This window comes from Anas platyrhynchos, chromosome 3 (genome assembly GCF_047663525.1).
Source record: "Anas platyrhynchos isolate ZD024472 breed Pekin duck chromosome 3, IASCAAS_PekinDuck_T2T, whole genome shotgun sequence".
In the NCBI taxonomy this organism is placed as follows: domain Eukaryota; kingdom Metazoa; phylum Chordata; class Aves; order Anseriformes; family Anatidae; genus Anas; species Anas platyrhynchos.
Genome location: NC_092589.1, coordinates 31,789,129 through 31,860,977, shown reverse-complemented (window position 1 = coordinate 31,860,977; position 71,849 = coordinate 31,789,129). Strand labels below are relative to the sequence as shown.

Sequence of the window (71,849 nt, the reverse complement as noted above, 5' to 3'; positions counted from 1 at the left end):
ATTTTTTTCCTGCTGATCTGTGGGGCACATCCCTGGGGGCAGGTCCTGGGATGTGTTGGCTGATGCTCAACTGCTGACTCAATTACTTTCCATTTATCTCCAGAAATTGTTACAAAGGTTTGGACAGTGAGCCTCTAAGCTCAGCTGGGGTGAATTGCTGTTGAGTTCCTGTTTCTTTTTTAATGCTACATTTATTTTTTTTTTCTCCTTCATGATCACAATTGAAGGAGACAATCCTGTCAGTAAGGATTGGATGGCTGGGGAATGGATGGCTGGGAAATGCCAGCCGGTGTCACGATACATTCAAGGAGAAATGATGCTTTCTGCACTGGGAAAAATGTTCTCAGTTTGTGGGGCTGAGAGCTGACAGTACCGCTTTCACCCCGTTCTGGAATAAATGACCTTGGTTATTGCATATGAGCACCTAGTGCTGGCAGTGTTTAACATTTGTCCATCAGGAAAGTTACAGCGGGGACAGAGCAACACAACACACCACCTGTGTGTGTCTCATGCATTGCCAAGCCAATCTACTGTCCAAAACGCTGGGGTTGTATGGAAAAATTATTCCAGTAAAGTGGATAACATGGATTGCAGCAGACACAAATGTACTTTATGGAAACTTAAAGAGTATTTTTGTGTTCACTTAGAGAATGTGTGGATGTATACATGTAAACCAAAAAGACACATAAGCAGTTTTCTGCTGGGGGTAGGCATGACTCCAACCGTGCTCGCCTCCTGAGGAGGGCCTAGACAAGGCTGGGGGGGAGGCCGTGCCCCAGGAGCATGGGGCGTGGGTGGGTGCTCCACTGGCCAGGCCCAGGCCTTCTCTGCTAAGTGAAGGTGTCAGCAAGGCTTTCAAAATCCTGCCTTTGCTCGCTGTGTGACCTTCAGCACAAGTCTTAACCAAAGCCTGTTCTGCAGGCAGTGTCTTGTTAAAGGCCTACGGGGCCCAGGGCTGCTCCCATCACAGCACAGCCCTTGGGCACAACATGGGAGGTTGCTGCTGCCATGGCCTCTCCCGGCCCCCACCGCCCCTCTGGCCTGTGGGCTGCCTGCCCCCATGCCTCCTGGTGGGCTGTGCCCGAGGCTCAGTGTAAGGAAATGCTCATGGCACCAGTTCTGCCTCTGAGCAGCGTTATAGGAATTGGCAGTTCCAGGTGCATGCAAGAAATTGCGCCGCCATCACCTCACAGAGACCCAGCTGGAAGGAAGCAGCCCATTCTGATGAGCAGAATAACAGCCTTGCTTCTGCTGTTTGCTTAATGCAAGAGTGTGGGAGAAATCTCAAAAAAATAATAGCAAAAATATAATAGCGCTTGGCCTATGCTTGAGCACTTCAGTGATGTAACTGATGCTGACCACAAAGGGAAGGTTGAGTGCCCTGCACCTTTCTTGGAAGACAGTGAACGAATATTAAATTACATTAAATTTTACTTGGGGGAGGGGGCCCTGGTTAACACTAGGTGTCAGTGTCGTGCTTCTCTGGGCTTCCGTGTGTCTGGGGAAGAGTAGAGGCTTTTGGTGGAGAAATGTGCAATGTATGTCCTGACAGAAGTTTGCAGTACTTTTTGCCCTTGCTAGTCAGTAGCACTATATTATTTGTAAAACATCAGTGTTTCATTTTCTAGTTTATCCTAAACTTTCTGGCTACATCTAAAAGCTCATCTTCAAGCTGTCCTTTTACAATACTGTATTGAAAAAAAAAAAAAGGGAATAAAATGCCATTTGAGATCTTTACCTACTGAGTTACCTCTGTCCCAATCCACACTAAACATATGGCAACAGCATCCATGACATACAAATATTTTAATTGACAAAGCTCATAAATAATCATACAAAGTGCAGCAATGTTGCACCTCTGGTTGGGTGTCTGGCCATGGCCCCTCGTGTGTTTAGGGAGTCATGCACAACTGCTGTGGTTTGTCTGGTGTTTCAGAAGACTGCTCTTCAGTTAGGGGCCAGGTGGGAGTTTGCTAAAGGTTGGAGCTGCCCTCACCCTATGGGTTTGATGAGGAAACACAGAGGCTTCCTGTGAGCTCCAGCGCACGAGGCGGTATGGGCAAGTGGTTAGGGAAGCCATCTTGTCACCGCACGAGGCAGTGGCAGAGGTGTGATAGGTTTCATCAGTCTGAGCCCAAGCCCTGAACTGTGCCAGTCACAGATCGTGTGGGTGGGCTGCTGACAGCTCCCCCCGCTGCACAGAGCTGGGGACAGGGACGAGGTGCTCTGATTGTGGCTGGAGACAAATGTCCGTGCCATCTGACCCCAGGCAGGAGTTTCATTTATCCCATCTGCCAGTAGATTTTACAAGATTATTATTTTGTTGTTGTTGCCTTTTTTTTTTTTTTTAATCACATTGCTAGCTTACATTTTCTTGACAGATAAGCTTTGAGCTTTTCCATTACTAGAGGTACTTTTAGCTGCTGAACTCATCTTATCTGAGAGAGAGATCTCAGGCTGGATCCAGCTCATTTTATAACCAAGCAGTGCTCCAAAATGAAGTCAGAAGGTGAGGGACTAAAAACTAGGCCTGGAAGAGAAGAAAGAAAGACCGTGTCCGCGTTTTTTCCAGCTGACTTCAGCTGGAGCAGCGTTGGGTCAGTGAAGACGTTTCGAAATCCCTGTTCTTCCCTTTCCGTGGCCGAGTTGCTCTTTTTGCTGGCGAGCGGCCGCCCCCCCGGCCCTGGTGCCTTGTGCCCTCCCTGGCCCTTTCCACACGCACACCGCTGCCGCCTGGCCCTGGGCACCGCCCTGCCTCCAGCCGGAGGGAGGCTCGGGCCCTGTTGGTGCTACCACACGGCTGCGTCTCTGTAGGAGCAGAGGTGACATGGGGCAACAGCCAGCCTGGCGAAGGTCTCCGGCAGCTCACTGAGCTGAGAAAAGCAAAATCTGGGGCAAAGCCCAGGCTGGTCAGGGCGAGCAGCTGGGTCAGCGTGTCCTGGCAGCGGGGCTGGACGCTTGGCCATCCGAGGCCTCGTCACACCACGCCTGGCAGGTTTCCACCAAGGGAAATTCTGCTGTGTCTTTGGGCAACATATCCCAACCTTTGGTTGGTGTCACGGTGGAGAACTTTTTCTTCTATCCAGTGACAAAATTTGGGCTGACGCAACCTCACCCATCCCACTGTGAAGGAAGTGCCATCTTCATCTCCACCAACACATTTCAAATACCGAAAGACTGGCCTGACCCTGCTTCCTTCAGCCCGTCTTCACGTGACAAGGTCTCCAACCCCATCACCATCTTGGTGTACCCCAGTTTTTTAGTGTTCCTCTCGAATGTGGGGGATAAAAAGGGGACGCAGGGCCCAGGTGAGATGAGGAATAACTGCAGCCCTTCATCTGCTGGCTGCACCACTGCTGGTACAGCACAGCTGGGTAGTTACGTAGTCACTGCTCTGGGGTATTTTTCACCAAGGGATTTTGCAATGCTTTGTAAGGATGGTTTAGGAACAGCTCTCAGCCCCTGCCCTCCTGGGATTTTTCAAAAGAGGTTGAAGCTTCTTCAGCTCTCCCATCAGATCAGAAGGATTAAGTCTATTGTTTCAACTGCCCTTTTCCTTTCGGCCTAACAGACAAATACATCACCTCCTGCAGTGTGTGACTCTAAAAAGAAATTTACAGGGGAGAAAGGACCCCCTCGGAGATGGGGGGATGTGCATGGATTTAACAGATAAATGAAGTGTAATGAAACCTTCAGGTTTCTCTTACACATACGGTTCACAGAAGGGATTAAAGTTCTTCTAAACTGTGATATAAATGAAACACAATGTTTTTCCTGATGATTTCCCTGAGCAACATAGCATAGCCACAAATCCGAGACTAATCTTGATTTCATCAAAAAGCAGATTCCAGCTGGGCGTCTGCTCCCCCAGATCCCTGTTGGTGGGGGTGCACAGTCTGGAGGAGAGCACACCGGCCTTCTCGCCCACTTCTGTGCTTGGTCGAACACCAAGCTTTCACCCAAGCAGGGATGCGTGCCTCAGTTTCCTCATTAAAAGCAGTGGTACTTGACTTCCCTTAGAAGTCGAGCAACACAGAAACATCAGTGAGCTCCACCACAGCTACCAAGGTCTTTTTTTTTTTTTTGCTTGCAGGCATTTGGAGAGATGGCAGTGTCACACAGTGTGACAGTCAGGATGTCCTCCATGCCACCTCTGGTTCAGAGTGCGCACACTTGAATTACCCTTGGCAGACCTTTCTCTCATGTGTCCACAGAAAGCCTCTGGCACGGTGATTTGCAGTCCCTGGCATGGTCCTGTCAGGGCTTTTCTGCCCTTCCTGGGAGGGAACTGAGTTGGGATCTCCAGTCTGCAACTTAATCCCGTGTATTGTCTTCCTGCCCCAGCAGGCTGGTTCAAGACGCTTACCTCCTTTGTACTGACCCTTTTTTAATACAAAACCCTTTATTGTACCTCTACTCAGTTTCCTCTTCCTTCCAGGAGCAGCCCTACTTCTCTCCCTCCTTTCCTGCACCGTGACTTGTTGCTCTTGCTACGTTCCTCCAGGCTGCCAGCACTTCCCTGAAGCGCAGCATCCCCAGTGGCGTGGTATTTCTGCTGAGGCCAGACTGGTGCGAAAGGGGGGAGCATCACCTCGTGGTCTCGCACATCTTACCGCTGCGTGGTGCCACCCCGCGTGATGCTTGCCCTCCCCACAGTATCGAGGTGCTGTGGCACAGGCTAACTCCCATGTTCAGCAGAAAAGCTGTGCAGCCAGGTGTTGCCTTGTCAAGTGTCTGTTCATCCAGAAGCCCTTGACAGGCTTGCACTTTCTCCTGTCCTTGTCAAAGCACCTGCTGTTTTTAGATAGTTTCTCCAGTTTGGTAAGGTTGTTTTGAATGCCTCAGCTGTCCCCTGGGTACCGCTAGTCCTTCCACCCTAGTCATCACCTGCAAAATTAATAATCGTACTCCAGTGTCGACTCTCAGTGTCGAAAGCATTAATGAAGACAGTGTATAGTAAGACGGGCTGGCTTCAGTGAGAGCCATGCTTGATGCACCCTGCCAGTCTGACCACAGGTTTCCTGGCTATTTGGACTAGCTTTCTGACTGGCTCTGAATGTACCTTACAGCAGTGTCCCCTCGGTTCAGTCACTTCCCCTTGCAGGCACGCCATGTGAGGAAATAACCAGAGCTTTCCTGCAGTCAGAGCACGTCTGTTGCTCATGTCGAATGACAGCTTCCACTTTTATCCTCTGGCAGGAGGAACCTGAAGTGGGTTTCATTTTGTTCCTCATTAATCTGTGTTTGCCATCACTCATCAGCTTGGCATCTTTCTTGTCATCAGGTTTGTCCTTCCAGTGTTTTTCTGTGCGCTGAAGCTAAGCCAACTGATCTCTGGTTGTCTTGCTCATCTGTCCCCCCTTCATAAAGCCAGGCACTACATCTGCCCCGCTCAGTGCTGCGTGACCTTGGTCACCCTTCCCAAATTCTCAGCCTCAGCCTCCTCTGAGCTGGCCTCTGTCGGTGGTGGAAATACCTACAGTGACCTGTGCTTAGCACAACCGGTTTGAAAACTTTTGGTTTACATAGATGGTCCCTTCAGGTAAACTGAGATAACTTCGTCTTCTTTCTAGCACCCTGAAATCTTTTGGTGGCAGTCCTGTCACCTGTCTGACCACACCTGACTCTTCCAGTGGAAACAGAAAAGAATCTATTAAGCACTGTCCTTGGTGGCATCTTTAAGTGATTTAAGTGACAGAAACATGGGAAGGCGAAGGGCCCCCTGGTCCAGCAAGCCCCGTCTCCAGTGGCTGTCAGGTACAACCCAAGCCCCGAAACTGCATGGATCTCTGCACCTCGCGCCCCAGCGAGCTCCTGCTGTGAGGCTCCCACCCTGTGCTGCCAGTACCCAAAGGTTGGGCTGAGCCTCTGGAGAGCTGGGAGCTTACATTTTGTATTCCTGTGCTATTGGGGGTTTCCTGTGTGCTGATGGCTCTGGGGGGAGCCTGCAGGTAAGCAGGCTGAGCAATCAGCTGAGCAATGCCATTGCTGACCCTATACAGAGCTGTCTTCTGAAGTCAGAGGGAAAGGCGCTTTATGCAGGGCTTAACCCTTTCCTGCAACAATCCCAATTTGCTTGTCACTTGCCATGGATGCGTTCCAGCTGTGCTGTCTCCCACTCTCCACATTTTTCTGCAGCATTTGCAGCGTCATCCCAGACGAGCGGCCCTCAGAAATGTCCCCGAGCGGTAAAAATGGGTTAATCATGCAACCACCCCTTGTTTCAAGCGCAGCAAAGCATTATACAAGCAGTCATAAATGCTGATCTTTGAAAACAAGAGCAGTTTCCCATGCAATTGTTTAGTTCAGCCCATGTACAAAGCAAAAATTTTCTTGGAATTCTACAGAATTGTTATTTCGTTTTAATACTAAGTGGTCCTTTAATGACTGTTAATCTCTGACAGATGACTCTGTCCATCTGGCACTACTGAAGAGTTCAAGAGTCTAATTTATGTGGAAAACTTATTTAAAATTCTATATTAATTAGAAACAACTAAAACAACTAATCTTTTCAGCCTGGGAGTGCACGATGGTGCCAGAGCACCACCAATAAATTCCTTTGCCAAGAAGTGGGAGAGAGCTTGCAGACAGAGCTGCCGGCCTGAGCCATTTTCCTCCATCCATAGTTGTGAAATATTTCTATGGGAAACAAAAAAAAAAAAAAAAAAAAAAAGAGGGAAAAAAAAGAAAAAAAATACGAACAAAGCACAGAATCCCTCATGGGCAGATGGCAGAGGCTGGGCTCGTGCTGACGGAGGGCATCAGCCTCGGTGGCGGGCAGGAGGATGGGCGTCCCTGGTGGGAGGGCTCCTGGCACAACACCTGAGGGGTCAGCAGGGACCTCCACCACTGATACCCGCCCAGACACACAGTTTTATGTTCATCCAGCCTGATGTAAGGGGCTGAAGCTCTTGCCAGCCTCCCAGCAGCTTGGGGTGCCAAGGGCATCACCTGGGGTAGCAGTGAGGGAAGCTGAGCTGGGTACCAGCATGAGGATCCCAGTCCCACGCTGGCTTGTGGGATGATGTGATGAATCCCCTCGGATTTTGGGGTACTTGGCTGGGCTGCTGCATCGCTTTGGGGACCTGAAGTCTCGTTTGGAAGTGATCTCATGTCTAGAAAATTAAGGACAGCTCTAAGCAACTCCTTGTCTATGACAAAATAAATGTTTATCTGTTATTTTTTCCTCTTTCGGCATGATAAAACACTCACCCTGAAAAGGAATATGTTTTTTAAATTTGTACTGGAATAAGAAAACATTGTTCCATGTCAGTTCAGAAAAAGCTTTTTCTGTCTGCAGTGGGCCAGACTGTCTTATCTGGAACCACAAAGGGGATGAAGATTGAGCACTGTTTCGTGCTGAAGTAAAAATATTATTTTGTCCTGAAGATCAGAACAGGCTATTCGGTATCCCTGCAGCATGCAGATCTATATTTAGAGTGACAATGCACAAGGTTTTCTCAGCAATGGTAAATCTTCTTCTACAAAAACACGGGGCTAAAATTAAATTCTTGGACAAGACAGCTTCACATAAAAAGTGTTTTCTTTTTGGACACTTCCAAGTTGGGTTAGCCTCTTAAATCCATATGGAGAAGTCTTAGGTACTTTATTAAAAAGGAAACTAATCAGGCTCTTGCTATGCGATAGGATTATTTTAAAGGGGATAATTTCATTAAGTGTGTTTTCTGATGACACTTTAATCACGGAGCACCTGACAGCAGAAGCACAGTCTCCATTGAAATTAACAGGGCTATTTTAAAGTCTGGAGAACACATTTTATTTCATTTTAAGCGCTCTAAGTCTATTTTCTACCAGACTGAGGTAATAGCTGGGGGCTACCACACTCAGCGTGAAGCCTCCCTGTGCGGCGGGCGTTGAGGGAAAGCCATCAGGTCTCTGTCCCACCAGCCCCTGCCTGCATGATTTTCTCTGAAGCCCTTGGTGAGTTGCAGGGCCACGAGGCTGCCGCTCAGCTCGCAGTCGCGAGGCTACTGAGGTGGAGTTTGGGACCCGCAGCTGGGTGCTGTATGCTTGGCACAGCAGAGTTAGGCTGCCATCGGGGTTAATGGCTCAATTTTAAGTTAGTGGTTTGAACATGTGCTCAGGAAATGAGACACAAGGGTTTTAAGCCTTTCTCAGCTGGAGGATGTTCAAACCCACATCAGAGAGAATCAGCAAGAAAGAGCCTGGCTGTGTGGCTGAGGGATGAGCGGCTGTCCTTGGGGCATGGAGGGCAGGTCTGCTTATGCATTGCACTCGAGTCTTTGGCTAAAAAGTGAAAATAATTTTGGGAACACAGACCAGAACCTCAATGGCCTTCTGAGTCTCGCATCCTTCTACCTGGCCTATTTGTGCTTTGCAGAGCTGTGCTTGGCCTCTGCCCCAGGGAGGTGCCTCCTGGCCCTGCAGCACATGCTGTGAGCCGCTGCCGTGGAATAAAACTGCCCTGGTAGAAACCAGGTGCAGACAAGGCCCCATGGCTTCAGGAGCGAGCATGAAGGCTGGCCACGTGTATTTATGTATCACAGCCTTTATTGTGCCTTCATCTGCCGCCTTTATGGTAAAAACTACAGGCACTTCGCCTCACCGAGGCAGCTGTGCTGAGCTCAGCATCTCCGTGTAAATACGCAGCTGGTTGTGTTTGATCACCACACACTGATATAGAAGCTGGCTTACAGTTCTTACCGCTGGAAATATCAACTCTAAATGGCTACAAAGAGAAGACAAGCTCATCCCATAGCTATTGAGAACGAAATCCATACACAGAGCTGCTATTCTGGTGCTGCAGGTGTGCTCTGTGGACATGAGGAGCTTGTCTGCAGCTATCATGGTACCAGAGGGCTCCGAGAGCCCCGGCACCCACAGCCTAGGGAGCACAGGGCAAGCCCAGGCTTGATTAAAAGCAATAATTCAATTTCTAGCTGTCAGGAGCTAGCGAGAAGTTGGAAATTGTAACTTGGTTTTGATTAAAGGGTTCAAGCAATGCAAAAGGTCACTGTTATTTTCTTTCTTAATCCCGTTACTATAAAACCAGTCCCTTTATATGAAGGGAGAGCCTGATTTGTGATTTTTGGACATGTGCAGTTGGCAATGCTGTGAACAGGACTGCTCTGGAACAAGATCTGTGCATACTATCAGTTAGTGTGTGCCTCACCATATGAACATTTTAGAAATTAAGACCCTGAGGTCCATTTTGCATTGAACCCCCCAGGTGTGGCTGCATTGGACCTGCTGTGGAGATGCTGCCACGCATTCGTATTTGTGCTGCAGCACCTGGCATTCCCTGTGGCATCCCTATGGAAAGAGATGCTTTCCCAGGGGCAGCAAGCTCTGCCAGGCTGGCAACACAGGGCTTGATGCTCAATTCATGACAAAGAATGAGAGAACAACCAATTCTCTGGTAAGCAAAGCTCATTCTACCACGAGGAGTGCTTTAAACAGGAAGGTAGGTCTCATACCTTGCTGTTTGCTGCTACATCTGTGTGACATTTAACTGGAAGTGTCTTACGCTGTGACTAACAGCATAAAGCTCAAGCTTTCAACCATAGAAACCAACTCTGAGGCTTGAACACAAGCGCAGCCGTTGTCAGCACAAAGTCACATTTAATATCTAAATGGTTACGGAGGAGTTTGTCTGAGCAACAAATGTCTGAGAAGATGTGCCCCCCCCCCCCATGCAATAGGTCTGGTTTAACTCCCTGTAAAGGGATGTTTTGCCCTCTGAGCATGGGGCGGGGATCCATGTCCTCCTTTGAAGTTGTTTTCAAGTGCTTTTGGCAAAGCCGGTAAGTGTGATGTTTTCTATCTTTGCAATAAAATTACCAGCTGCAGAGACCAAAGCCTTTCTCCGGGAACTGCAGAAGTGTGCAAGAGGCTGCTCCCTGCTGGGTGCCGAGCCCCGTCCCCACAAACCTGCCCTGTCTCGCTGTGAGCCGGTCATGGGCACAAGTGGCAGGCCGAAGGACGTGGCACCCGCTAGGCTGGGAACCCCAGCTGGGGCCGAGCCCTGGTCCTGGCTTTAAAGTCTTGTTGTCAGCAGCGCTCCCAGCCCCAGCTGGGCCCAAAAGGGAGCTGGGCCAGGGCCTTGGGTGTCTGGGGCCCTCCTGGAGCCAACAGCCTCAGCTGGCGGGTGGCTGGGCTGGTGTCACACAGCACGGCACGGGCACTGCTCCGCGTCATGCTGTACCCCCTCTCCAGAGGCGGCCCAGACCAGCTCCCCTGGCTGATACAATATCAAGCAGTAAAAGGAGCAAGCAAGATAGGCAAAAGGCCACAGCAACGAAGTTAGCGGTCAATTTTCCGTGTGCACTGCATTGTCCTTTCTTTAGGGCAAGGAGCTTCCTACAGCTCGAGTGAATAAATGAGACTTCAGCACAGCTGATAATACGGATCACGGCTAGCTGGCAGGGCCAGGAGGTATTCACACATACAGGAGTTCTGAATATAGCTGGAACCCAGATATAACGTCTTCAAACTACTGCTGTGATACATAATCCATCCATACGTAGCACCTCAGCTGTGGTGCCACAGGAATGGAAGATGACAGATGCGGTACTCATTTTTAAACCAGGAAACAGATCAGCGATCCCGACTTCCACTCAGGGACATGGCACAGAATAGACGCAGTCACAGACAAACATGGTGTGGTGGTAAAGGGCCCGTACTGTGCAGAGCAAAGCCATGCTGTTTCTTGGAAGTGTTTGAGAAAGAATGAAATTGAAAGGGGGTAGAAGGAGGATCGTTTTATGTGTTAATAACTGGTTGAATAATAGAAAACAAGGTTTTCTCAACAGAGAGGGGACATCTGGGGAGACCTTGTAGTGGCCTTTCAATATGTAAAAGGGGCCTACAGGAAAGCTAGGGAGGAACTCTTTGTCACTGAGCAGAGTGATTAGGACCAGAGGTAATGGCTTCAAGCTAAAATAGGGTAGGTTTAGATTAAATGTAAGGAAGAAATTCTTTACTCCAAGGGTGGTGAGGCACTGGCACAGGCTGCCCAGAAAAGCTGTGGATGCCACATCCCTCAAGTGCTCAAGTGCTCAAGGCCACGCTGGATGGGGCTTTGGGCAACCTGGTCTGGTGGGAGCTGTCCCTGCCCATGGCAGGGGGGTGGAACCAGGTGATTTTTAAGGTTTCTTCCAACCCAAACCATTCTGTAGTTTGATGGTTGTAAGACCAGGAATTTCTTGGTAATCAGTGCTGGGGCCCAGGCTCTTCAGCACGTACATGTACGATCAGATGTGAACAGTGGGGCAACAAAATCCATTGACTACAAAGCTGTTCAGACAGACTGTGCCCATCTGATTTCAGTCAAGGCTTTCAAGACACATGGTGATTTATAAGTAGATTGCTAACAGTGAAAATGCACAAAGTCATAAAAAGTTCAAGATACACTGAAATAAAACCCAGGTGCAAAACAAATAGCAGCTACAACCTGGATTCATAAATAGTCCCATCTATGTCATTTTCAAGTAAAATAATATATAAACCTGCTTGTAGTACTATAAAGCAGTACTATAAAAAACTGCCTATTGTAAATTATTCTGCCTTTTAAGCTGCACAGAGCTGGCCACATTGGCTGGCTGAAATCCACCACCAGCAATCATCTTCTTAGCATTTAATTTGGACAACTTCACAGATTCCTAGAAATAGAGGCTGTAAAGGGGTGGGTGTCTGAGACCAGCCCATCACCCTAAGGCTGCATCAAGTGCATTTGCACCTTCCTTCCCAGACACAAGATCCTTCTTCAAAGACCTGCAGCACTGGGGAGCCCTCAGACTCCACTTTAATAACTTAATCCTATTATTTATTATAATTTTCATTGTGAATATAGGAAACAGCTTATTCCTTTCCTTACAGCAACCTTAAATGTATGTAAGGACACAAAAGTTCTTCCTTACTTCTTTGGTCTTCTTTTCCTTTGGCCAGAGAACCCAGTTCGTTCAATCTTACTTTATAAGCTTTATTTTCTAGATCACTAGTATTTTGTGTTGCTCTTCCTTGGACTTTCTCTGTCTGCAAGGACATAAACTAGAGCAGCTCAGGCAGTATTCCAGCTGAGCTGTTAGCAAGCACTGAGTAGAATTGGGTGGTCTTTTCTTATGTCTTACAATCAAGACAAAAAGTCTTGCTTTTACAAGAACAGTATTTGCCCTCTCGCCACCAAAGCAGCACTGTTGATAGAGTTCAGCTTATTAAGTTATTTAATTAATCCTCTCACACTGTTTTCTGGAGAAAGCTTCATACCTTCCTATTGCTAGCTGTGATCTGTGTCTCTAGAGACCCATGCACTTTTTATTCATTAGCTAGTAATAGAGCAAACCTAGAAAAGATTCCAAAGAAATCCTGTCTATATATTTTGGATTTTAACAGTGGACACCAGTGGCTACTTGTTGGCAAATATGTGTAACCAGTTTTTTATTGGCCTGTGGTAGTTTTGTGTAAACCAGTGATTTTGAAATTATTGTCTTTAGGCTTTGGTAGGGGCTACATTTAGGTAGTTTCTGAAATGTAACAAAGAGAAGTAGGAATATTTTCAGCAGTTGCAGCTTACTATGGAGCACTCTGAGCTTCCTCATGGATCTATGTTAGAAAAGAGTGAAAACATCTCATTCAAGTCATGCTTCTTTAATTTATAATGAGAATATCAAATGAAATAGAGACAAGAAAGGTCTGGCTAGAATCATGGTATGTAGAAACTCCTGCTTTTGTCCTTCCACAAGGCCTATTATCCCTGTTGCAGTGGGAAATAAAACTGGTTTAATATTATTTATGCATGGCAAATCCATCTTGGCTGATACTCATCTTCTTTGTCTTGCAGATAGCTGCAGTTTGTTCAACTATTTCCATCAAGAGTTTTTTTTTTCAGGGACATTTTCCTTTGGCCACTCTCTGATTCTTTGATTTGATAATTCTACACTTTTTAAAGTAAGCCATCACATTTTCCATTTTCTTATCTTCAGGCCACCTTGTTTGCCCTTTGAATGTTTGCAGTGATCGCATTGTTCGGAGGTTATTTCTTCCGGGTCTTCAGGATCACAACTTGAAGTCTCTCAGTCCCAGCCACTGCGGAAACTTCTAAATATCTGATTAATTTCCACCTCGTTCTTTGCCTGTTTTAGAATGAAAACTTTATTCTCTGCAGCTGATATTGATTTATTTGGGTACTTGCTTATACTTAATATTTTGTAGTTAGTTTTAAAAGGCCTTTAATATTGTGACTTTCTTCATGTTGTCTCACAACAGCTTTCTGCCTCCTTTAGCAGACTGATGCTTTGCTTGGTCTTTATCTGTTAATACATTTCTGCTATCTTTGATGCCTCCTGCTAGTTGCATCTCAATTTTACCTTTCACCTTTCTAATTTTATCAATACAAGTAGTGCTATTGGTTTATACTCACCCTCAGTAATCTGACCCACTGTCCACTTTCTACGTGCTTCTTTCATACATTTAAGGATTGGAAACTCTTTCAAAGTGCTCTCATGAAATCAACTTAACCTCAGCCCCAGAAACGAAGTTTCTGGCCAAGTCCTCTACATAACAAGGAAAAGCACACAAAAATGTAGGTGACAAGAAATGCTAAGCTAGGGAAGGCGGGACAGGGAAGAAGCCAAGCAATCACCAACATATTCTCCTTCCAGGATGAGATTCATGCTGGAAAAGTCTGCTCAGCAGAGCATTGCGAGCAGGGGAGATGGAGACAGCACACTCACGAGAAACAATCCTGTTTGCATGTTCTACAAAATGAAGCTTTTGCTTACTCACATGCAGCCTAAAATAAGCAAAATGAAAAGGTCAGAAAGATAATTTCACAATTTTCCTAAACAAGATTCAGTTAAAAGAGGCTGTAATAACGAGTTATGGGGATTGACAAGACAAACGACCTGTCTCATTTCCTAAGCATTATGCAATAACTGAACACAGGAGATAAATGCAGCCTTTACTCCAAAACCACCTGGAACAGAGACCAAGGGCCCTCAATCCACAATCAAAATACATCCCCTGTCAACAGACGTCGACCTGGTGGAAGAGCCACATGTGTTTTAGGCAAAAGTTGCATATTTCAGAGCGTAAACCCAACTGAGATCAAAGGAGGAATGATGAGTGTTCCCAGCCAAACCACATGCAGCTCGCAGTCTATTTGCCACACTTTTTACCTAACAACGACATCCAGAGAAAGGACAAAAACTCTTCATTGCTTCAGCCCCCAGGGGTTCTTCTTTTTCTTCATAGGCCTCAGGATAAAGGCCTGGTGATAGCTGAGTGGCAAAACTTTTCCCCAAGTCTCTCTCAGGTGGCCTGAAAAAGACACTAACAGATCTTGTGAAACTCGTGACAAAACGCGAATGCCAGATGTCATCCTGGGAACACGGCTGCTAGGGTCAGGGGGCAGCGTGGAGAGAATCAAATCCCTCCCAGGAGGGATTTGAAGGCCATTTGCCTTCTTCTTCCCACACTTAAGCCCAGAGTGAGACAGAAGAGAGCTGGAGCAGACATTTGGGGGCATCAGTAGCTGAGCACAGACCTCTTACCCCAAACTTTGTCATCTCACAGCTCCTATTCTCCTCCCCTATGAAGACAGACAAAGAGGTGGGGTTGTTCAGCCTGCAGAAGAGAAGGTGCTGGGGAGACCCTACAGTGGCCTTCCAGCACCTGCAGGAAAACAGGGGAGGGACTCTGTCAGGGAGTGGCATGACAGAACAAGGAGGAATTGCTTTAAACTAAAAGAGGGCAGATTTTCATTAGGTATTAGGAAGAATTAATTTACTTTGAGGGTGGTGAGGCCCTGGAACAGGCTGCCCAGAGAACTATGGGTGCCCCATCCCTGGAGGTGTTCAAGGCCAGGCTGGATGGGGCTTTGGGCAGCCTGGTCTGATGGGAGGTGTCCCTGCCCATGGCAGGGGGGTGGAACCAGGTGATCTTTAAGGTCCCTTCCAACCCAAACCATTCTGTGAATCTATGATTGTATGATGCTTTGATTCTGTGATTCTATCAGATTGTTTTTTTCTATTTTGTACTTTTGGTAGTGCTTAAGGTTACACCTCAAAAGTTTTTTGTTGGCTCTACAGATCCCAGAACTTCACGTTTTGTGGCAAAGACCCAGGGCTGTCTGCTCTCTGTGTTGCTTACAGGAAATGAATATTCACTTTCCTACTTTCCAGCAATGCTTAAACAGAGGAAAAGCCATCCCTCAAAGCAAACCCATCTCTTTAGGAGGAAAGCCAACCGTACCACAACTACGTTTCATTTAAGTTGAGTCTTAGAAAGCTAAGGGAGGAAAGGGTTTGAAAGAAAAGACAAGCTATCAAGTACTAGTTCCAACTCTTATCTACAGCTGCATTAGAAACAATAAAGATAGAAAAACAATAATCTACCACAGCATTAAAGCCCGCCCAATGGACCACAAAAAGAGTGGCACTAAACCTCAGTGAGTTATACTGTCTTTCCTCAGGGTGGAAATGTCACCAAACATGAGCCAAGAGTAAATCACTTAGCAGAAAGGATGCTGTTCCAAATGTTTCCTGTGTAACCTCTAGTTAAGAGCGTCTCAAGTCACTCCCCCAGAAAAAAATAATAAAATAAAATAAAAAATCAGTCATTAAACAATCTGCCAAGAGAACAAATTATCTGTATGGAAGAAGCATAAACATTCATTAAAGGAACTATTATGTTGCTCAGAAGAGGAACTCAAAACACCAATAAACAACCTGGAACATCTTCCTGAACAGTAATCAAATCAAGCCAGAGCTGCACGCTCTACACCACATTGAAGAAAAACATCTATCCCCTACTCAATAAAACATCAGTTCAATTGTCTTTACTCAAGTGCACCTCTGGCACAAAACATAAATCTATCGCCTCTAGAAACACGCACTATAAAAAGAAGACTCTCTCTGAAGAGCCGCGCACTTTGAATTGCTCACAAAGTGACACTTTTTACAGAAAATAAAGAGGAGCCAAGTGCCAACCCCCAGGAAAACTACTGAGAACCAAGCTGCCCACAGCCACTAGCCCTGGCATTGTCACGGACCCAACATGTGCAGTGGCTGTCAATATCTTCAGTCTGTACCACTTCCACTTGTCAGGCTTTTGGTAGAGACTTGTCCCAAGATAAATGGATCAGACAACTAAAACAAAATAAAATCCAGAAAGATATATCAACTCTATCCTGTTTTCAGATTAATCCAAACGCCTAGCTGAGCATACCCTCCTCTGGGCATGGTGCAACCAAACACATCCCTGTTCCCAGGCTTGGTGTTGTAACCCCCCTGCCAAGCCAGATGTCACTCAGACCCACAACTCACGGCTCATACAGAAGTTAGACACTGAGGGGACACACGTGTGCAGAGTATTTTCATTAACATTAATCACATGAGAAGTTTCTAAAGCAGCGCCCTTTGGCCTTCCCATTAAAATCAGATGTCTCACATCTCATGTGTCAGGACAAGCCCTGGTTAGGTGTGCCAGCTGTTACAGGGTTTCTCCGATTCACACAGCACCAGCTGCTGTTGAAGGCCAGCAGACTCCGGATCTTCTTTCACGTGGCAATTCCTTCACTCCCAAATAACGTGCTGGAAATTTGCCTTGGAGATCTAGGTAAGACATGACAGCAGTTGTTGGCTAAAATGATGCTGCTGACATGTTGGTAAAAGAACTTGCTTTAGCAAATTCATTTTTAACCTTCTCATTGCAGCAACAGGTAAATGTCTAGCTCTTAAACCCATGCTCAGAGCAGCTGGCCTCCTGGTTTAAGGCTGAGAATAACCACGTGCGTCAAAGTAGAAACTCAGAAACGCTGAGGTGGGTTGGAAAGAGAAATGCAAGTGGCACCACCAAATACCATTCTTTGTGCCAGCCACAACCTCTACTTGTTGTTTAGATGATGGCACATAGCAGACAAGCCATGATACAGAAAAGTGTGATCCTGTGCAGGTGAGTATCTGACCTGGCACCAGGAGGCAGTTGTCACTGGTGGAGGGTTCATGCTGTGGAAATGTGAGGGACAACATGAGGCTGGAGTTCGGTGTTGCTCCTCCTCTGGGCACAGGTGAATCTCCCAGACCCCTGCCTGACTCCTGGCCGCCCACCGATCTGTTTGCATTCGTGTTTATAGCAGCTGCATCAAATCTTTTCCCGAGGCTGCAGCCATCAGGAAAGCTAACGAGGTGCCTCTGACAGGATTGCTTTCACGAGACTTTACAAGGTGCTGGTAGAGTTGTTTCCTGCTGCAAAGGACAGCGTTCAAGCAGGACATGAACTCTCCCATGGAAACTCATGACAAACTATTGAGACACTGTGATGCCAATAGAAAATAGACGCAGGATGCAGGCAGACCCTGGGGGTCTGAACAGTCCTTGCAGAGCCGTGTTTGCTTCACAGTGAGCTTGCGTGTCCCGGCAGGGTGCGTTAGTGGGGCTTCACAGCACAGCCAGGGCTCCAGCACGGCTCTTGCAGCCCAGGCCCACAGCCCCTGCCAGAGCAGGCAGCTCTGCTCTTGCCATCACACAGGGTGTCCGTGGTGGCTGAGCACTTGATCAAGACATCTGTGCATGGCTGACAAGAGGAGAGGAAACCAAGCCTCGCATGTTTGTCTTGAAGGTTCGTTAACCCCATTGCCTCCACACTCCCAAGGGTCAAACCAGAAGATCCATAACCCATGAAATCATTAGCCCTGGGCAGTAAATGCTGCTTCTTTGAGATTTTTTAGGTATGAGACCCTGAAAGAACTGAGCGAAAGCCATACACAGCATCTGGTAAAGTTAGGGTTTCCCCTAAGGAAAAGCTTTTCTCTTTTTGAATGATTCCACAACCTCCTTTGACAAAGAACATCCCCAAAACATGCAGATAACCTAGGCCATCAAGGAATGAGTCTAAATGAGTGATTTTTGCAAAAAGACAAAAGCCCTCCCAAGAGAAACAGATAAATCTGTGTAGCGCTGGTATGATGCATACTTCACATTTCTGAATTTTAAAAAGGGCAAAACACTTTCCGTTAGAAAAAGTCATAAATCAGAAATGTAATTTTTAATAGAATTATTTTGTTTTGCTCATTTCTAAAACAGCCAACCTATTCTTTCCCCTCATGAAGTATATGTATTTTAAAGCTGGATACGTTTCCAAAAAGAGAAGCTTATCTGATGTTCTTTATCATGATAAGGTTTTAAAATATAAGAGGTTTGGAACATAAAGGCCAGACAACATGTAGCAAAAGCAGGTTGAGAGTAAAATAAAATCTGTCTGCTTCTCCAATAGTAATAGCAAACGATCCAAAGTAGACATCGAATGTTATCAGCCCTATCTAGCCTAGTAAAATGAGCTCATGTGACCAATACCCTAAGCACTACCATGCTTTCCAGAAAAGATAAAAGAAAAAATAAACTTTAATTGATATGGGAAGGACAGCAGATGTTTGGACTTACTAAGAGAGGAGGCAAAAAGTCTTACAAAGGAAAGGTGATTATTTCCAGGCTGTCCTCAAGGTCAGCAGGGTGAAGATTTGAGATTAGGAAGTTACATAAAAAATGGGCCTTTAAATCACCTGTATTGGTCTCACACCCATGGAAGTTGCCGTGGAAAAGATTAGAAAGGTTACTCAGTAATGCAAAAGCTAGCTGGCTAGATGGTGAATTTCTCAAAGAATTTGCCTGGCTTCCCCCAGCAAGGACACCTGAGAAAACAAGTAGTTGTGCTGGAGGTAGCAGGGCTGGATGGAGGGAGAGCAGTGTGCACAGGTCACAAAGTCTGTGCCTGGCCAGTCCCTGAGCCTCTATCTGAGCAGCATCCCCACATCGCACACAAGTATGAAATCCATGTTGCAGTAGTTGCCTCCATTTTAGGACCCTTCTATCCTGAACCAAGTTTTCAACTTAGTCAGACCAAAGATACTGAAAGGAATTCCAGAAGAAGTCTTGCTCAGACAAAATTGACTTGATATGTGCTGAAGGGCCATCATGAGGCACCCAGCCTGGAGCTATCTGCTTCAGCTGACCTTAAAGCCCAGCCTGCAGTGATGTGGAACAGGGATGTTTTGCAGAATCTCCCTGGCGACAAGCAAAGACTGGATATTTCCAGCTGGCTGGGTAGGAAATGGGTATACAAGAGTCAGGAAAACGCGTTGCTCTGAGCAGGTGCCCCAGGAGGGCTGCAGCAAAGGAGAGGTGGAGAAGCTCTACCTAGCCTAAAAAATCTCAGACTTACAGGCATGGATGGGGCTTCCTGTGGAGACATTGCAGCTCAGGATAATTTGTGCATAAGTTTTTAGGATCTTTAGGAGTCAAAGGTGCCCTTTGTTGCACCTGCCTTGTGTCCCTTTTCACCCTGTTATCCTGGAAGAAGTAAGTGATGAACTGTAAGTTCCCATGCACAGGTGGATCCCTGAGGAATGCAGATATGCAAGGAAGGGCGTTGCATGACCCATGCCATTAGCTTCAGTACCTGAAAGCATGTGGGAGCTGAAATCAGTGATGTGCTTCAGCCACATCGGCCCTCGCTGAAAGCTCTTCAGTACAGAGGTGTGTCTCTGAACCCAGCCCAGGTTCAGAGAGCCTGAGACCGAGGCAGTGAATCTCTCTGGAGATGGAGATGAATGGTGGCCAGTTCTTTGGAGTCCAGTGTGTGATGTGAGACCTATCAATGAGATTATTCAGCCAGTTTTGTGATCAAATTCAGATCTGCTAGAGGAAGAAATTTCTACTCCAAGGTGAATTCTTACATTTTGAAGCTTGTTTTCATTCCAACTTATGATGAAAAGTCAAAATCTAAACAAACAAACAAAACCTAGAATAAAAATTCTAGGTTCCCAACTAGGTTTGTCTTTGGGTATGTCAAAGACATAGAAACAACCTTTTAAGAGCATTTCTGACATGAAAAAAAAATGTAATATAACAATAAAAGGGAAATGAGACAGCTAAAAAGACATTGAGAGTTGTTCAGCAATCTCCTGTTTTCCTGCTAAGCAATTCCAATTTTATTTATTTTTTTAAATTTTGCATCAGAACTGATACATTCCCATTAAACAACGAGATTCCAGGGAAATAAATTTTCCACTTGTTTTGAAAACAGTGTAGGAATTCATAGTCTTTAGTGGAAAATAAGTGATAACCGAGAGTTCTTACCAATCTGGTCTTCAAACTTGTATTTAAAAATATTGCACAGATGAAGCGAACTGTTTGGAAGCAATTGATTTGCACTGAGCAAACCCCTGTTCCTGACAGCTGAAGCCATAATTTGGATCAGATGTCCGTGCAATTCGCAGCTAGGGGATAGATGGAGAATTGTTGAGATTTGCTTTGAAACACATGATGGGGAGCATTTCAATTGTCAAGATTCTTGTAAAGTTGAAGCAGGGTAGGTTCCTGCTGGCTAGATATTCATGAAAAATAGCTCACTGCAGAGGAATGGAGAAAAATGAGTGGCAAAATGCAAACCAGGGAATATAGCAAAAGCTTGAACAGGAAGCCCAGTCCTTGAGAGGCATTTTGACACCCAAACTATAAACCTATCTTTAGTGGGATCTGTTGTCCCCACATCGCCGGCCACGGGCGCCTTCGGAGCAGCAAGGGTCTTACTTTGTAATGCACCAGGAACGCGGTGTTGTTCCCTGAAGCAGCACTGTTCCCATGCTAAAAAGAGAGGCACAAACAGTTAGAGACAGTCTGGAGCCTGCAAATGAGAGACATACAGCCTTTGCTGGAATGTGCGCTGACAGCTGAGCATCGCTTGATTTCATAATGGTCTGGGATTTTCCATGGCACCTCGAAGGGTTAGGTGCCTGCACCCTGCTGGCACCAAGTGGGGCCATGGCTCCTTCCTTTCCTGGGCTCCTTTGGCCATCTTCAATGGCAATGAGTGAAAACAGGCAAACATACAGACAATTCTTTTCTCTGTTTTTTCTTTTTCTGGTGAGGTAGTGCTATTTTCTTCTGACATGGGCTTGAATGTCACCTCCAAAAAATCCTCATCCAAGCAGAGTAAAAACATCCAAAGAGGAGTCTGGGGCAGCTCAGCTGCCAGGTGCCCGAAATCCAGGGGCTCCCAGTGTCCCTTGGCTGGTGTGGCGGGCTGTGGTCACTGCACCGTCCTACAGCTGTCCCCAGCCCCAGGCCTAGCTGCTCCGTCACTCCACAGCCTCCTGGCAAAGCCATTCACTGAGGGTCTGGCAGGGAGGCAGCCAATGGGTTTCTGCAGGAAAACATCCTATATTTAAAATCTGCAGGAGGTAGGAAGTCTTCCTCAAAGCTTCCTTCAGCATCCTACCACACGCATCACGGAAACCACTGCAATTAGGAAAATGAAAGTTCTCTGTGGAGGAGGAAGTTCTTCAGCATTTGATTTGTAACAGTGACAGATGCCAGTCACTCAAGAAGTGGCAATTTATTTGATGCTTTTACAATAATACAGGAGCATGGAAATCACAAAAGAAAGTCCTATTCAGTCCATACTGCTAGTGCTATATTAAGGAAAAAATGTGTTCACAAACCCAAAGTAAATCCAAGTTTAGTTTTGCAAAGTAAACTCAGTACTGCTAGCCCCTGCTACATTAAGCAAAGAAATTGTGGTCTTGAATTTCAATTAAATTAGAAATAAATTTGAAATAACTTTTTAAATTTAAATGACTTTTTTTGCACAATGACAATTCTGGTTTTCAGCCAACTCTAATTATCTTGCGAACTTTTCCTGCTAGAGCTTTCCTTTACTGCTAACCCTGCTTTTCTTTCCCCCATGAAGCAAAAATTGTTTGTCTTACTGATAGAAATAGAAATTTGGTGATGCCGTGGCTGGATGTGCGTAAAACTTGGTTTTTAGTAAGTTAAGACAAAACCTGAAACATAAGTATGCTAGCAAACAGAACACAGCAGGTGCTTAGATCTACAGTGAGATGATCCTATTAAATTTTGCACCAAGAAAGATAAAAGAATCATTTGCCATTGGATCCATATTTTGAAATTAATGGACCCATGATAATACGTTTATATATATATGTATATATTAGCAGAAATATGTGAAATATGTATTTTTGTGACCTTTTAAAAGACTATGACGCAAAATCAATAACCCACACTAGCTGAAGCTATTCAATACAATAACATATTCTAGAATAGACTGCTGCGTCTTTTAATCCTGTTTTTGGTAGTGTATAATTAATTTTCAGTGACTATGCTTATGCTGCTTTTATACAGAAACCTGGGTCAAGAATTGTTATTGAAGAACATAGCTGAGAAGGTTAAAAAGGAAAGAAAAACACACCTATACAATATATCTTCTGAACATCTTTCACTGTTAGACTCAAAGCAAGTAGAAAAACCTGTATGTATATATATATAAATCTAAAAGAAAAAGCAGGATAAAAAGGAGATAAGATGAGGTGTTTGAAAGAAAGGTGTTAAAATTGAAACAAAGGGAAAAGGAAATGTCAAACAACAGCCAACCTCAGACAGAGCTATACAAGTAATTGATTAGTGCCTTTTTCTTTTTCAACAAAACAAAAACTAGGCAAAATAGCAGGGTTTTGTTTTCCTTTCTTTTTTAAATGATATATTAGCTTATGCTCTGTAGTTTTTAAGCTCCTTTACTACTACTATTTGTCCATTTTTTAAATGAAAACATTCTTTTGAAATGCATGATTGACTTCCGTGGGCTAATCTTTTCTCTTCATTTGCTTCTTTTTTTGAAGTGTTGAACTGAATCTGAAAAAAGCTTCCATATTGCTCTCCCTGAACTGCTTTAAGCTAAATGATTTACAAAGTATTGGCATAGTGTCTGATGCCAAGATGTTTCCAAACTCTAGTTTGGTTACATAAGTATCGCATCCCTCTACTTTCCACAACCCCACATTGTTGACATTAAATGCTCTCTTAATAGTGCTATTATTTTAAGAAATCTGATTTTAGCTGCTCTCAGGGTGATAGACTTTTCAATAAGTGGCAGTCTGAGAAAAAAAATATCTTCTGAGCTACAGTATCAATGTTTGAAGAATGACCACGAATTCTGGAAGAGGGAAAGAAAAATGGAAATGTCAGGATGTCACTTGAAGCATGTGAGACATTTCTGCTTTGTGTTACCAATGCATATTGTGTTTTAGAAGTTTCTAAAGGCAAATGCCTACTCGGTGGGTGGCAAAATCACAGAGAACTCTTCCCAGCAGAGTACAGAAGGAGAGAAGGAGAGGTGTCTGCTCAGCGCCTGCGTCAGTCGGGCAAGTGTATGGAGCCATACGTACTTTTATCTTCAAAAGCAGGGTGCGGGGGCATTTCGCGTGCCCCGGTACTTTGTCATGCATCGATTCACAAAAAGCCTCCAACCCTTTTTGTGAACTTTAGTAGATTGTTATGGCACATTATCAATTTTGAAGCTGCTGTACATGTGTTGTTAATACGCTATGGTATTTGTAATTGAATACGACCTCCTATGACATTAAAAATTCGACTGTCCGTCCCAGAAGACATCCACATGTTTTCTGAGGGATGAGTGTGCTTCAATAAACCTTTTAACCAAGAACATATGCCCAATAAACAAAAAGCTTTTATTGATTTCATAAATAGCAAGACAATGTCAACTCTGAGCCAAGCAAACTATTGCACAGCGTATGTGTGCGATGGAGAGCGGTAGGTATATGTCACGGAGCCCAATGCCAGTCTCCTGGTCTTGGAGCTGGGACCAGCAAGACAACTGCTTCACCCCTCAGCTCTGTGCAGGGCTGCAAGTGAGCAGCAGCAAGGGAGGAACAGGCAAAAGGTTGCTGCGATCACGTCCTGCATCTTTCCTTCATGTCCCTTTCCCTGCACAGTCATTGCATAGATACTCCCTTGACAGATTTTCAGTCATCCTGCAGTCCTTCTGGTTCTTGTCCTGTTGCATGTGTCTTGTCTTCAAGTCTTTTAGTCATGTTTGGCATCTCCTGGGAGCGATTCATGAGACCAAGAAGCATTTCTACAGAGGCCATGCCCAGGCAGGGGTTACCAGAACAGAGAAACCACACAGTTACATGGCATAACAATGTTAGCCAACTGCCAGCATAGATAAAATGTTATTTTCCCTTTTTTTTTTTTTTCAGTTTTGGAATCTAATTTCTTTTTGCTCTTTTCATTGTGGGGAGTGCCTGAAAATGGAAAGGCTTTTTTCCAGCTAAATCTCCTGGCAAAGCTTCTTGTACCATTGTATTATGTGCCCTAATTTAATGCTCCTTTGAGCTTTACTGGAGATGGTCTGATGATGATGATTAGATGACATTATCTTTATACTATTGTACAAATCTACTGCAGTTCACTGGCTTTGTCACAACACCTGATGCATTTCAGGAGTGTTTTTTTTTTTCCTACCTCTTTTTTCTCTTCTCCTGATACATTTTTACAGTCTGGCTGGGAAGAAGCCAACAGGGATGCTCTTCTCTGTGGAAAGACCCTCAACAAGTTGTTACAATAGAGTCTGATCCTCTGTTAAGTTCTTCCATGAGCTCTTTGGCGTATGCCAACAACATGCCAAGAAAAACTGGTCAAGTCAGAGCAGTGTGATGAGGCAGACCAGTCCAAGTACAAGCTACAACCTCGTGGGATGGCTGAGGCAGGGCTAATTGCAGCAGGTGTTCAAGTTTACATGTACATCAGCATGACATCATTCACACATATTTTACTTTCAATTCTTAACAAAATACCAGAGTTCTTTCCACTTATTTTGAGACAAAATATGAGCTAAACTGAAAAAAAATAAAAAAAATGGGGAAGGGGGAATGGACAATATCACTAAAGTATTTATACAAGGAAAGAAAGAAAGAAAGAAAGAAAGAAAGAAAGAAAGAAAGAAAGAAAGAAAGAAAGAAAGAAAGAAAGAAAGAAAGAAAGAAAGAAAGAAATGTTGCTAGTGCGTTTCTTTTAAGTTGCCTATAAGGTTTCTTCTTCCCTATTCAAATATTCTTGTTCTTACATAGTTGAACATAGTTGAAGAAAAAAAAAAAAAAAGAATTTGCATAAATAAAACAAAATAAGCACAGTGGAGAAGGCCCATCTTGTTTCTGTTATTCCAGAAGCTGCTATAAGCAGTGCCAGCAATAATGCCTCTGCTTAATGTTGCTAACACTTCTCTGTTTTATTTCTTTCTCTGTTTTCTATACCTGTTATCAGCCTAAGACTGCTTAAAAGAAAGGTGAAATGTTTGGCAGTTTTGAGGACATCACATTTATGGGAAACAGAGTAAATTCCGTCCCCCCTACCCCCCCTTGGTTTTAGGAAAATCAAAATATTTTAGTTAAAATGCAGTCAATCATAGCAAAATAATTCAAAAACTAATTCAAAGAAAGATACCAGTCTTTCTGAAAACGAGATGCAAGGAAAAGTAATGTATCTCCCCTGACAGAAATTTCTCACATCTTGTTAAAGTGAAAAAAAGCCTCCGTGTTTTAGATCTATGAGTTTGCACTTGGCAGCAATTTATCCTGGTGACAATCCCCACTGAAATACACTGAAACATGTCCAAATTTCAAGATGACTTGTAGACTCTTTAGAAACTTCTTGAAATTTGCCAGCTAATTCTCCAGACACCTGTCTGCAATGAGCACAGCCTAGGCCCTCCTGGCAGGCTGAACACACTTGATCTCCATCAGCTGGGCGAACAGCACCCATCCCACACCTGCAAACTCAGTAGGATCTTTCTCGCCATTCTCATGGGTTTTCCCAAACATCTTTGTGAGGGCTGTCTCCATCCCTCCCCAGCAGGCAGCAGGTCAACACGGAAAACAACCTGCTACTTGCAACACTGCTTCATTAGCTGAGCAACAAAGGCACCTTCACTTGGTGTGGCTCTGCAGATCCTAGCTGTGCCAGCTGCTGTCACTGCACCACTGTTGGCTCCAGATGCACATGCTCGTCTTTTTCTGCATTCACGTTAGCAAGGGATGTTTAAATCAGATATTCCCCCCCTTCCCCTCCCAAAGGCTTCCAGTTACAGTGTTTTAATTCCAGAGTAATGAATTGGTTCCAGATCCTATTTATCCCGTGTGCAGATCAGTTCTCACTTACTTCCCAGTGCAACCAGAAGCTAGCTATCTGGTAGCTATGTGTAGTAACCGAACTACAGCTGACGTACGTAGTCAGACATCTGGCTGGGGACTGAACAGCCACTCTGTGTCTATGGCTGTCCAAGAAAAGTAGACATTTCTCTATCCAGCTCTGTCTTACAGCAAGGAAAAGACACGGCTCATGCTGAGTCAGTGCAGCAAGCCTGCAGGTCAGTCAGCTGCTCACTCGGTAACGGTTGCATTCAGTAGGACTGATAGAAGTTGTATTAAAATCACGTAGAAATCATGAAGATTTATAACTTCATATATGTTGAAATCCCTGTGTATTTGTAAAAGCACATGATACTTTGATATCTAATGTACAAATTCAGAATGTTTTGGTCAGAAACTATTTTTTTTCCCAAATCTTTCCTGCATATGCACTTGTTTAAGTGTAGGTTCTAGTTCCAGAAATTTAATTTTAGTCCACTGGCATACACATCACAGTTCTTATTACAATTAAACATTTTTAGAGTTTCCCTGAAGCCGTAAGGAGGCATTTGCTAACTTTTCAAAGGGCATGAGTCCTGTATGCTTGCCAATATGTAGAACTTCTAAGTTACCGGACTTGGCACATGGCTTGGTGCAGGGAAGGTTGCTTCTCTCTTTTCACTGACACCAAGTGAAAAGGTTCTCGTTGGTTCTCATTCTTTATGTAGGTCAGCATGTCAGCTATAGTTGTCCTCTAATTCTGCCAGAATCCTGTTGGTCTTATTTGAATTCTCTTAATAAAAGCCATCAGCTTTGACTTTAACTCTAGATAATGATAACAGTACTTCTAACTTGAGCTAACCTATGTGGATCTTGGAGAGAATGGCAAATGCCACATTTCTGAAAGACAGCCCAGATCCAAAGTGCTCCTAAACTGCAAGTCTCAGTCTCTAAACATGGGGGAGATACAAATTAAAGAAAAAGTTGCCATAATACCCTAAGTAGAGGTCAAGTCTCCTTTTCTAGTGGCCCATGCCAAGTCTCAATGTGCTGTTGAGCTGTGATGTTTTGGACCATGCAGCTGATAGGGAGATGATGGAGGAAAGCCATGGGTCCCACCACTGTGACCTAGCAAAAGGCTTGGGAAGAAGGGCTCTGCTCTGCTCAGGTGTTGATGTAGGCTAAGCCTCTGGGAAGGGCTGTTGGCAACGCCATTGTACACCGGAGAAAATTTGCTTACAGGGGACAATATAAGCAAATCTACTACTCCACTACTACTCTACTACTCCAGAGGTCCAGCATTTGATTCACAAGCTGTTTCCTTCCTGTTCCTTCCACTCGCCCCGCTTTGCTCCAGACCCATGGGGTTTAGTGAAAGGAATCAGGCAATGAACCTTACCCAGGCTCTGTGCTATGGCTGCAGGGGGCATAGGATGCAGCAGAGCTGATGTCAGTGTGAGGTGGAAAGGGCCTCGGCAAGGGCTGGGGCAGCTTGTGCTTCCCAAAGAGACAGCAGGAGGTGTGTTTCTTCTGGGCACCCTCATGAGACATGCCAGGAGCACATTAACAAACAAACAAACAAACAAAAACAATAATAAAAACAGCATAAATTTGACATATCCCTTAGCTACAGTCAATCCTTTGCATAGGCACGCTCAGCAACTCTGGAAAGGCAACAACGAGAAAGCAATCAAGTGCTTGAAGTGCAAAACATAAAGATTTGTACTTCCTGCACAACAGCCAGAGCAGCTTGGCAAAATGGAGGTAAAATGTGTTATGGCCCTTCCATTACCACTGCTTGTATACCAGCTTGCAAGCACACAAAAGGGAAATGCTGAAATAGAAGAAAAAACAAAGATGCTTAAAACATAAGTAAGAACAATGGCAAACTATTCCTAAAAGAATACTGCCATGGGGAAAATAAAAAAATATGTTTCAATAGTGAAGTCATAAAATGAGTGTGGCTCATACTGTCTAAGATCATGCCAGGAATGTGTCAGCCTCAGAAACTGTGCAGTCAGAAATGCTCCATCACCAGCACAGCCAACTTTGTTTCCTTGCTTTGTGTACCAAGGCATATGTATGGGCAGAGCCATGGAGCACTGCTGCCAATGACAAGGTCTTGCAGGGTTGGTGATGCACACTTCCTTCAGCTTAGTCCCATGTCTTCTATTTTAAGCAAGTAGCTCATAGCACTGTAGCGTTTGAGATGCTCATAATCCTGAACACACTAGCTTCCTTGCAGGCCAGGGAATTGTGACTCAATGGAGTGCTATGGTTGCCATTTCACAAACCAGGGATGGAAGAAAAAAGTGACTGAGCTTTTGCTCAAAGCTACCTGTGGAGTAGTTTAGACTGAACTTGCTCAAAACTACCTGTGGAGTTTCAGGCAGACCTGAGAAGTCAATGCAGATCTCCCAAGTGCTGGGTAAAATATTGAACCATTCCTTCTCTTGCTAAATTTCTATTGTCTGCTTGAGTATATGCTTAAGACATGAGCAAAGTGTGAAGAAACAATGTGAGAAAATGCATGCCCCCAGGGTGTCCTCTCAAATGGTACTGATTAAATCCAATACAAAAGGGTAGCCAGTGACTAGTATAACATTTGCTTGAAATATAAGAAAAGGCCATATGAACCTTGCAGAAGTCCATAGGACTTCTGAGCCCTATGTCTTTCCTCTATCCTAGAAGTCTTTACGAGTAATTTCAACGAATTTACAATGAATTCATGGAGGGAGGGGAGAGACATGTAGCAAACAGAGATTAAGAGTATGTAAAAGAGATGGTAGGGTAACTGGAGTATGAAAACTACAGACATGTATGTGGAAAAAGGCCATAGTGTTTGGCGTTGGCTTACAGTTCAGCAAACTGTCCTTTTGGCTACATGTATGTTGCCTGGTATCCCTGTAGAGAGCACTCCATGCCAGGTCATTTTTGGTCTAATCCACAAACAATTTTAATCATGTTTGTTACACTGATGCTCTGTCCTCACATCACATGCTTTTTCTTCCCCACATCTTGCCCTTGTGGATGTAGCAGACACTGCTGTCTCTGCAGTCCATGACCAACCCTCCTTGTGTCTCCCCTCCAGTTCATGCAGGCACTTAGATGGTGGGCTGTAGACTTTTAGCTGTAATGACAACAATCTACATTGCCTTTTTCAGATTTTGGTATAAAGGTAACACATTGGTCTGGGTACATTTTATTACCCAGATTGAGTGTTACCCACATTCTTACTGTAACTGCCAGGCACAACTCGTTCTCATTCTGCATGATGCTTTCATAAGGGTCTGCCTACTGTGTATTAGATTGCCAGAAAGTCAGTAGAAATGGCAAAGAGTGATTTTCCAGCCAAGTGTTTAGAAGTCACAGCACAGAAAGATGTGGTGTCCTGTTACTAGATCAGTGCCAGTATTGTAAATGAGCCAAAATTAAAACAAACTATGAGGATGACAAAATACACGGATAAGGAATTAGAGGTATAATCAAGGAAAACAGCTTCCAGAGGACCAAGTAAAACAAGACTGTGCTTTCCCAACTTGTACATCGCACAACCTTTTCTGTCATCACTGCCCTATTTAAATTAAATACTGTTATTTACACGTAGGCTTGTACCTATAAGATACCCTTTGCATGCGACAGTCCACCTGATTACTTGATCACATAACTTTTCTCAAATAATCTAATACCATACTACATTTACTGTTGCTGCAGAGATCAAATCTATGAACCATTCAATGGAGTATGTGAAAAGCTGAACTTAAGAGGCTGGGCTGGTAGGGGATAGTGGTTGCATTGGTGGCTTCGTGCCTGCACTGATTTTCTCTGTCTTCTGCTCCATATGACAGGTGGAGGTGGCTGCGTATTGTTAGGGGCTCACGCTGTTCTGGAGAGCACTTTATTTATAGGTTTAATCCCAACTTCTTCAATAACCTAAGAAGTGAACAGTCCTTCTGGTATGAGCAGTACAGCTGCATAAGCTAGTGCTTATAACTAGAACAGAAGTGGATTTAATAGATCCAGCAATGGCTTCCTCATGTTTTTCATAGACCCATGCATTTCAAGGCCAGAAAGAACCTAATTCATTCTATCTGAGCTCCTAACTGAGGCCACTTTATTTTATCCAAGTACTCATGTATTGAGCTTGATAATTACACTGACCTGAAGTATGCCTTCTGGAAATGCAGCCATTCTTAACTGGAAAGCATTAAGCAATGGAGAATCAACTGCTTCTCTTTGAAATTGTATTTTATGACAGTTGCCTCCAGTTTTAAAAATATATGACTTTTTTTTTTTTTTTTTTTTTAAGTTGTCTGGTTTTGAATTCCAGATACAGTTTTTTGTTACACATTTTTCTTATAAGCTGAAGAGTCATTTAGCACCAGGTACTTTCATATGTATAAAGACACTTCTCAATCTTAAAAAAACAAGTAACTTTAAAATATTGTTAGAGGATTTTTTTTTTTTCAGACCAAGGATCATATTATAGCTCATTTCAGCACTTTTAAAAACATTCTTTATAAAAACATGATTGGCAGATTTGGAAACAGAATTCCCCTTGTAACTGGCACCATCACTTGTAAATACCATATGGATTTAAAAGTGCCCAAAGTAACTCAAAGGAGGGAGAAAAAAGTTGAGAGTGTGAAACCAGAACTCTTTTCTCTTTCATGTGGTCAGGAAATGAAGGTCCTCATCTTACAGGGCCTCCCGCTAGGTCTCATCAAGTCAAAGCAAATTTATTTGAAACAGTTGCTTACACTTGCTTTAGAGAAGTAAGTGAGGTGCTGTTCTTACAGAGCTTGTGAAAGCCAAGCTTGCAAAGGACGATAGGAAGCCAAAAATCAGCAAGGGGCTTTTCTGCCAGGTAGCAGGGAGGACATCCAGGGGCCAAGAGTCAGCTTAACAGATGGGGGCTCAGCAGCTCCGCAGAAGTTGGGGTTGGAATGACAAACGCATAGTTATTCTTTGTGCTCTGATATATGGTTCAAGGAGACATTTGTCCTTCATTGTTTGCACTCACTAGATTATCTCTTTAAAAACTTAACTAACAATAACATGTTGATTTCATGAGTGTTAAATCTGTTTTAGAAACTGCTAAGGGCTTCAGAATGGTGCAGTAGAACATAGTCAGTCTTTAAAAATAAATACTTTCTGGCAACATTTGGCCACATCTAAGTTGGATAATGCCGTAAATTGCTCCTAGGTGCATTAAAGGGCAACTGTTAAATTGCTGGAGTGATCTCTGGCATGGACTAAACCAAATAACTCTCAACTGGGATTATAAAGCACGGTTTGGCAGTTAGTGTTGGCAATGGTCTCTTCCACATAGACAACCGGCATGCCTCCGCCCTGTTTTGGAGGTTAGGAAAGTTTAATTGTACCAATACAGGCAATTTCATGCCAGCTGATCTCTGTGCTGGAAGACAGTCCAGAGCACAGTTAATTTTGCAATGCAGTTCACAACTAACATTTGGATATTTGCTGAGGGCAGACCAGTGCAGGAATAGGTTCAGGAGTCTGCGGGCTGCCTGGAGTACCATCACTGAAAGATACGAGCTGTCCTGTTCCTCTCAATAGGCTGCTAAAGATCAGATTCGGTTTGGGATTGCAATCCACATGCCCGTATTCTCAGCTGCTTCACTAATGTTTGTTTCGGCTCTGATCTAGATGAGACTTAAGCAGTTGTCCAGACCAAACAATTTACATCAGTGATACAGCATTATCATCTTAATTTAATTGCAACTTCTACTTTAATTGTGGTTTGTCATAATGTCCTAAATATAAGGTTCAAGAGATTATATGAGGTCTTTAGCTTCATTCAAGTCTTGTAATTGTGGCAGACTAAACAACTGAAAATGGAAAACAAAATAACTTGAAAGACCAGCAATTTTTATATAAAAATGCGATTATATATACTGTGATTATGATCACAAAATATGGTAAAATGAAAATGCACAAAAAGCATGAAGAATTCCATCCAGTTACTGAAACAGATGTGTTAGTAATGTTCAAATAACAGATGGTTCCTTGGTAGCTTCCCTACCTCAGTTTAAAAGAAACTGCCACAGAATTTCGGAGACTCACAGCATGGCTGAGATTGGAAGGGCCTTCTGGAGCTCATCTCATCCAGTTCCCTGGAGGTGGCTGCCCAGGACCATGTCCAGGTGGCTTCTGAAGATCTTCAAGGAGGCAGGCTCCACAGCTTCTCTGGGCAACCCGTGCCAGCACTCTGTCACCTGCACAGTGAAAAAAAAACTGATGTTCAGGAGGAGCCTCCCGTGTTCTGGTTTGTGCCCATTTCCTCTTGTCCTGTGGACACAGTAGCCCTGGTGTGGCCCCACCAGTGCAGACTAGAGAGGAAGGGTCCCCTCCCTCAGCTCGCTGGCAGCTCTCCTCCTCATGCAGCCCAAGACACCATCGTCCTTCTTTATCACACAGGTACAATTTAGAGCTGGCTTACCATAAAGTACGGATTGTCAGAACACTGCTAGCACTGTGCTATCACAATTTTGAGTGTTCAAGGTACTGTGTAACACAGATGTCCATACTGCAAAATCCAAGACAATTGTCTTGTTCATCACACTGAATTACTCCATGCAGCCCACAGTCTTCCCGTGAGTAAGGCCTTGGGCTACCCTGGTTTGTCCCAGGCTACCTGTGGACTTCTAGCATTGGAGCACTGCTGTGGCTCAAATTCTGCCTGTAGATTCTCCTTAGATATGGAGAGCCATCAGAAGATAGTTTGGATATTGGAGTGGCTCAGAGAAGCCAAAGTGGGACTGCAGTCTCAGTGCAGAGCCAACAGCCAGAATGAAACAGCACAGACAACTAGGAAGATGGGTTCTTGGTGAGAAAAGAAAACTTTCCATGCCTCCCAGTTATACAAAACAATTGCTAGATGTTCGGCAAGCCACAAACCTAAAATATTCAACAAACTTCCTGTTTCTGAACTTGTTGACCATTGTAAGAGCTCAAGAATCAAAATCCATCTAATCAGCATAGTTGGAAACAGACCCTGCACAGGCAACTGAGGCATAAACATGTCAACGCAAGGACCTGGCTGCGCTGCTGGCTAGGTAACGTACTCTACCCAGAGCACCCAGGACACCACCCTGCTCTGTCCAGGTCCCATCCCCACCATGCACCCCTCCATTTCCATGGAGAAGAAACTCAGTCACGTCAGCTGGGAGTTGCGGCACACTGCAGGCAAGTTCCCAATTTTAACAGAACACGCCAGCCTGACCCAAATTTCAGCGGGGTGTGCTGCCAGCACAAGCTACCCAGGAACCATGCTGGGATGGCAACAACCAGCACTGGGTGGCAACTCCTGCTGCTGAGCTGCAGGCATGAAAACGCAACAGAAAATGCTCTGCCTCAATTGCTGCATGACCAGGACATGCTGCATGGCCACTAGGGGAAAAAAATCCCCAAAATTGTTAACAATGCCTGGCATTTCCCATTGTTATGCCCCATCTTTAGTTGTTTATAACTTTGCCGGCTCTAACCATACAGTCCGCTGTTTCCCAAGTTTGGTGTGCGCTCAAACTTTTTGGAAAATGTCAGCCAACAATTCAACTGTTTTTGAAAGAAAATAGCAAGAAAATAGCTAACCACAATAAAAAAAAAAAAAAGACATTTTCTTTGAGCTGTTCTAGCACCCCCAAGCTCTGGAGCACTCACATGACATTTGACAGGAGGTGGCCTTCACATCTGGGACGTGCCAAGTGAGAAGTCTTTGAAAATACTTGGTTTCTGGTGATCAGGAGAAACATGTTGGCGTTTGTAGCTGATTTCCCAGGAGGGACTGTCTGCAATGATGATGACCCAACTTCTGGTGAGCAGAGAAACTGCAGTTCAGTGCCGTGGGGACTCCGCGCTCACACCAGACACCAGATGAGGAAGATTCTCTCATGCTCCTCAAGCTCCCCCTGCTTTTCATTCTGTGATTTTGTCTCAACGGCCATGAGTGAGACAGTTGAGTGTGTTTCCTCACCTTCTTGTAACTTTCAGTGGCTAGAATGTTTTAATGCTCACAAACTGGAATAGGTGGGGCAGTGTGGGTGTAAAGGCATCTTCCCTCTCTGCTGGAAGACCGGTGTTCTCAGGGAACAGAACATGAAAACCAATCGACATGGTAAGAAAGTCACCTGATAAAGGACGAGCTGTTAAAAGAGAAAAACAGTGGTCAGGCTCTGATCTTCTGGCAGATTTATACCAATGCTGTTCATGAAAAAATAAAATGAAAGGAAAACCAGTCTCAAAATATTATGTTTCTCCCTCCTGTTTGCGGCCTTTTGTTTGTCACAGTTTTTTATATTTATCTCAGTAATGACGCAAGCACAGTATTAAAAATAATTTGCTGCAAAACCCTGTGTGCACTACAATGAAGTTAATCCTCCGAGAGATTCCTTCCTCCTTGTTGACATCTGCTGGGGCAATCTGACCTCTCTTCCTCCAACCCTACCTTTACTGCCTCTTCACTCAAATGGTATTTGCTTAAGTGAGTATTTCTCTGCATTTGTTTGATGCCAAGTAAGCATACATAATGAAGAGCATTAATCAGTAGCAGACCACAGATTTTATAGCACGAAGGTTTGCCAATGCAGATTTCTTTGCAAGTTGCAAGCACTGACTCTTCCATGCATGAAGGCATAAAACTGGATACTGATTTACTTCTACCAGGATTTGGTGACAATTTTATAGTTTTCTGAGATTCTCACACTTCCATCAGTGTTAGGAGTACAAACAATAGCAGTGGCTTATTTATTAAACTTCACAGGCCTGGTTAATGCATGCTTCTGCAGTTCTAATTGCTTCTCTATGCTTGCTTGCACAAGTCACAGAACAGGCCTTCAGAAATGTAGTTTTTATTAACCACATATAGTTTGGTTCCTGCTCTTTCACTGCACCATCTGTGACGGAAGGAAAATGAGTATGTTTTTCTTTCTCTCTTTTCTTATGCTTGCAATTTCACCCACTGGAATAAACATGCGATGCAAAGTGGCGGTAATCCAGCCTCTTATGTCAAAAGATGGCAATTCCTGCCACATAGTGAAAGAGTACTTGTGACCGAGAGGGAGATGTCTGGATCAGATTATCAACTCTGTGTTCTTGCAGCATTCACAATTACATGAGGATAGTGCAATAGAAAGGACCGTGAGGAAATGAAAAGTTTCTTATTCAGCACAGGTTACATATGATGTAAAGCAAAGTAGCAACAGCGGCTGATGGGTCCCAATATGTCTCAACACCAGCCCAGCTGAATTCACGTCAGCACTGGAAGAGGCTTTTTCACAATTGCACCAGTGCACAGGAAATTTCTAAGTTTTAAGGAGATCTAAGGAGTCTCCTCAGGCAAATCTTTATATTACTGTATATTCTCATTCCAAACTTAATCCTTGCTAGAGATTAGCTATGTGCCACTGCAAGGACCGCACACCTAGTGATGTGCCACACCCAAGCTCTGCATCCTCTTGCTGCAAGTGCCAAGAGAGCAGCCCGTCTCTCCCTTCTGCTGTGCTCCCATCCTGGCCTGCAGGAGCTCCTGCAGGTGAGAAGCTTCTCCAGATGGCAGAGAGGCAGTCAAGCAGAACGATGCTGTTCTTACCCTGTGTTATCAGAGCAGGGACATATGTGACGTGGTCAGGAGGCACAGCTGCATCACAAGGCAGGCTGTGCCTTGGGAACACCACCCTCCAGCTCTTCTGGGGTTCTGCAGTGGGCCACGATGATTCTTGGTGGCCTCCTGAACTCAGGGAGGAGATCTGTAGTAGTACAAATCCTAAATCAACAAGCCTTTAGATTTATAAATGACACTTTTTTTTTTTTTCCTCAGATGACCCCTATTTATAAGTTTCTACCTCTGACACACCTCATTTCATACATCCTACAATTCAGTTCTCCAGAAGAGTTGGATTCCTCCCTTTGAAGATAAAACAAGCCAAGAGTTCTGAAGTTTTATCAGATGTGCAAACAGGCTTAGAGTGTACATCTTCCCCCTGTTCAAGTATTTTTTTTCAACAAATACTCCCCATGAAGTATTTACTGCTGAGACATAAAAAGCATTCTGCATATCTGTAATTTACTGGAGGAGAAAACATCTGAATTCAATGAAATGCATTTTATAACTTGATTGTACTGGCTCAAGATAATTTCAGGGCAAGATTCATTACTGTCTGGTGCTCCTTTGGGCTGGTGAAACCAACATCTGCATATGGCCCCATAGGAAGCATAAAGTTTTGTTTAAAATTAAGTTTTAGTGATGCTATACAACACATACTCATACCACATGCACCTTGACTTCTCAAAACTCATTGACGTACATGTATATGAAGAACTTTTCTTTCGCTACACTGCTTTCACCTTCTCATCACAATCCATGATGGGATACTTAGGCGAGGAGGAGGAATTTTCAGGGAAGATCCATCTAGCCGTTGAATGAAGTGGATGATCATGCAGTGTTTATTTCAAACAATGAACATAAACGCTCCAGTACTTGATTTAGGGGAGTGTCTGTCCATGAAAACGACTTCAGAGCTCTGACATAGCAAAAGTGGGGTTTAGTTCTGACATATTTGTCTAGATATCCTTTAGAGCCAACAGAGAGAAACAGGCTTTTCTAGGGTATGATTCATCCTTTTTCTCCACGAACTGGAAAGGGTTTCTATCTGACTAGCTCACTTTCTAAACATTAGATGAATTCCCACCCCATTTGTCCTCCACCTTAAATGAGTAGGACTAGGCTCATTCAGCTTGAACCCAGCCAGACAGGTTAAGGGGGAAGCTACCAGCACTGTGTTTCAGATCACAGATTCCTCTAGCTCTTACACCATCTCCCCACTAGTTTTAGGTTGAATCCAAATTGTACTTTCAAAATGAATCCCACAAACATCCCCAGCTACTGAGCTTTGATTTGCTTCATGAAATAGCCTCTGAGTCCAACATTGTTTTTCTTTTGGATGAAGCTAGGCTTCGTTCAGAAGATACGTGCCATGAGTGTGCCTAATGTCCTTCTGTTGCTAATGTGTCTCCAAGGCACGGGGATCAGACTAGAGGTAGCTTGAAGTAATTCCCCCTGAAACTTGCATATTGTGCGTGCTGGGTCCATATCACTTCTACCACAGATCCATTTCTTTTGGACTGCACTTTTTCCTAACTCAGACAGAGCCTTAAATTTCTAAAATCTTTCCCACAGATACTTTCCTCCACTGGTGATTTACAGCCAGGAACTGCTTCTTGAACACAGGTGCCTATGCCACTAGCCATGATATATACTGTTTCATGGTGAGCATACCTGGCACAGCTCTGCTCCAGACCAGCTCTCCTCTTTATGCACAGCTGGGAGGTGGCAAGTGCCAGAGACCGGCTCCAGCAGGTAGCTCAGAGGCAGACAAGAGACTTCTATGAGGGAAAAGCGTTCAGGCACATGGCTGACAGCCATAAGATGCCACATATCTCCTAGGCTGGAGACATGACCTGTTTTACTTACAAAGGTGACCCTAGTGACTACAGCACTCCACAAGGTAAGGGAGAAAGAGCTCATGGCAGAAGAGCTCTGTTCCTCTGAGCGTTACCCCATGGGACAGCCCATAGAGCTGAACAAGTGCCTCCAGGACCACAGGACAGTCCGTAGGCTGGTGGTTTGCTCAGCCTCTGCAGAAAGAGAACCCCCTTAAACAGAGGAGGCCCTCGAATCCCAGCCTTCCTCATCTCAGGTTCACATGTTCACCACTCAGACACCAAATAAAAAGTGAACTACTGCCACTCCTGCTCCGTGAGGGTGCCTTCTCCAGCATTTTGTGTGGCATCCAATCTCTTGCTAAGCTGGATCCGACCACTTTCTCAGTGAAGCTCCAGAATTACACGGATGGGTGGGGGTTGGTCTGTTCTGGTGACAGGATGAGGGGGAATGGAGTGAAGTTGTGCCAGGGGAGGTTTAGGTTGGATGTTAGGAAGAACTTCTTTACTGAGAGGGTTGTGAGGCATTGGGATGGACTGCCCAGGGCAGTGGTGGAGTCACCATCCCTGGAGGTCTTTAAAAGACGTTTAGATGTAGAGCTTAGGGATATGGTTTAGTGGAGGACTGGTTAGTGTTAGGTCAGAGGTTGGACTGGGTGATCTTGGAGGTCTCTTCCAACCTGGACGATTCTGTGATAGAATTCAGATCGCAGAGCTGGCACGCCGCAGTGCCCTGTAACATCGCTTAATGTCCTGCCAGCCCTCACGCGGCACCTCAGCGCCTTGAAAATCCTGACTGAAACAACGCAACCAACAAAAACAATCCCAATTCCCGAGGTGCGGCGTTAGTTCGGCTGCCGACAAAACCGCTGTTGGGACCGGCGGCTTTCGGAGCGGCAAAGCTTGGAGCTCGCTGGCCCCACCGCCACCTTCCCCGGGCCGCTTCAGGAGCCGGGGCTCCCGCCCTTTCTCGTCGCCTCAGCGCGGCCGCGGGCGGCCCCTCGCCAACCGCCGCCCGGCCGCGGGCTGAGGGGAGAGGGGAGGGGCCCGGGCCGGGCGGAGGGGGCGGCGGAGCCCCCCGCGGGGCGCAGCTCCCCTCGGGGCGGGCAGGGGCGCGGGCGAGCGAGGGGCTGCGCCCTCTGACGAGCCCGGGCGATGGGAGGCAGCGCGGCGGGGCGGGGTGACGGCCGCCGCCGCTCTAATAAGGGCCGGGGCTGGCGGCGGCCGCCGGGCGTTGAGCGGCGGTGCCCCGCGCCCCCCTGGCCGAGCATGCACTGCCTGCCCGGGCTGGTGCCGGCGCTCAGCTCGCTGCTGGGCGCCCTGGCGCTGCTGCAGCTCTCGCTGTACCTGCGGGTGCCGTCCCGCTACGGCAAGCACGAGGAGCGGCTGTGCCGGCCGCGGGGCCGGCTGCCGGCTCGCTGCGCCTGGTTCGTGCAGGAGCTGCCCTCCTTCCTGGTGCCCGCGCTGCTGCTGGCGCTGCGCAGCCCGCCCCGCCTCGAGCCGCTGGGCTGCCGCCTCCTCTGCTGCCTCTTCTGCTGGCACTACTTCTACAGGTACCCCGGGGAGCGGGCCGGCCGGGGGGACGCTGCTGGAGGGTACCGCAGGAGTTTGTCCGCCTGCCTCCTCGTATGCCGGGTGTGTGTTGTGCCCGCTGCTGCTGCTGCCGCTGCCCCCCTGCCATCTCCCGCGGGGTCTCGTCAGGAGTTTGCATGCTGCTGCTTGTCGGCTGGTGGTCAAACCGACTGTCCGCAGGCGGAGAGGACAGGCGAGAACAGAATGTCACTCCCTAGAGAAGGGAGATGTGACTTCTGAAGCGAAACCTTCCTATTTCCTTTATCCCAACTCCTAGTTCTCTCTTATTTTCTATTTTCCCAGAAATATAAAACTTGCATGTGACAACTGAGCAAAACTGGTTATTTGCGACTCAGCCACGATCAATACATTGAAAATCCAGCAGCAGTCTCACAACAGCCAGCTTAGGGATGCAGAACTTAGGATGTTGAAAATAAAACGGGAAATGGTTTTAAGGGCTAAAACACTTATTTTACAGTTGTATTCATTATCACTAAGGTGGTCTTTGCTATACTAAATCAGCTGGAGGATGCTACCTGTCGCACACCAGGCTCCCAGAAAACTAGATGTATTAATTGCATGTAGTCCTACTAAATTTAATTTAATGCCTTCTGCTCTTCTCATGGATTTCTGCTCGTTTCAGAAAAGGAAATCAATGAGCACCACTAGACAACTGAACGAGACGTTACCCTACCGGTGTGCATGTATCTGAGACAGTGCCTTCTTTCCCAACATTTCTGCTAGACTTAGGCAGAAGCCCTGTGTTTTCGTACTTCTTTTTCCTCAAACAGTTTGGAGATTCTTCTCATCTGTGGCCAGATTGTACTTTTTTCCTTGTAAAAATAAAAGCTCTCGTTTAACCAAGTCTACATAACCACCTATTTTGTTTCTAGCATTGCATGTTACTCCAGTATTATTCTTACAGCATGCAGCCTCTTCTCATGCAAACCTTTCGGGGATTCTTTTAAACCAATTAATATTCAAAATATTGCATTACATGCTAGTGCTCTCTCGTTATGTAGAAGAGCAACAAAACGAGAAAATGAGGAGTTTTTCTGCTTACAAATGTTTCACTAGTTTATGGTATTTGAGAAGAGGTTCAGCACTTTGATATAATATCCATAGTTTATCTAAATTTTTAAAAATTATCTTCATTAGAAATGAACTAACAACAGTTTTAAATAATTTAATGTTTAAACTCGACTGCAAATATAAGTTAAATATGGAATTGATCATTAATAAAATTACATTTACTTAGTGGATGTAGCCTATTGCAGTTTTTCTGACTTTAAAATTCTGAAGTGAATAAAGATGTTCTGGTTTTAGTTATAAAATTATCTTACTAACTAATCTGTTCCTACTTTTGCTACTGATCATCTGATATCTGCATTTAAGCATTACTTTATGTTTGTATGCAAATAACCTCTTTGTAAAGAGAAGCTTCTTCATGTATTGTTGCATATTTTAGCAACAACTTTGTCTCTACAGGAAAGCTTTTATTGTTCCTAATTTTGTCGGATCTCTTTATACCAAACATGCATGTGGAATAGAAGTTTTAAACAGGTATGCCCAGAAGGACAATGTGGATTATTAGAGAAACAAACTTTTAAAGACCACTATAGTAGCCATTCTGCCTTCCTCTATGCTGTGACCAGCCACACTGCCTGCACCAGTAGGTTGTGTTTGACTGAAGCACCTAGTTCAGAATATCTTCAAGTCTTGATCCGAAGACCCCAGAAGATGGAGAATCCATCATTTTCTGTGGAGAATCTGCTGTTTTCTTTGGTAGTTTAGTCTTGTGAATTCTTTCACTATCACTCAATGTGTTTAAAATGTTGTGCTTGAATAGGACTACTCTTGATTTCTTCCCAGTGTTGCTTGTTGCTTCTTGCTCTGTGCTAATTTAAAGCACTCTGTAGTATCCTTCAGTATTTTCTGACCGTGGTATCACTTATACAGTAATCAGATCATCCTTCAACCTGCTTGTTACAGAGCTGTCAGGTCCTCTGTCTGCACTGGTGTGATCCAGATAGTACAGGAGCACATGATCGTATTTCTGATGAACTGGCTAATGCACATGATATGGTGCTTATGAAAGATTTATGTTTTTATGCTGGCTTTCTGCCAGCTACAGGGGAAGGGACATTACCTGATCTGACACAGAGCGGTGCAGATACATGGTACCTCATCCAGCATGAAGTTTGTCAGGATAAAGTTACCTTTTCATAAATTTAGGAACAGGTTTAAATGAGCATAATGATTTTGTCCTGCTGTTGCATGTGGTGTCATGTAGCTGCAACATTTTTGATTTGATCTGAGGTGTCATACCTAAACCAGATTTATCACAGCACTGAACCACGGCTGAAGGCCATCAATGCAAGGCAGTTTTTCCCTCCCTGGAAACTATTTTCCTCTTCTCCTTTCCTACATCCATTTTAAAGCGAAGACCTCAGAGCTGGCTGTAGCACCAGAGCTGTAGGACCGTATCTAGAGACCAGCACCTTCCTGTTCCCATAGGCTATTCCCATGCTTACAGCCCACAGGATGCCTTCTGCTCCAGAGTGACGCCGGGAAGCCCTGTGTTTCCAGGCTCCTTGGAGCACCCCGGAGCTGGTTCTTGCTAAGGTTACAGTCCCGTTAGGGACACTCCTTGCTTTGGAAGTCATTTTCTGAATGGGCTCAGTGCTCCGTGCAGCTGCCCGACCCGCACTGATGCTCACCACTCGCCTAGAATTTGTGCCATCTGCCGGCTTTTTCGGCGGCGCTTTTGTATCTGCTGCCAGGTCGTTGAGGAATAGGGTGGAGCGTGGCAGGGACCCCATAACCCTTTCCTAGAAAGTCCCGGGGTTAATGCCGGGGGCTCCTGGGGCGGGCTTCGCCGGAGCGCCCTGCCCGCCCGGCGGAGGTGCTCCCGCACCCCGGGAGGGGGCGAGGCGGGGTGCCAGGAGCCTGCCCGCGGCCCCACACCGAGCCCCGCAGCCGGAGGAGGATGCCAGGAGACCTCCTTCGCCCTCCCTCCTCGTGGGGATGCAGGGCGCTCTCCAGCCTTCTCGGCCACCGCTAGGCAGCAGCCTCTCTCTTCGTGGCAAGCACGAGATGGTGCGTTCCCTGTGGCCGCCGGCAAGAGCTAAAAGGCACTCTGCGCCTGCTGGTTTGGGGTGGGGGGAGCAAACGGGGGAATCCCAAATGTTCCCCCCTCCCCCCAAACTCCGTTTGTCTGCTATCTGTGGCTGGCCAGCTTTCTGTCTCTCCGTGTGCGCTGTATTACCGCAGCATGGTGTGAATTTAATCAAATCCAGAGGCCCTACGGTGCTAAAGAAAACATCCCATAAAAATCTGAACTTATCACATCTGGTTTAGGTAAGCTCACAGCTTCTTCACTTTCATATGGAAGGGTCTGTGATAGCAGGGCCTCCAAAACTGATGGGCTGGGAAGGCAGAGAAGAAAGGAAGAAAGTGAGAGAAGCACTCACTTAATGCCAAATCTGCCATCTGTATCTGCAGTCTCTAGGAAAAGCTGTCTGTGAACAGAAAATGATGAGTGGCATGAGATGTATGTACCAGAATAGTTCTTGTCATAAATCACTTTAAAGGACTGTGGTTTGAAATGTATTTTGTAATACAGCCTTTCCTGCGAGAGGGGCTGTGTTGGTTCAGGAATGCAGTGAGGATGCCAGCTGAAGTCCTCAGGTGGTGTTGGGGTGGGTGGGGAGCCTGTTCACTGCATTTCCATTTTGCATCCCATTCAAGAACCAAAGTGGGGAAACAGAATATAAGAGGATGAGAGGGAGCTATCACAATCAAGTTCCATATAAACCATAAGGCTGCATTTCTCTTAGAACTCAGACCAGGCAAGAAAAGAGTAAGACAGAGTGGCGGGGGAGCAGAGGAGATGCCAACTTCAACAGTCAGGGAGAAAGTCTTGTCTTACGGAGCTACAAACATAATCCTTTACTCTGTTAGTATAAAAAATAAATAAATAAATTTGTTGTTTTCATTTTGAAGTGTGTTCTAGCAGTCTGACAGGCATTAGGCAGGCAGGTCTTTCAGAGACAGCTGAATCCTCAACCTCCATTGGTTACAGGTGACCCATTTGGTGTGCCTGTACTTAGTTTTCTACAGAGATCACTCTGAAAAAATCAGGGAAAGCCAACTTTCATGGCTAAAGAATGGGAAACCAGGAGCATTTGAACCCTGCACAAATTCTTTATGCATCTCTTGGCCAGTACTCCTCCCTCCAAAACCAAACTGGGGTTAGAAAGAAAAAGCTGCTCCCTTTCCCCAGGCTCTGCAAAATGGGCTCATCCAGTCTTCTTAAGCCTGCCTGTACTGCCTGGTTGGTCAGGCATGTGCAGCACTCACCTGGACACACTTTTCTTTTTGTCCTGTAGGTGTGCCTACTCATGAACAGTGAGAAAATTGGCTCATGATTTTTAGAGGTATTTTGTACTCATTCATAATGGGGTTTTATTATGTTTTTTTTGAAACACCAAGTAGATAAGCAGAGATTAGATTAAGTTTAAACTGTATGTTTCTAAGTAGGAGACTCCTGGCTAATAGCAGATATAATCAGACCATATAATAGCCACCAGCTTCAATCCAGAAATTATTTTTTCCCCAAAGAAATACCTATTTTATCTTTTGTTCTTAGAAAGTCATCATCATTGTCAAGAACTAAAGATATTTCAATAGCGGCCTCTTGAAACCTCTGCCATTCATCTCCCAGCACATAACATGCAGGTATTTGACAAGTAACAAGTACAATTCTCTATTTTGCTTCACCTTGATCCTTTGCAGTAGATCCTAACCACGTGCCTTTTGGCCTTCACCAGCTGCCCAGTAACACATCTGCATTCCCTCTTCTGTTTGGGCTTAACTCTAGATCTGGTAGTGATATCCCTAGAGGAGGCTGGCCATTCTCTCTGCCTCCTTCATGCATTCTTTGCTGCTCAGTCAATGAGTTTAACTTTTTGCAATTCTTCCCAATGAGTTTCAGTAATGCCAGCTATATCCAGTTTCATCTCATCAGTGAAAATATTAGATTTCTTGCTGTTTCTACCCAGGTTCCTCAAATTAGCGTGTAAGTAGTCAACCAAAACATCTCAGCATGCTTTGTCCCAGAAGTGTAAAATGTTCACATATCCAGGGCTGCTATTGAATTTGCTTCCTTGCAGTCTCCTCTAGCATTATTGAATACCCTCATAATTATTCCCTTATAACTGAATACCAGCTGATTGCCTTCCTCACGGTTAGTACAAATAGTCTCATCTATATGTTCCTTTTCCATTGGAAAATGGCCTAACATTACAGACACCTGCAGTTGTTGCCCAGCATAAAGCGTACCCACATCATTTCTCCTTTTATCCCTTGGACTGGAAGAATTTCTGCAGAGGTATTGTAGAATCACAGAATATTGTGAGATGGAAGGGACCCACAAGGATCATCTAGTCCAACACAGGCTCCACACAGGACCACCCAAAAATCTGTGTCTGAGAGCGTTGTCCAAACACTTCTTGAACTCTGGCAGCTCAGTGCCATGACCGCTGCCCTGGGGAGCCCATCCCAGTGCCCGACCCCCCTCTGGGTGCAGACCCTTTCCCTAACCCCCAGCCTGACCCTCCCCTGTCCCAGCTCCATGCCGTTCCCTCGGGTCCTGTCACTGTCCCCAGAGAGCAGAGCTCAGCGCCTGCCCCTCCGCTCCCCTCGTGAGGGAGCTGCAGGCCGCCATGAGGCCTCCCCTCAGCCTGCTCTGCTCGGGGCTGAGCACACCAATGGCCCTCAAGCTGCTCCTCATATGTCTTCCCCTCCAGACCCTTCACCATCTTTGTAGACCTTCTTTGGGCACCCTCTAATAGTTTTATGTTCTTCTTTTATTGTGGTGCCCCAAACTGCACACAGTACTTGAAGTGAGGCCACACCAGAGCAGAGCAGGACAATCCCTTCTCTCGACCAACTAGCAGTGCTGTGCCTGATGCACCCCAGGGTAGGGTTGGCCCTCCCGGTCACCAAGGCACGCTGCTGCACTGCTGCCTCGTCTGCAGCTTGCTGTAGACCAAAACCCCCAGATCACTTAGGTGACTTAGACTTATCTTTCTTCACATCTTTTCAAGACAGTGTGCCTGCTATCAGTATATTTGTACGTGATGCCAATTAATCTGTGATTTTTTTTTTTTTTTTTTTTTTTTTTTTAGTTTATAATTGAGGTTTTCTTCCGAGATAGACATTACTGTGTGCTGTTCTCTTGCTCTCCATTCCTTGTCATGTCCACCCCTCCTGCTGTGCCACCTAAGGCAGTAATTCCCAAATTTGTTTGTTCAAGAAGGTTTTTGTTTGTTTGTTTGTTTTTGTTTTGTTTTGTTTTGTTTTGTTTTGTTTTGTTTTTGCGTGTGTGTGTTGCCCATCATCACAATTTAGCACTCCAGACTATACCTGTTGTCTTGCAGTCAATCAGCTGGTTTCATATACCAAGTGTCTATTCTGTCCTCTGGAAGGAAAGGAAGGTATGGCACATGCAGAGCAGATCACAGAAGTTTTTTCTCCTTGTTCCATCTCTGCTACCTGGAGCAGGGCCATAGCTAAAATAGTATTTGTGCTTCCTCTGAAGCACCTCAGTCGGTCACTCCCGTTTGCCTGTCACTGATAATTAAAGGCTCGGTGGGTGCTCAGTCCCTGCCGCTCTGGAGAGAGCTGTTCAAATTGCAGAGACCTGAAGTCCCAGCCACGAGGCAGTCACCAAGGCACAAGTAGGTCCTTCTGATCTCACCCAGGTGGGCTTCCAAACCTCAGTGAGGAAGTTACAATGCTCTGTACCCCGGGAGTTTAAAGCCTTGTGGAAAGATACATGCTGAGCATTGAACTCCACTGAGCTTCAGTTAGACTGAAGAGAACGTAAAGATTTGTATCTGCATTACCAGATTCCTGCTGTTGATATTTGAAAAGCAGAATTGTAAAGGAGTAAACTAAGAGAAAAAAGGCTACACTATATGCAAGAGTCTTAGTAAATGTTTTTACTTTAAAATAATATTCCTTCTACCAAACAAAGAAATTACTTGTTTTGATCGTGGAAAGTCTGCAGTATCCCTTTATTAGGGCTACTCTTTTAAGTATCAAATAAAAAGCATGGGAGAAGAGCTAAGGTTCATTCCATACACGCAGCAGAAATTTTCACAAAACCCTTTGTGTATTGAAAAGCTTATACACTTAGGTCATTTCCTAGTTCTGGGGATCTCAGGTAAGAATAAAAACCTGTGAAACAGCCTTGTACTATTCTGATTATAAATATGTACACATTCCAAACACTGCATCTATAGGACTGCCGGTGGTGATATTCATGTTATCTCCTTCAAAATTAAAGTCATTTTGGTCAAGTAGAATTATACTTAAACTATTAATCAAATAACCATTCTTATGTTACACACCTTGAAGTGCTGTTCTCTTCTAGATGTTTATTTAAATGTGGCAGGTGAATTGACCAGTAGTCACCCACAGTTGATATTTGCCATATATACCATTTTGCTTACAACTGTGCTAAATTTCACCAACCTAATCCAACACTTTTCATGTTAGGAGGCTGCTACCCAGAAAAGTCTTTGGAAAATGTCCCTGTATAAAGGTTGTCTGCAAAGAGATGTGTTGTCTACCAGAGGAAGTGGGTTTGCCTGTCTGTGACATTAAGGAGCAGATCACTTCCCTGGCAGGACTACACTGAAGCAGATCCCAGGGCCGAGTGAGGGCTCATGTCACTTTGACATGCTGGTGAAGACAACTTGGATTGCCTTGCTATAAAGCCAAATCCCTTTAAACTAGGCCTTCGTGCCACCATCTGAATAAGCTAGCTGGGCTACTCAATGCAGTCTAATCGCATAAGGGTGTTCTCCTGGTAGAGATGCACATTGAAGCAGTGTGACCGGCAGGACTAGGGCAGTGACTGTCCCTCTGTATTCAGCACCTTGAGTGCTGTGTCCAGTGTTGGGCCCCTCACTACCAGAGGAACATTGAGGTGCTGGAGCGTGGGCAGAACAGGGTGACCCTGCTGGTGAAGGGACTGGCAAACAAGGCTTGTGAGGGGCAGCAGAGGGAACGAGGGCTGTTCAGTCTGGAGAGGAGGAGGTTGATGGGTGGACTTGTTGCACTCTACGGCTGCCTGAAAGGAGCTTGCAGTGAGGAGGGGGTCGGTCCCTTTTATCTCAAGTGACAAGTGATGAGACACAAGGAAAGGGTCTCAAGTTGTGCCAGGGGAAGTTTAGGTTGGATATCAGGAAGAATGTCTTCACCAGAAAGGTGTCCAAGCATCAGAACAAGCTGCCCAGGGAGGCGGTGGAGTGGCCATCTCTGGAGGTATTTAAGAGAGAAGTGGATGTGGTGCTTAGGGACATGGCTTGGTGACAGAACTTGGTGGTGTTGGGTGAGGGCTGGGCTTGATGATCTTGAAGGTCTTCCCCAGCCTGGATGATTCTGTGATTTTGAGTGCTCTACTAAGTGATGCAGAATACTTCTGGAGAATGTTGTCCTAAGCAGACCTTTCAGGGACTCCTGTCACACACCTGGGGCAGGAAAATGCATGCGCATCTATAAAACTTTTGCTGCTCCTGAGAACAATGAAGGGGAGAAACAAAAGTTGTGTTTACATTATGCTGTTGAGTTCTTTGTGTGTGTTTGCTTCTCTTTATAACTTAAAAAAAAATAAAAATCATCAAAGCATTCGTGTTTTCAAAGTTGGCCTGGGTTAAGGTTACTGAAGTCAAGAGATGTGTCTCTGGCTGTTCCCAGCAAAAGCAATTTAAAGTTGGCGGAGTTGTTTCTGGGAAATGCATTTGTATTTGTTCAGGGACATAAAGTTTGTCAACTAACATCTTTAGAGTCTACTTGTGCTGAGCAGTTCTGGTTCATCTGAGGCTATAAGCAGGACCAAAGTGTGCGAGCCTGCAATACAGCCAAGTATTGTCCAGGCCAGCACTGCAGGGGCAGAGCAGCGCTTCTCATGCAATTCAGGCTGGTAGGGGTGAAAGGGTTCCCTGTCTGGAGTCCTGTCAGCGAGGGATAGGAAAATACAATTTGTCTTTAATGCAGAGAAATAAAAAATACTGTGAGGCTTCTGGTCAGGGTTAGATGGCAAGAGATAGAAAGGTCAGGTGAAAGAGCAGAACAGGAAAGGGCTAGTAAGAGAAATGTTAGAAACAGAAAGGACTGAGAAGAAATGGAACAGAAAAATTGCAAGAGGACAGTATTGGGGTAAATCTGGGGAACAAAGGACACTAATACTGACATTTTCTATGAATTGAGTGTTTCACTTAGCAATTTTATGAGATAGAAAATCTTTCGATGTAGTATTTAGTTTGGAAGGGAGCAGAGCTGGCTGTGACTCAGTGTCAGCCCATGACAGCTCTTTTCATTACAAAAAAATAAAAAAATAATAAAAAATAAAAAAATCTTCTGACCATTTTAGTGTGAACACAAACTCGGGACCTCACCTGGACATTTCAGATTCTGTTCCTCTCTGTGTCTGTACTGCCATGGATGCCATGAGGTCATGCAGGTTCAGGAGTAATTTGGATTACTACCTTTCCAAATGAAAGACATTCAACCAATGTTTTTCAAAATCTGAACCTAAGGATTTAGAAATTATAACTTCCAACTTCAACATTTTTTACTTTTTTAGAAGTAGAACAACTTTTTAGGTATCGGCTGTAGACATTGATCAGGTTAAACTGCTGATAGAAGGCTATGGCTGAGATTCTGACTTATAATGGCAGGATGCTGCCAATTACAGGAGCGGAAGTGTGGGAGGTATTGAAAACTAATCAAATTGAACGTACTCAGTACTCCTCAAGACATGTCTATGCAAATGTGAGTCTCCAGGACATTTTAGCACGGACCTGACTTCCTCTAATTTTTAGCCGTGCAAGTTGGAGTACCATGTTTTTTGTTTGTGGTTTCCATATTCGGTTGCTATAGTCTACTGGTTAAAATGATTATACTAATCAACAGCCCTTCAAATGCAGCATGGGCTCCAAGAGTTTAAGTGTTGCAATAAGCAGTTTTTCTGCTTTGTCATCATAATGATATATCTTGGCCTTTGAATTTCTGTCTTCCTTCAAAAATCAAGCTCATCCTTATTGCTTTTGAATTAGTTTGAAATATAGACACAGCTGAGGACAGAGCTTGGTCTGGCACATGGAATTTAATGACGCACCATGTTTTTAATCAGACTAATGCAAGACATTTGTTTTAACTAAGCTGACTGTGCAAAGCTGTCAGAGATGAAAAATAATTTGAAATGTTGTAATTGTTCAGTTAAATGTGTTTTTGAATGTGTGCAGGGAACAAGTCTGTTAAAAGGCCTGAAATTTTCTTATGAAAGAATTAGGCTCCAAACTTAGAAAAAAATGTATGTAGTGTTTCTGGTCATTACGGTTATGAAGAAGACTTTCCCAACATGAGACAAGCCCAAACTGCTGCAGAAGTTTATTGCTCAGTCTTTCAGTTTCTCAGAGCATGTCATTGCATATTAAGAAACAAGGAAGAAGATGACCCAGTGCTGTACTTCTGAACCCTGTGGGCAGTGGCGAAACAGTCAGAAATCCTTCTACCATTAGCCTGCTGCATGGTGAAAGGCAGAAGCACTCTCAGCCGAGGTAGGGCCTTAAACTGCTTTAATTTATGACCTGAGTTTTCTCACAGGTCTTCAGGTGCTTTTTTTTTTTTTTTTTTTTTTTTTTTTTTTTTTTGAGCAACACATAGCTCACAATCTCAAACTGCTTCATGTAGCTGAATAAACAACACAGATGTGTCAAGTCTCCAGACTTGGGGTGAGACTCTCAGGTGGCTGCTGGCTGTCACCAGATGCACTCATGACCTTAGGTCTGTTTCTCAGTCTCCTGTAGTCCCCAAGTGTCCCTCCTGCTCTGTGAGCCCCTGTCACAGACACAGCTGCTCAGGCTGATCAGCGAGGCAGCTGGGAGCCTGCTTGCCTTGTGTGGGAGCAGTGAGCACACTGCCTCTGAACACATGCTCACAGGTCCCCAAGTGCGGACGTGCTCCCCAGGTTCCTGGCCTGTTCCTCCTTCACAAAAAACAAGTGCATGGGCACTTAGGACAGGGGGAGAGCAAACCCAGGAGGTCCTCACCTCCACAAGTACCAAGCATTGCTACTGGGAGTAACAGCCCATCTCTGCTGCTCTCTGCCATAGCAACCGTGTAGACCAATGCTGTTATGTGTTCAAATTACGCAAGAGTTCATCAACAACTGGCCCTATGGAGGCAATGCAAAGCCAAATGGAATTGAGAATTAAGTAGTTTAGGAAGCACAACACATTTTCATGGACAAGTCAGTGTAAACTGTACTAATACTGTGTCATGGCTGAGTCATTTCCAGCTACAGGATCTGGAAAATCTGTTGTAGAGGGGTCAAGGACCTGTTTGGGAGCCCAAGAGAAGCAATCCTGTTGCTAAAGATATTCAGTCCTAATTGCAAAGGGAGAGGAGCAAAGGTGAAAGAACTACAAGACAGAGAGGCAGAGTGCAGTTGTTAGGTAGCAAGAGAGACAAATCTTGACTAGAGGAAAAAAAATCATGAGAAACTATAAGGGAGGCAAGAATCTGAAGAAGGAAGGACAAAGAAAAGACAAAGTCAGGAAGGCTGGAAGAGCAAAATGGAGAAAGAGCAGGAGTTTAGGCTTAAAAGAGGACAAAAAGGTCCTTACTAGACTGGAAAAAGCCAGTTAATAATGTTTTAAATACTACTAGCAATGTCTCTTGCAACTCTCCAGGGGCTTTCTGAACAGATACAAAGGCTAGTGTATGTCAGTGGGATACAGTCTGACCAAGATGTAACTTTGGAGGGGGTTAACTTACCAACTGTCTGGTTTTCCTTGGTCATTTCTCAGCCCCATGTGGGCCACTTGTGGGAAATAATTACACTTTCTCTGATAAGTGCAGTTGTAAGAGCACAGATTTGTGCATCCTTAGGTTTTGTACCATTTTTCATGTAGATGTGTCCTTTTGTTCTTCTCACACTCTGAGCCTCTGTGAACTCTTTCAGCTCTCCGCTCCAGTGGAGCAGGGAGTTTTTTGAAGTGCATAGCACAGTGTCTGGTTAAGTTACTCTGGCACATGTTTCGTGCCTTTGGCAGGCACCCATAGTTTAGCAATAGGAACAAAGTGATCTGTCTTCATAAATATCAAGTGGTTATTTCTGGAGAAGAAAAGAGTGAGATACCTTGCTGAAATATATGCTTTAGCTGGCTGAGCCTTTGACACACTATTGCTTAGATAAAACAACAAACACTCCCTTAATCATTATGTACTGCTGTCCTTTAGATACCAGCAATTAGTAGAGGCAAGCATGAAGTACTGTGGTTGGTATCTGCACGTCTGTCTTCACCGCAGTTCATCTTTTCATGTTGACCCTAGTCCTGTCTTCTACCACTCATACAATTTTAAATCTGGACCAAGTTTAGTTAGGGTTTCAACTGAGATAGCTGGCCTGGCATTGGGTTCAGTCTGCAGCCTGAGTAAGAGGTTTTGCTCATGCTAGTTTTTGTTGTTGCTGTTGCTGTTGTAGAGCTAATTCCAGATCTCATCACTCCTCCCCAGCTCTCTCTCACCAAGATAGCTCCAAGTTCCCATTCTTGTACAGTTCCTGGCCATATAGTCCTTGAATTTTCTTCTCAGTGCTTTGACCTGTATGGACAAAATTAGCACAGGAAAGGCCTCCACGAGCTCCAGTGTCCTGTAATGACCAAGTCTGCAACAGCCCAGAATTGCAATTGCAGGGTAAATTACAGAGAATAAGGAAAGATGATCAGTCTAAGCATCATTCCTGATGGGCATTTGTCTGACTTGTCCTTAAAAACCACCAGTGATGGACGTTCTTCCAACCCTCCAGCTAATACTTCTTTATTTTTTGCAGCAACTTTTAATGAAGTTGTAAGTTGTTACAATGTCATCCACAGGTTTTCTGTCAGGTGAAACAACCCCGAGTGCTTCAGTCTTTCCACATAGCTCACATTTCCTAAACCACAGCTGTTTTTCTCTGGACTGCTTCTGCTTTGTCCCTGCATGTTATAAAGTAGAGTTCAGCTGTACTTAGTATGCTCTAAGTTCCTACTAACACCATGCAAAGGGGAAAGATTGCTCTGAGTGTCTCCGTCAGCACTCCTGTTTCCACATTATGTATTTTATTGCCTTCTTTACCACAGGCTGAGCTCACGCTGTTTGTGCCCTACCAGCATTCCCTCTACTACCCATACAGTTTTCCAGTTTGTCTTACATCTGGTTAGACTTACCCAAGTGTTTTATTTTATCATTGTCTTTACTGAATCAAACCTACTGTTTTAAAAATAGGAAACCAATATTTCAGGATTGTTGTTAACTCTATTCCTCACTCTTGGTGTGCTCAGCATCTACCAGAGTTGTGCTAGCCATAAACATATTAAGAATATTCACCTTTTCCCAGAGGCATATCACTCACGAAAACAACTGAATAATACCAGAAAAGTCTTTTACAGAACCTCTCTCAAAATACCCTTTTTATATTGATAGTGAACAACTGTTAATGATCCCTTGATACAATTTAACAATCAATTTCACTGCCACTTAAAATAACATCTTCTATATCAGGAAACTCCAAGACGCTTCTAAGACTGACGTGTAAGAAAGTATAAAAAGTCTTGCTAAGATCAAAACATGGAACAACTGCTGCTGCTACCCTCCCTTTCCCATAATACATGCAATTTATGTTAATTCCTTCACTAAATAAACCTATTTTAAGAAAATAGGATTACCTAAATTAAATATAGAAATAAATCCTGCCTCCTGCTATTGTAGGTGTATAACACTCCTGGAGGCGGAGGCTGTTGCAAATACTAGAGTTTGTTTTTTTAGACAAAAGGTCCATCATGCTGTACGTCGTGGACTCCAGTACTTTGCTGTGTGGTCTTTGTGGGCAAACTGTGGGTCTGCGTGGGATGGTCTTGATCCCAGCAGGGATCTGTACGCAGGAAATCATTCCTTTGCTTTATTAGCTTCACTTTACCTTCTTTGGCTATTTTGAAAAAAAAAATAAATCCCGGTCTTTCCAGTGAATTTATCCAGTTTGGCAGAAGAGATAGATAGAGACAGCTGGTTCTAGGATACTAGCTGCTCCAGTCACTTTTGGTTATGGACATTCAATCCATTTTCCCCAATTTTTAGTCCATCTTTCTTTCAGATCTCCTTTCTGCAAAAAGGAAGACATCATAAAAATTTGCTTAGTTAAGAGCAAATATAAATAAAATAATATTTCACAATTAAGGGTATTTAAAACCAATGTGGGATTTCTACTCCAAAATGGAAACCTGTGAGGAACAAATATATCAATATAAATGTATACTGATTGTAGCTTGCTGATGGACTGCGGCTGGCTGGCACAGCTTGCTAATGCACCAAGCCCAAGAATTTTGTTCTTGGTTTCCCTTTAAAAATGCATAATAATTGAAGTGTGGCACTTGTTACCTGCTAAAGCCAGTAGAAAAGATCACAACGATTCAATGCTTTTCACGATTCAATGCCTTTTCTAAACAGTGAAAAGGAAGAATTCCCCTTTGTTGGTTCTGACTGGGTGCTGGTAATCACTGGGAGATACCAGATTTTTCCAGTGACAACTTCAGAAATAATGGCAGAATAACAAGAGGATAAAGGAAGTAATTCATACACAGACTTGCAAAATGCTTTTAAAACCTGGCTGCTGTTGCAATGAATTTAGAAAAGCAGAAATGTGTTCCTTGGAGTCAAGCCTACACAGTTCTTCCTTACTAATTAAAAACAAATACCCATTATTAGGTTCTGTTCTTTATTTATTTATTTATTTTTTCTTTTTTTTTTTCCCCCAACCACATGTATTTTATTAAGTGAAGCACATCTAATCAATCCTGCATGCACTGATGTGAAGAGGACTCAATTTCACCCCTACACTGTAGATGTCCTTCTTACTTTTCTAACCATATAGCATGCCTAAAATTTGTAACAATAAACCATGTGCTCCCAACTAGTACTAGATTGTCAGAATGACTGACTTTACGCATTTACAGTGTTGAAATTGAACGTTACATAGCTCACATTCCTCAGATTTATCTGAGGAAAAAACCTCACTGCGTAATTTTTTTAAGCAATGATTGATAGTAGTGTAGAAGCAGCATTTTATTCTTAGCCATTCACATCGGATATACATGCCTCTGCAAATTATTGTAGATCTTTTCCTAAAATCCCACTTTATTCAAATGCAGTCGTAAGCAGCTGAGCTTTTCTGATCCAGCACCAAGAATTCAACCTGAAGTCTGTATTAAACTGTAGGCAAGAAGTCAAGCACAGTTGCTGATTCCCTTTGACTGTCAATCTTTGACGGCGCTGGCTTCTGCAAGTGCTGCCATCCATGGTGTCAGCCTTCCTGGGATAGTGAGTATCACTTGGGAGCTCTGCTCATAAATGCCAACGTTAAGCAATTGCTTTTCTATTCTAGGGAGTTAACTCTGTCGTTTTTAACTCGCTCAGTTAGTGTGTGATTTTCTCAGATGAGACGTGAGACACTATTAAAACCCTCAAGTTACCACACTGGCTTAGAGCAGAGGTCTGTACCACTTGGTGCCCTGTCTTGGTAAAAGTTTTTCAGAAGAAAGCGCATTAATTGGTGGTCGGTCACCCAGGGGAGATGCTATCCTCTGTCTCTCTGTATTGGAATATGATTTATCCACATTTATCCATAGAAAAATGCATATGCATTCCAAAGCCTTAGACTTTTTCTCCTCTTTATTAAAGGACCTGCCTGTGTCTGTAACCTGTGGTTATCCCCCTTCTTCTTCCAGTCCTACTGAGCTCTCTACTTTTTTTTTTTTTGTGTGTATGTGTGTGTACAATGTTATTATGAATATTGATTGCATTTGAACTTGCTTCCATTCAGTATCATGAGAACTTCTGCACACAGATATTCAGCTCCACCAAATAGATCATTTTCTATTATTTCTGATATTTTTTTATCTCCAATATATCTTCTCATTTTAATCTTCAGTCCAAATTCAGCAGACCCAATGGTCCAGTATAGAAATCTCTTCCAGGCCTCTTCTTATTTTGCCACTCTGAATCCTTTTCCATTTCTGCTGTCCTTCCCTCAGTCAGTGTTGCCCAGACTTTGCATGCTCCATTGCCCTTTCTCTCAAGAACTCCTGAAAGTTCTGGTGCCATCTCTGGTGCCATCTCTGTCTCAGGGTTTCCTCAGTCCTTTTTCCATCCCTTAGTCAGATGTGTGCCCGTGTTTTTTCCCCAGGAAAGGTGAGTGCTCCTTCCAGAAACCTTCATATAGTCCTGAACCTGCTCCTAAGAGAGTGCAAAGAAAGAGTGTCCCTACAAACGGGCTCCAGGGTGGATGAATTTTCTAAGTGGGCCACAAATAACCCAATAATTAGAGATTGAGCAAATTTTTTTAGACAGAATACTCAGCAACAAACCTGAGGTGACAGGTTTACTGTTGTTTTTTTGCAGCTGGACTGTAAGCTTGTCAGTATTGTGTATATCTTTCTTGTTCCTTCAGTTATAGCAACCAAAACTTTGTTCAAAGATTTTTGGAAGAACGTGGAATTGCATGTGGTTTTGAAAGGAGAGTGAATTCCAGCTTTGTGTTAGTCATAGCTATCTGTTAATCTGCATGACTGAAGTAAAAAGGGAGTTCTTGCTCCCATCACAATCACTGGACAATTATTTAAGATGAGTCTACAGGACTGGGCCTTGGGCCAGCAAGTGATTACAGCTCTATGATGGTCCCAAACGCTTGCAGCAATGCAGGAAGGGGAAGGAAGAAGGCGTGCCCTGCAGCAGGTGGTCAGCCAGGGCCACACACAGCCTCCACAGGCAGCTGCAGCTAGACCTCAGCTCCTGATTTTACAGCCTTCCAAACACCAGGAGATGATGTGGAACTGCAGTACTGCAGTCAGGAAATCTGACGTCTGTCCTGGACCTACGGCAGGTATTGCCAGAAGTTCAGCAGCCCAACAGGTGTTCCTGCATGCCAGCATTGTTGGTGTGCGTGTCGCCTGGGTCATGGCCAGAAATGATTCTTGAGGCTACGCCAGAGCATGTCTGACTGCACACTCCTCCTTAACTAAAGGGACGTTGTCCACCCTGTGCCATACAACTGGCTCCTAAGAACCTGTGTGCTTTCGTTGCTCAAATGTTCCTGTCTTATTGACCTTTGGGACCTATTGCAGTCCATGGGAATGAGGAGGAGGTGCAAAGCAGCTTAGGGTGGGATGTATGAGGAGAGGTGAGGAAGCTCTACTGTTGTTTGTGATACCAGCACAATGAGGGAGGGTTAAATTACTTCTGTTTCACTTTTGAAAGTATTTGTCCTTTTGAACTGATAGCAAGATTGCCTACTGCTTGAAACTGACATTTTAACTATCACATTTGTTTAAATCCCATTCGGGATAACTGAAAAAAAAAATTGAGTTGGCACATGAAAATGAGCTACCAGATTGTGCCCTGGTGTTGACTGTACGTGCGGAATAGGCTCAACAGTCTTCTGCAAGTATTCAGTGAGAATCTGTATGGTACAACTCAAAAATAGTAAAAGTTAAAAATTGACTCAGTGAGCAATCCACAAATAATTTACGGGATTGGTCTCAAAAAGAGAAAGTATGTGCATATTTTTAGCACAGACCCTTCAGTAGCAGACATTTTTGCAACGTGTCCTTTGACATCCAGGAGTCTCCAGAATAATTAGAGGCTTCATGCAGGGCATCACAGTTAGCCCAGGTAGAAGAGATCCATCTTCGTGGATGTCTTCAGCCTTCACCCAAGTGCTCAGGTATGCCAAGGGCATCAGCAGCTCCCCACCAACATGGTCAAGTGACAACCTATAGCAAAAACTCCTGTGTTGTTAGTTGGCCATGCAACTAAAATAGCGTTGAGGTTACAGAATCACAGGGGTTAGAAGGGATCTCTGGAGAAAATTGTGTCTACCCCCCTGCTAAAAGCAGGTTCCCTACAGTAGGTTGAGCAGGAAAGCGTCCAGACAGGTACTGAATATCCCCAGAGAAAGAGACTCCACAACCTCTCTGGGCAGCCTGTTCCAGAGCTCCATCACCCTCAGTGTAAAGAAGTTCTTCCACATGTTTGTGTGGGACTTCTTGTGTTCCTGCTTTTGGCCACTGCCTCTTGTCACACACCTGAAAAGAGCCTGGCCTCACCCATTTGCCTCCTGCACTTTACAAATATATAAACATTGGTCAGATCACCTCTCAGTCTTTTCTTCTCCAGGCTGAACAGTGTATCTTGGGGCTTAACGCGGTTGGCCCAGGTGTAAAATAGCTCATGCACACTGGAAACACCTCTGGTTTCTAGACTGAAAAGCATAAGCTGCTGCTGCCTGAACTACTGCACCTGGGCCCTGGAGAAGAAAAGACAGCAGCAGGATAAACTCCTCCAGTTAACAAGATACTGGAGGAGGTCTGAGAACCCACTCTAACTGGACTATGGTAACATTGGTGAAAAGATTTCCACCTTCCAAGGAAAGAAGAAGAAACCTCTGGTTTCGCCCAGTTTGAGTGTGAACCTCCACAGTTTTCGAGGGAGCTGGACTAATACCTGTGAGATGAAATTGGATGCAATGTCAAGTCATTTTCTCTTTGAAACCTGTTCTTCTGGAAAATAAATGATGGAAAAGGAGATGAATAATTTATTATTCATTCATTTGAAAGGAAGCTGTTGGCAATGGTTTAGTCAGATGCAATGCCTTTGGCCAGTAAAGATAATAAAGGACTAAAGGATTAGTCATCAATATTGCACTGAAAGATAAAGGTCAAATTTGTCATTGGTCTAAACCCAAAAGGCCATTTTTTTGATCTGTTAGTCTAAAATGGTGGCTTCTGATCCTCTTTTGATTTGCGCACTGCAAAATAATTTCAGCAGAGATGCAGACTCTTCCATGTACTACTTAATCCTATTAAATATCCTCACTTTATCTCAGCTGTCTTTTCAAAACCCATCAGGAACAGTTTGTGCACCCTCAGGTAGCTGTGTGGCACAAGCTGACAAGCCCTGTGTTAAAACAAAGGCTTCTGGCATTGTTCAGATACAGGGAACTGAGTCTGGCCTCTGGATTAACTGAAGCAGATTTGCTCAGAGAAATTGCTCCACAACGCAGATTATTGGATGAAATCCTGAGCTGGATTTTCAGAAATCACCATGAGTCAGGATTTTATTGATGCCAGGATTTTATCCCCTCAACAACAACAACAAAAAGCTGGCACCTCCTGGCTCCCCTGAGGTTGTGCTTACACTGTGCACGGAGCTTCCTTCTGTCCTCCTGCATCCACGGCACCCCTGGTAGGTAGCTTCACGTCTGATTTTTGCCCTCCCGTTAATATTGGATGAACAATCTTGCGAGCGCCTGTAGCCTTCGTACTGCCACGGCACATTCAGGCAGTGCCATGGCAAGCAGCAGCTTCACCAGGAGCTGAGATGAGGAACAGAAGCGCGGGTGGGAACTTCTGTCTGTATCAGCTAAAGAAATTAGGAGATTCTCAAACATACCTGTTTTGGACAAGGGGCCTCACTCCAATCTGCTGTGTAAACTCCCCTCCTCAACTCATGTTTCTGTACAATTTGCTTTCTCCAAGTCTCCACCTGTGAGTGTCCCACTTCTCATAGCTGTTCAGGTCCAGTTTGCCAGAATGATTTCCATGGGCAGGTCTGATTGCTAAAGCTGGCCTTGCCTACTCCAGCACCTCACTCCTGAAGGACAAAAGCAATAGCTGGTAACAGTACTCCAAAGAGCATTCCTTTCCATGCTTTATTAAGTGTGGCTTATGCTACCACTGCCTGAAAAATATTTTCTGTACCTCTTAGCTTTCACTGTATTTAGAAAGATTTAGTACTTGTGCATCATAGCTGTCTTAATTGCCAGCAATTTGGCTTATCTTGCTCTGGAAAGCAGTGAATACATTAACATGTTGTTGCTTGTACTCAGCTTACTCACTTTTAGACATGCTTAATAAGATTCAAGCTAGATTTATAGTGTTATGACATTTTATGCCTCAGCTTGCTGAAGTTGATGTTGGCAACCCGGGCTGTGGATTGCCTACCACTAGAGTTTATATACTGCGATGATAAGCACCATCCAAAGCCTGAGAGGCCAAAAGAAAGACACGATGAGTGTAGATTTTATCGTGTACAGAACTTAATTGGACAGGTAAGAAAATACTTAACAGTCCTGAATGTAACATCTCCACTCTCCCAAAAATGATATGGATTGCCTACAGTGTCAAGAGGGGTATGCCCTCCTCAAGTGGAGAATGTGTGATGACGAAAGCCACACAATCACAAATTATTTGCTCCTACGAATGTTTATGCTAGTGTTAGCACAGCCTTTGTCTAAGGAAGCTTTGGTTGCTGGAACTGCATTAAAATCTTGGTGTTTAGCATATTAAACAGAAGTTTTTAGCTCTTCTTATTTTAGAGAAGGGTATGAAAGCATGGAGGAGAGGCAGAGACCAGGGCAAAGTGGCCCTCCCGTGCAGGCAACAACATCACTCTGCCTCTAGGTCGAGGTGTCCGAGCAGAACAGGACAGAGCTGCGGTGTGTCGGAGATGAGTGGAGATCCGAGAGTGGAGCAGGAGGAGCTGGGAAAGGCGATTACACCTCAGGTTACACACCACAGGGGATGGGAGAACCAGAGGGGTCTTGATGTTGCCTTCAACTCCACACCCCCCATGAGCTAAATCCCTCAGGGATCATTCCTGGTGGTGGGATCAGGAATGTCTTCTCCACAAGGAAGCTCCTCCAGAGTGCTTGTGGCATGTTTGGGAGACTGAACATCGGTGTGCCCGTGTGCTTCCACAGCTTCCTTTGCTCAGCCCTCTGCAGTACGGCAGCAAAGGGCAGCCAAGGTCTTAATATGAAAGTGCTGTTTGTGGTTTGAGTTCCTCGTGTTACCAGCAAGGGAGAATGAAGGCAGAGAGATATTCTTGAAGCCACAGAGACTCTGGATGAGATTTCGAGCTTCCCACCCTGTGCTCAGTCCCAAGGGACCAGAAAAATCTGGGTATTGGCAGTATTTCTTGTTCCCATTTGTTGTTGGTCTTATTTTGTTACAGTTGTTTCCCAATATTTAATCTTTACTGACTTATATATATATATATATATATTATGTTTTGTTAAGGTTTTTCTTTCTACAGCAGAGAAATTGCAAATACAATGTTACCATGTAATGTGCTGACTTTGTTTTCTTATCTACCTTAGGACATTTATTTACCCCTTCTTCACTAGAGGCAGACCTTTCCCACTGCAATTGCTTTTCTTTGGCACGTTATTCTGTATCTATAATGGCTTCCTCCAGGGGTACTACCTGATTTACTGCGCTGAATACCCAAACGATTGGTGCACTGACATCAGATTTACATCAGGTAATTACAGCTGCAGGATCCCCAAGATGTAATCTCCAAGCAATTTGTCAGCATTTTGAATTACGTCCTAATCTTCACAGAACATGTGAGTCAAATCAGTTGTGATGGAAATCAGCATAAAACCTGCCTGCTGGCCCGGATAAACTGAATGTGCAATGACATTTTTTTGCTAGGCAGCCACCTCTGAAGGCACGATGAAGATGGAGGGTCTTAGAGCACAGCCTCAAATCTCCAGCCTTGTTTTCCTGACGCCACCCAAGAGCCTCCTGCTGCTGTGGGTTGTGGATATGCTGCCTCAGACCTCAGCTGAGCAGGGATGTGCCCCTGCTTGGCCAGAAATGTCCACCAGGCAGTGGCAAGAGTGTGCAAGGGCAAACTGTGGCTTTCTCTCCCTGCTGGGGTGGTTTGCACTTGATGCAGCCATTCTGACTGACAGAGGGCAAAGCCCCAGCATAAATGAGGCTTTAGAGACAAAGGGCTCTTTTTTCTCCTGTAGGGCACATGGGAAGATTAGAGATCATGCACAGTCTGTTTGTATGTTAATAAGGTTCCTTTCTGTTCCCTAACTTAAGAATCTAGCTACATTTCGCCCTGTAAAAACCCTGAGAGAATAACTGAGCAAGAGCACCTAGGTGGCATTACACATTTGGTGCTGCACAGGAGATGATTTTTAAATGCACACTTTGAAATGAAAATCAACATGGAGGTCAGAGGAAATGTTTTGGGTATGACAAGTACAAAGTAACCAAGGTACTTTCCATACATTGTTTTAGGCACTGGATGAAAGTTCAGCCTTGTGTCACAGCATCACATGTTAAAAATCCCGGATGTTGTTTAGCAACAGCTCCCATACATATCAAAGTAAATGCCCCATTGACTAATTTGCATAATAAATTAAAAATATATTTAATGAGGGGAAAAAAAAAAAAAAAGAAAAAGAAAACATTATTAGCAGCACTTAAATAAAAACCAATGTATTCTTCCTCTGCAGATTCTTCCCAACTTTCTGCTGCTCCTGGAAGCGTTGAGGTTTTACCAGTACTTTTTGCTATGCTTCTTAGCACCCACCACCTCCATTTCATTCCTGTCAGACATGGTTTTCTCAGTGTCTAATGTGGCATGAAATGTAGGGCATGTCACCTGCAGAGTTCCTCAATCAGATGCCTCCAGTTTTTCAGCTAAATGGAGGCTGATCAATGAATCTCGCCGCCCAGAAGCTGTCAGCAGCCATCAGCGAGGGAGCGACTGCTCCGTGTACATGCCCACAGCTCTGTCCATGCGGCCTCGCTGCCGGTGGACTGAGCTGCCCTGGGATGTAGGTTCCCTTCCCTGCTCCGGTGACATGCTGGATAAATTTGTGTTCCCTGGGATCCTCTTTCCCCAGCTGTAAAGTGAGAATAATGAAACTTGCCTACAGCTCTGCAGTAACGTGCACAGCTGTGGCAGGCTGCCATCAGCGTGGATGTGGTATGGAGCCTGCTAGCAGGCTATCCGCTCTTCTTCTTCACTTTTCTCTGCTAAAAGAGATGCCTCGGGAAGAAAAAGAGCAAGCAGCAGCTGACAAGTCGGGAGAAAGTACAACAACAGGGGTCTCTTAGACTGGCAGGCAGAGGACCCTTTTTTTGTCTCAAGCTAGCCTTCCTGGCTACCTCAGCCAGAAAATTCTGGCTACCTCAGCCACCTGTCCCTCAGCTACCCAAAATATGCCTCTTCCTCAGGTCCTTTGCCTATTCCCTTAACTTTCTGTTCAGTTGCTGTCAGGATCCTATTAGTTATTGCAGTTTCTCTCCAGCTTCTCTCTGATCCTTTCTATCCCTGGCCTCCTCCTTCTCCCAGCCCCCCCCAGTCCATCCCAGTCCTTGGCCACCTGATATCCCTGGGGACTGTCAATACGTAGGTGCTGCTCAGCCAGGGGGAGCCAGACCTTAATGACTGATCTTCTAGATCATTAATGCCTGCACTGGTGGGACCTGATAAGGTCAACTGTACAGCAGCTGAAAATTGGCAGCAGGCTATCCTCACATCTGCTGCTCCAGCTGGTAGCACGTGGTAGCACCACGCTCTGCTCCCTGCCTGAGGATGGGACTTATAGATACACCACAGCACAATGGCAAAAAGCCTGAGGAGCAATCGCAGTGCCCACAAACCCACGTGCAGGGATGCTTCTTGACTTTTTAGCCTTTCTTTTCGTAATAGCTTCTTGAAAGCTATCTTCTCCATGTCCTTCTTGAAAATGGAGCCTTGACCTGCCCTCTGGTTTTGGAACGTTCACACATCTCCGGTGCACACACCATCTGCCCTTCCCCTCGATGTTCACTGACTGTGCTGCTCAGTGACTGTGGCCACCTGGGAAGTTCAGCTTTTTCTCACAGCACCTGAAAGTGCTCTGATCGGACTGACAGAACAGTCTGCTCAGGGTGGTCATTTTTCTGTGCATAACTGCTCTCCACACTGAAGTTATCCAGCGTAGGGGATCCCACGGCTGACACAGAGATACACGGTTATTTTGTCATCCATCATTCATACTTCCCCAGTTCAGTAGCTTTTTCAGTAGCAGCACATTTTTGACTTGAAAAAGAATCCACCCACATCATGTTAGGGCTCATGTCTGTGTGCTCCAAAGATAAACCTCACAAATGTGCTTGAATTCCTTGGGTAGGGATAATGGGACAGACCAGAAGCTGCCTTTCTAACCCATTTCTCATTTCTCTTCCTTAGGCCTTCTCTTATTTCTGCTGGGGATGGGAATCAACATTCACAGCGATCTCCTGCTGCGCCAGCTGAGGAAACCTGGGGAAGTTACTTACAAGATTCCTCAAGGTATGTTTTTGTCATTAGGGGAAGTAGTGCAGCAGGACAGATGACGTTTTCAGGTTGAATTTGTGGCAAAACCCAATAAAAGCGTAAATGCCAGTATTGCTCAGGTACTTGCTGCAGATGCTCCCTGAGCAGCAGGAACGAGCATGAGCTGGCTGCAGACAGTCGGCAGGAAGCAACAAGAGTGTCTGCAAACACAGCCTGTGAGGAGAGGTTGTAGGAAACAGACTGGATAATTTAAAGAAGATTGAAGTGGGAGATAATAAGAGTTTTTAGCCTTGTAAAAGGCAGCTGCAAAGAAGGAAATCTTCTGGTCCAGGAAGAAGAAGCAGTGGACTTCTTACACTGCAAAAGGAAGATTCAAAACGTAAACTTCAGGGAAAAAAAGTCAGAGCTATGAACCAGGAAATGCCTGGCTCTGTAGAGAAACATGGACAGCGATCCAGGAGGTCCTGCTTTTGGAGCTGACTCCTGCTGGCTTGCTGTGGATGCTGGTATCTCTCCCGCCTGCCTCCAATACTGACATGACCCTTGTAAATATTTTGATTAGCAAGACTGAGATCCAGATTTTGCATTCCCCAAAGGTAGTGGAGTTGCAAAATATTTTTAGGGCCAGAAAAGAATTCAATAAATGTTAATAATTATAATTTGTATAATTCTAATGATGGGCTTTCTTAAGCCCTTCTCCAAATGGAAATAAATGATTGTGAAATGCTGGAAACCTCTGGTTTAGAATTACCTCTGATTCTTATACTTGTACAAGACTCTCCTTGTACTTTGACATGGCTCCACTGGCTTCACAGAAGTAATTTTAGGTTTCTGTTATGGGTTCTGAATAAGGAAGGCAGGGTGTCTGTTGCTGACTTCATGGGAAGGAACTTTCCAGGAGGGTAAAAATCACATACTTTGTCTTTTGATGCAGGGGGGCTGTTCACCTATGTTTCTGGAGCCAACTACTTTGGAGAAATTGTGGAGTGGTTTGGTTTTGCCATCGCAACCTGGTCCCTACCAGCCTTTGCCTTTGCCTTTTTTACTCTTTGCTGCATTGGGCCACGTGCTTATCACCATCACAGGTACGACAACCCATACTGCTTCCAACAGTGCGCTGTAGCTTGCTCTTGGAATGCACTTTGCAAAATGCCAGGGAAGGGCAAAGGAGCAGGGCCAGAATTCAAGATAAAATCCAAATTTAATGCAATGTAGAAGAAGTGTATTGGCCTGTCTGTGGCTAGGTGAAAGTACAGCAGCGTGCTGGAAAACCTGTGGAGTCAAATGGGCCTGACAGTCAGTTAATGTAGCACGAGTTGCATCACTGCTTCCCCTGCATTAGGGCATCTTGTCACCGGGCCTGGTAACGTGAGCCTTTCCTGAAGGTTCCTTGCACTCTCTGTAATATTTTGGAGTAGACAGGCTCCTGTGCTCTGAATTCCTAAGGTTTCTACTTTAGGTCTGCTACAACCTTAGCATTATTATCAGCTTGCACTTAATTAAATAACCAGATACAAATATTTGGGGAATATTTTTTTGCAGAGTAACACAGAGAGATTGCAAAGCAAAGTAGTTTGGAGGTGTTATAAGATTCCTCAGCTGAGCTGTATTGAAACTGTCCACTTTTCTTGCATGTATGCAGTTTCACTCTCTTGCTTGTTTTCTTTCAGGTACTATCTCAAGACATTTACGGACTATCCAAAATCAAGGAAAGCCTTGATTCCTTTTGTTTTTTAATGATTGAAATATGGACACTGTGTTCTGTTTTTATAGGGCTTTTTTTTTTTTTTTCCTAGTTTTAAAGTTAGGTCTGATTATAAATAATTATACAAATGATAACCTGGGGTTATAACAGGCAAGTAGATCATTTGGAACTGAAGTTCTTGTTTTAGTTATGGGGGAAACTGCAGGTAGCTGTGGGCACAGGGACTTCCCAAGCAATGTACTTGCTTTTCTGTGGAGTTCTACTTGTGGAGAATGGGTATGACTCCACTGAAATCAGAGAGAAAGCACTGGCCGAAAGCTGATGAAGAAAAGTAGAAAGTAAGCCCATGACTTCAGGTGAAAGTCCTCGGCAGCCACTCCAACCTGCAGCCCTTCTACATCCTACCCCCATGCCGTAGCCCTCATGCTGCCAGCACTGCCCTCCGTGTTCCCACACCTTACACTGGAGCAGGTGTCTCCTTTGTCAGGAAAATAACTCAGCCCATTACTTTGCACCTAAAAGCGAGGTTAGCTCCCGGAGCCACAACGCGACAGGAGGACACCTGTGCCAGCACAAGGCTGGGGCCAGGTGCCGTGGTGCAGAGGCACCGTGAAATATCTGGAGATGCAAGCACCTTAAGCTGGCACTCACAAGCATGTCTGTGTTACTTCCTTAAGCAATGCCCTCCTCACCGCCAGATGATTAATCTTTAGCCATCAGGATTATTTTTTTTTTAAATGTACTTTGTTAAAGCTGTTGCAGCTCCATTAGGACTTTTGTTTCCCCTCTGGCAAATCCAGAGGCCTTTTCAGAATAAAAACTTTGTCCACTCAAAACCACTCAATTTTTATTCATAAAAATAACTTGAGATGGTGATGTGTGACAAAAAAAATACAACAAATAAAAAGCTCTGGGTTGAAGAAAATGTTCTCTGACACTGGCAGTACATTTTGTCTAAGAGGAACATTTTCAGATACTCCTATTAGGAAATGATACAGAGATATTATTGAATTTCCACAAAGACACAGTATGTCTTTTCATAATTTCAGAATATAGTTAGGAATTTTCCAAAAAATGTCAATAGGAACAGATGTCCCAGAGGATGCTGATAGTTTAGTTACTCTTTAAAGCATAAAATCCTGCTAAGAATTATGCTGAGTAGCTGGAAAGAAAAAGACCAGACCACACGTACTAAACATATTACATACTGCTGGAGTAACCTGATTGACTGTATGCAATTTTCTCCAAAACACAATAAAATGTATGTAAAACACAGAGCTGTGCTAGTCTGTGATTTATTGTTTACAGAAACAAGTCTCTGACATTGCTTACACATTCCTGCCCACATTGGGTCCCTTCTTCTGGGCAAATCCTCGCTGCTTTGCTAGTATTGTCCTCATTGCCCCATCCCTGGAGGTGCTCAAGGCCAGGCTGGATGGGGCTTTGGGCAGCCTGGTGTGGTGGGAGGTGTCCCTGCCCATGGCAGGGGGATGGAACCAGGTGATCTTTAAGGTCCCTGCCAACCTAAATCATTCTGTGGTTCTGTGATTACTGTGGATCAGGGGCCAGCAGAGGCTGGGCCCCACTGCACTGATCCCTGTACAGCACACAGCAGAGACAGATGCTCCTCACGCCTGTGAGACAGAGCTGTGCAGGCAAAGGTGAGGGCAGGATGAAGTAACGCACAAGCAGAACTGTTGTGGCTATGGATTTCACATCAGCACCACAAACTTATTTTCCTTTTGTTTCCTTATTTAAATCTGCTGTGTGGAAACGCATGGGGAAGGGGACTGTAGCCTTGAGGCTCTTGTGCCAGCTTTGATGTCTGGATGGCTCCTCCCTGCATTTTCTCTTTCCCCTACGCCTCAAAGTGGTGAGAGAGCAAAAGGGCCATGGGTGCCCGTTCCCTAACTGCTGTCTCCTCCATCTATTTTTGAGTTTGGAGATTGAGTAGTGATCAAGCTTTGCCTCACTTTTTGCACCAGAACAGTGTTTTATGCAGACTCCTTCATCCCTCTTACCTACCCCTCCTCTTAGAACAGGATTATTCCCTGAATTTATTATCTCTTGCTCTGCTCTATCACTTTGAAATGTCTTTACCCACACCCTGCTGGGTTCCTGTCACCCTGGTCCAACATTCAGCCTAGGTTTAACTTCATCTTGCTACTCTACCTACACGAGCTTGTCCCATTCATACCTAAGGAAGGTCAATAAAAGGGCCATTTTCTCAACAGGATTTAAATATTTCCACAATATTTCCAGTTGGATCATTGCTACCTGCACTGCTGTCCCCAGGCCCAGACACCCACTGGGGTGGGAGAACTGGCAATGCTCCACAATGGGAGCTGGCCCACCAGTGGCCATCTGCAGGCTGGGGCCCTATCAGCCCATCACTCCATGGCATTTTTGGAGATCAGAAGTGATGCATGTGTGCTTTAAACCACCCACAAGCAATGGTTGATGTTAGTAGTGATAGAGAGGAGGGACGGGCTGTCCCCACATGGAGCTAGCTCCCCAGTGGGGCTGGTGGGGGGCATGATGCTCCCCATACATTTCTTTCATCCCATATTTTTTATAAGGAGAAATACATTCAGCTCGTCTCCAGGAGAAAAACATTGTGGACATTTTCATATTCCCCTGCTCAAGCCTCTGGAGGTTATGTGCACATATTATGATTACAGAGTTGACTATAAAGTATTTTGAAAACCAGCACTTTTCTGACTTTCTTTGCAATGCCCTTTTGTTCTGCCAAAAGCTAACACAAGTGTCCTCTGCTGGTAAGCATTTACAATAATAGCTCATTCCTTCCCTCCCCCTTTTGCAATAATATTTTTCTGTTTGGTTTCCTCCCATCATTCATATGGAAGTTTTCATTTCTCTTTGAGGAACAACTCCGTTTCAGTGCAGCTCCCCTGGAGAGGGCCTTCCCGAGGACAGCTCTTGAGTGTTGCAGACCTGTCGTACGCAGAGCCAATCGCCCAGCCTTTGTCCGTGCTGGCAGACTGCTGGGAAAACGAATCCTTTGTTCCTAGGACTCTTGTTAATTTAATTATTTTTGTATTGTTCAAATGCTGTCTTCAGAATCTGACTTTCTGCAAACATGCACGATACCGCTCTGGTAATACACAAGTGGCTTCCCCACACATCTGACAGTTTCCTCTGTGAAACACATTTTCTGCACCCAAGTGATCAGACAGACCACTTATTGATACCGTAATTTAGATATCTAATCTCTTCTGACAACTGAAAACAGAGTTGAAACACTGTTCACGGGGAGGCAAAGAGGAGAACAATTGCACTTGCCATTTCTTATTCCCATCTCCCTGTGCCACACACACTCCAGGCTTTGCCTGGTTTCCGTCCATGCTTCAGATGAGGGGTCACCAAAGACAATAGAAAACTGGCTCCAGGCAACACAGAGCTTTTGTTGCTATTGTTTTAAAGAGCATATTTTACACAATACATTTACTCAAAAGGCAGAGCCCCCAGTTTTGGCCCTTGAACTATTGTCTTTAAGAAAAGCGCTCATCTGGGAGCTGCACTTCTGCTCCCATTACTCTCCCAGAACACGAAGCTTCTTAGGCTTGGCCAGAAGTTCTGCATGTTTCTGCAGAAATATCAAGCCGTGATGTGTCCTGGAATCACAAATACCAAGGGACCCTCACAGATAGGTAGAGTGCTCTAATGGCTTGCACTCAAGATATCTGTTTGTACTCTTGACATTGTCATTGATTCACTGAGGAACTTCAGCAAGTTATTCACCACTTTTTGGGTTGTTTTATTGCTTGTCCCTGGAAATGGTCTTGAGGGCCAGGATTAATTCCTATTTTATGTGTTTTATAGTACTTGGCAAAATAGGCCATTAGATACCAATGTAGCACAAATAAGATACAGCCTGCTGCATATTCTTGGGACACAGGGTTATTATAGTATTGCAAAATATTCTGAAGATATATAAGATGTCCAACTGGTGCACTGAGATGTATCTTGAGATATTCTAATAAGGACAAAGGCTAACACATGTCACCCATTGAACCTCAGGATCACCTGCTGACAGCAGAGAGATTGCCTGCTTGCATTTGAATCAGTTGTTTAATTAAAAAAGTTTTTAATGCAAATCACCATAATCATTTAAATCTGAGCGTAGTCCTGGAAGCCTCGTATCCTCTCATCTGCCACCTCTGGGGTCCTCCTGAATAGGCCTCATGTCTCAGAGCTGGCTTTCTAGGGACTTCTCCTCTCAAACCCAAACACTGCTATCCCTGCAGGAGTAATGTGATCTAGGAAACACAAACATCTGACATTAATTCAGGGCCAGAGCCTGCCAGATACGTTCCTCATGAGCTGTACCATACACTGTGAATAAAGGCATTGATGGCTAATGAGCTGCTTGTGTGGTTTTCTACAGAGGTGGCAGGTTTGGGCTCTGTGGTACCAAAGTCAGGCATCAAGAAATGTCTAACGGTAACACTTAAAAGAGTAAAGGAAGATATTCAGGCCTGGTTCTGGCTTATGCTACCACAAGTTACAAGTGCCTGTTCAATGCCAGAGTGCTGTGAAGGCCTGAGGTATAGATAGAACCCTGTCTTTCAGAGCTGCACGTTTGAAAAGTAAAAGAAAAGGACACAGATTTCAAAGGCACATTAGATGAGTTCCTTTGCATATTCAGAAGAGAACAGACTCAGAGCTGAACTGATGCAGTGTCTGGAACAATTCCACCACCAGGCCTTTCTGCTGGGTGCCAGCGGCCTCCTGCAGAGGCAGTGCAGACTTCAGCTCCTTCAGACTGTGAGTCATGGCACCCTAGCGGGAAGCCTGCAATCCCACTAAGGATGTAGGGATGATAGAAGTACCTGCAGTGAGCCCGCATCCATTCATTAATGACATTGGCCTCGTTTATGGCCAAATGGGAGACAGCTGCGTTTTGGCAGTGCGACATGCAGTGTCATTCCCAGAACCAGGGTTATCCCATCTGAACACCTCTCACATCCCCTCCAGCACCACAGGCACCTGCCAGTTTACTTGCCTAAATTTCCCAAATTTTCGTGAATGGAGAGACAGGTAGTGTGCTGTACCTTCCATAATTCATATATAGCATAGGAAAAGCAATGTCTGTTTTGGCTGAATTTTTCATGTTGCAGCCATGAGGAAAGGCCCATCATGATATGTAGACACATTACATGGTGCCTGGTAAAAGATGGGCATCTTGCAGAGGGGTTAATTTTAGTGGGTTCACAGCAGCCTCAATCAGGCCTGAGCCAAATTTGGGAGGAGGGGCCTTGCCCTGCCTCAGGTGTTGAGAGAAGGAGCAGCTCCACAAGCCCCTGCATCCCCTTGCTGATCCCACCAGACCTCGGGAGCGAGACTCCCCCTGCCCACGGAGCGCTTGGTTTCCCACCTGCGAAGGGGAATTCATCCCCCCTGGTGTCCCCTGTGGAGTCTTCATCCTCATCCTCCCTGGTCACATCCCAGCCACAGCTCTGGATGCTACACCAGAGAAAAGGCCCCTCTTCCTCTCACCTAGCGTGGCTCGGTACCTGCGAGCAGCCCCAGGAACATTTGTTTCCTCTGATGGAAATTCCAGAAACAAAGCCAGTCCCCCCCAGCAAGAGAGCAGCTTGCAGATGATTTGGAAACCTGCCTGAGCCAAATCAGCATCACTGCTATTTGACCAGAAAAAATCAGGTTTCAGACCTCTGCAGGAACAGAAAGCTTGTCCTTTTAGCAGTCACACACTTGGACAGTGTTTATGTAGAGGAAACCAAGAAAGCATTCACAGTAGATTTCTAGAGATGTGGGAAGCTGGCTCTGTCAGCCCTATGGAACAGACAATTTTAAAATACCAGCAACTACCACTCATGATAAAAAGCTGCTTTAAAATGCATTTGCATCAATGGAGCCTCCTAATCTAAACCCTCTGCTTCCTCGGCTGGGAATTCAGAGCTAGCCCTGTGGTAGGAGGTAGGAAGCGCGCATTTCAGCACTGAACGTACTAATCCTGCCTTCTGTGCAGCGGGGTGAAACTTTATCATCACGCGTCCTGGCAGCCTCACACAGTAAGAAATGTTTCTGAGGGTGTTAGCTGAGCTGTGTCAGGCAGACAGCCTTCTTACGTGTGATACAACTTTGGCTTCACAGCCAGCAAGCTACAAGCCAGAGCCCTGGTGGTTACTAGCATATCACAGACAAAGCCATAAACAGCAAAATGTGGGGACTATCCCACAGCTGAAATGGATGCCCTGGAGCTGTGGTAATGGCATTGGACTGAAGTCAGGCTTGGCAACTGGTGCTTCACAATACATCAGATGGCAAAATCCTCCCTGATTTCAGCAAGGCTTTGGTTTCAGCCGCATTTTCTCCCTTCATATATATTAGTGGCCTGTATCCAGTGATTTTCAACACTGTTCCTATCCAGCATCCAGCCATGTGTTAGCCACAGCAGCTCAGGCAAGCTTTCTTTTCATAAAGTAGTATTTCTGTTTTCCCTTGCTTCTGACTGAGATGCCATTTCACAGGTATTTTCAGAATTTCTTCTCTCCCTGTGTCTCAGTCTCTCCACGCATCTCTCCACCAGCAGGTCATGGGGGAGGTGAGCACAAGGGCGGGACACCTTCCTTGTACCCGTTGTTATGGGGCAAAAGGGTCATCTCCCTGAAAGACTGTTCTTGCAATCTAAGCATATTCTGGTTATATATATCTAATCAGTCATTAATTTGTAACTGATATCGAGTGAATCCAATCCACAACTTCTGGCCAAGCCCTGGCTTCACAGTGCAGCTGGTGCTGTAGCACTGCGTTTCCTTGGATTTTCTTGCTCTGAGCCCATCTTATCTGAGGTCTACTGACACTGCGTCACTGCTGTTGCTCAGAGAACATGATGAGCCTTCTCCAGCCATT

General features: G+C 44.7%; 1 protein-coding gene across 1 annotated transcript; it reads left to right on the top strand.

The window, feature by feature from the left end:
* The first annotated feature begins 38,508 nt into the window (after window positions 1-38,508).
* Window positions 38,509-66,227, top strand: SRD5A2 (steroid 5 alpha-reductase 2). Its single transcript, XM_027453871.3, has 5 exons — window positions 38,509-38,991; window positions 60,279-60,442; window positions 63,161-63,262; window positions 64,182-64,332; window positions 64,918-66,227. The coding sequence occupies exons 1-5, from the start codon at window positions 38,594-38,596 to the stop codon at window positions 64,982-64,984; spliced, it is 882 nt and encodes a 293-aa protein (XP_027309672.1). The 5' UTR covers window positions 38,509-38,593; the 3' UTR covers window positions 64,985-66,227.
* The last annotated feature ends 5,622 nt before the right edge of the window (window positions 66,228-71,849 follow it).

Excerpts from the sequence above, each read along its gene's own strand:
- SRD5A2 (XM_027453871.3), top strand. The coding sequence starts at position 38,594 with ATGGGAGGCAGCGCGGCGGGGCGGGGTGACGGCCGCCGCCGCTCTAAT. Across the intron at positions 38,992-60,278 it reads TGCTGGCACTACTTCTACAG|GACATTTATTTACCCCTTCT; the intron begins GTACCCCGGGGA and ends TATCTACCTTAG. Across the intron at positions 60,443-63,160 it reads TGACATCAGATTTACATCAG|GCCTTCTCTTATTTCTGCTG; the intron begins GTAATTACAGCT and ends TCTCTTCCTTAG.